At 47.1% G+C, this 70,612-nt stretch overlaps 2 protein-coding genes across 7 annotated transcripts; one reads left to right on the plus strand and one right to left on the minus strand.

Annotated features, from left to right (window-relative positions):
- The first annotated feature begins 7,921 nt into the window (after positions 1-7,921).
- Positions 7,922-28,588, plus strand: Aldh3a2 (aldehyde dehydrogenase 3 family member A2). 2 transcript variants are annotated; one of them, XM_021175621.3, is made up of 11 exons: positions 7,922-8,251; positions 9,790-10,021; positions 10,763-10,848; positions 12,687-12,895; positions 15,911-16,028; positions 18,211-18,352; positions 19,903-20,069; positions 22,611-22,710; positions 24,506-24,741; positions 25,575-25,687; positions 27,115-28,588. In XM_021175621.3, exons 1-10 carry the CDS (start codon positions 8,099-8,101, stop codon positions 25,653-25,655), a joined length of 1,524 nt encoding a protein of 507 aa, XP_021031280.1. In that variant the 5' UTR covers positions 7,922-8,098; the 3' UTR covers positions 25,656-25,687; positions 27,115-28,588. The 2 variants fall into 2 exon arrangements, with proteins under 2 accessions (XP_021031280.1, XP_021031281.1); XM_021175622.2 differs by lacking the exon at positions 25,575-25,687 and having other exon boundaries at positions 7,923-8,251.
- A 25,075-nt stretch (positions 28,589-53,663) lies between these two features.
- Positions 53,664-63,465, minus strand: Aldh3a1 (aldehyde dehydrogenase 3 family member A1). Of its 5 annotated transcripts, none has more exons than XM_021177175.2 (11): positions 63,264-63,432; positions 59,777-59,943; positions 58,477-58,708; positions 57,889-57,974; positions 57,385-57,593; positions 56,537-56,654; positions 55,665-55,806; positions 54,837-55,003; positions 54,320-54,419; positions 53,961-54,091; positions 53,664-53,868 (listed from the first exon to the last, which is right to left on the minus strand). In XM_021177175.2, the coding sequence occupies exons 2-11, from the start codon at positions 59,936-59,938 to the stop codon at positions 53,854-53,856; spliced, it is 1,362 nt and encodes a 453-aa protein (XP_021032834.1). In that variant the 5' UTR covers positions 59,939-59,943; positions 63,264-63,432; the 3' UTR covers positions 53,664-53,853. The 5 variants fall into 5 exon arrangements, with proteins under 5 accessions (XP_021032834.1, XP_029339701.1, XP_021032833.1 ...); XM_029483841.2 differs by having other exon boundaries at positions 53,674-53,871; positions 63,396-63,465; XM_021177174.2 differs by having other exon boundaries at positions 53,674-53,871; positions 63,264-63,433.
- Positions 63,466-70,612: the final 7,147 nt, after the last annotated feature.

Raw genomic sequence — 70,612 nt, forward strand, 5'->3', positions numbered from 1 at the left:
AGTTTGAGTTAGCTAGAGATGGTAGCATCAGATGTTCAGAGAATTCCAAAGTAAGCAAGGATGTTATCGGTTAAATAGCCATTTCTGGCAGAATGGTACTATTGTGTGATTTTTGAGTAAATATGACTCTGTGTGTGCCTAACTTTAGTGAGCATAGGTCTGCACGTGTGTCTGTGCTTGCCAGTGCTTGCCTGTGTGCCTCTGATTTTCTTCATCCTTCCAACCTAGTGTAACCTTACTCTCTTCTGACACTAGGGCTGGGACCCCACACCGTTTTTTCTCTATCTTGCTATCATGTCTCACTTTGTGAATCTACATTTCCAGTGTACACTAGTTTCTTCTCAGTAAGGAGCACAAGGCAAGCCTACAAACACATACCTCGTTCTTTACTTATGTGGTTTGCTAGCAAATGTCCACAGCTTGAATACAAGTTTGGGTATCAAGTTTTTCTTCTCTGCTTTCTGTGAATGAGAATTCTGGGGAAGCTGTGACTACAGAGGTTGGTTGACTCAAACTTCACTGATGTGGAGAGGCTGCAATGCTGTACAGCCACAGCCAAATCACCTTGGGCCACCTTTAGACCCCTTACAAGCCATTTATTCCCTGCCTCTGTGCATTAAATAACATCTTTGTTGCCATCAGGCACAGCCTATGGAATGAAGGCACCAACTGCTAGTCCCCACAAACCAAAAGGCTACTAATCCCATCAAAGTGCGTGTGAGGTCTAGAACAGAGGTTCCCCCCCCCCCATTTACTGTAACCCCTCTACCTGAGGAACACACCCAAATATGTATAAAGTGAGTTGACTTATGATTTTGTTCTGTTATTATAAAACTTTTCTGAAACTGCTCCCTCACTAGGACATGGCATTTGGAGAGCCCTGAATCTGTGTCCCATGCTGTAGTGACTCATATCCAAGTCCTGAATTAACTATCTCTCTGGTTTCTTCGAAGTGTATGTTACTTAGGGTTTCTATCACTGCAGTGAAACACCATGAGCAAAAAAGCAAGTCAAGGAGGAGAGGGTTTACTCAGCTTACACTTCCACATTGCTGTCATCATCAAAGGAAGTCAGGACAGGAACTCAGTAGTGCAGGGACCTGGAGGCAGGAGCTGAGGTAGAGGCCACGGAGAGGTGTTGTTTACTGCCTTGCTCTACAGAACTGGCTCAGCCTGCCTTTTTTTTTTTAAACCCAGGACCACCATCCCAGGGATGGTACCACTGACAATGGGTTAGACTCAATGTGCTGCAGGCTTGGGTACAGCCTCATCTTCTGGAGGCATTGTCTTAACTGAGGGTCCCTCCTCTCAGGTGACTTTAGCTTGTGACAAGCTGACATGAAACCAGCCAGGACATAGTGAAAGCTGTTTCTTTTTCATCATTTCAAAGGACTATTTTTTCTTTGGATAATTTAAATGTGTTGCTCCATTCTTGTCTTACGGTCATGCTCCCTGGACAGTCTGATGCAGTTGTTCTCAGTGTTCCTCCGTGGCAGAATTTTCTCTGATTTTCATATTTTCTTCATGTCTTTGATATTCTGCCTTCTGCATACATGCTGTCAGAGAGTTTCCTCAAGGTGTCAGACCCCTTGGACCTGGAGTTACAGGTAACTGTGAGACACTGGCCATGGGTGCTAGGAGCCAAACCTAGGTCCCTCGCAGGAGCTGTGTGTTTGTAGTTACTGTTTGAAACTTCTCACTTTCCCTTCTCCTCCTCTTCAGGTCCAAGGGGTCTGACACCTTCTGGCCTCCGTGGGTGGAGTGCATTTACATGTATATTTAGACATGCAGAAACCCACATGCAAAAACACATATATGCACATCATTAAAAATAAAAATACATCTTAAAAATGTTTTCATCTGTATGTTTACCTTCCTCATATGTAATATAATGTTTGTTATCCCTTTAGCATATTAATCAATTATTTAAAATTTCCGGTCTGATCATTCCATAGGCTCTGTTGTATTTGAATCTGTTTCTGGTGTTCACACTGTCATCAGACTGTGTGCTTGGTTATAGCATGCTTTAAGACTTGTTTTGTGGAAAGCCAGGTCTATACGGGTTGGAAGAGCAGGTGTGAGGAGCTGAAGAAGTTACCTTCAGTGGGGCCTTCCTCTTTGTTCACTGATCTAGAGATTGGTGCTTAAAGGAAAGGTGTTTAAAGGTTAATGGAACGGTCATAAAGTGAGTCTTCTACACTCCATGTAACCTACCACATGATTTAGTCTCTAAACAAATCAAATTGAAGATAAGAAAATAATCTATTTTGATTAGGCAAGCTCAAAGGGTTATGAAACAGGAAAGGTGTTCAAAGGTTAGGAGGTGAAAGTTTATGCACATAATCTCAATTTCATCTCTCTCTATTAAGATCCCTATCTTAAACTGGCTGTATTGGTGCACACCTTTAGTCCCAGGACTCAGAGACAGAGGCAGGCAGGTTTCTGTGAGTTCTAGGCCAGCCTGGTCTACAGATTTTCAGAACAGCCAGGGCTATTGGCAAGACTGTATCTTGAAAAATTTTTTTAAATAAATAAACATTTCTCCTGGCAACCATCCACCCTTCTCAATGCTAGTCTGACACACCGGAGAGCTCACAGTTCAGTTCACAGAGACGCATGCAGGCCAGAATGGCAACCATCCATCCTTCTCAATGCTAGTCTGACACACCGGAGAGCTCACAGTTCAGTTCACAGAGACGCATGCAGACCAGAATGGCAACCATCCATCCTTCTCAATGCTAGTCTGACACACCGGAGAGCTCACAGTTCAGTTCACAGAGATGCATGCAGGCCAGAATGGCAACCATCCATCCTTCTCAATGCTAGTCTGACACACCGGAGAGCTCACAGTTCAGTTCACACAGGCGCATGCAGGCCAGAATCATGATGCTCTGTTTATCATGATTGTCCTCCAAAGTGCAGAGCCTATGGATTCCAGACATAAAACACACTACTTTTTTTTAGCGATGCAGGGGCAAACTGAGGTAGAAAGAGCAGCCAATGGGTCCATTAATAGTAAACAAGCAGGGTCTTTAAACCAAGACAGGAGACGTATATTTTATGTTAAACGGATAGTCTCACATTCACTCCTAAAAATTAAAATAGGAACAATCTTTGCAGTGTAGATACAGTTACAGTTTATACACTATGAAGGGCCCAGAAATGCCATTCATTCATAAATATAGGACGCTCACTTTATTATTTCTTTCAAAAGCAAAGCACTTATAAAAGCAAAATAAGAGAGAAGCAATTCAGTGCCCACTCGTGGGGAAGCAGCAAACGGGACACAAAAAACCGATAGAGTTATTAAAATCCACATCCTTAACAAATGCATGGGGAAGTGGGTTATGAAAACATCGTGTGTGACCTTACATCTGTGAGTAACAGAAGCTATGCTAGGATAAAACCTGCTAAAATGGTTCAATTTACACATGAGGGGAGACATTTCAACTTTTATATTTTATGCATTTTCTCCAAATGTCTATGTTCACACAAAATTTTTCTCAATTAAAATGTTACTAGTGAATCTGAGCAATTACTGTGTACAGTAGCCTGAAACTCATTAGTGGGCAAACAGCGGGCTCCACCATGGTGCTGAGTCTGATGGGGCTTAGAGCCTAAGCTTAGGGGTTGCTTTTTATGTTTTGTCCAAGCTAAGAAAACACAAAATCCCAGCAGCCCATTAGAGACTACTGCCTTGGTTTAAGGTTATTTCCCCAGCACAGTGTTTGCTGGAGAAGAGCCTGTATAGAGTTAATCGTTGGCAGCTTCATTTCCAAATAGAGAGTGCTGAAATTCCAGCTTGAGATTAATCCAACACCATGGGGTCCGTCCTGTGCCCATCACTAAAAAGAGAGATGAGGCATGCTGTGTCTGTCCACGAGCCATTCAGGAGGATCGCTTGAGCCCAGGGCTTCAAGGCAGGAGGAAGGAAGGGAGACAAGACAGAGAGAAAAAAGGAAAGGGAGAGAATACTACATAGTGGCATTTTCAAGAGGACAAGATTCTTATCTGTACCCTGGCACCCCCAAATCCATGTGTACCCAAGAAAACTCTTCTGGCAGTTGCAATTCAAACTACAATTTGGAAATGTATTGGCTCCTGAAACTATGCATGCAGGAAAATATGCTTCAAGCTTGTTTATTCAGTACAATCTTATTAAGACATCGTCTCTGAGTTCTGGTTCCTTCTGAATCATCTTTATTCTCAGCGACTCAGTTTCCTTTGGTTGTCAAAAAATAAGCCACGACATGCTCTTGCCCTTCATGCCTCTTTCCTGAGAATCCTCACAAAGTTCCTGGGAGTGCTTTCTTCTGGTCAGGTTTGGGCCACCAGCCCATGGCTGAAGTAATTGCTGTACTCTGGATAGATTTCCATCCTGAAGAGGCTCCGAGGGGGACTGGGCTCACTGTAAGAGGTGGCATTCTCCTGGGTGCTATAAAAAAGGCAGGCTGAGCAAGCTGAGAGGAACAAGCCTGTAAGCAACACTCCTTCATGGCCTCTGCATCAGTGTCTGCCTCTAGCTTCCTGACTTGTTTTGAGTTCCTGTCGTGACTTTCCTCACTGATAAGACTGTGATGTGGAATTGTAAGATGAAATAAACTCTTTCCACCCCAAGTTGCTTTGGTCACAGTGTTTTATCACTGTAATAAAAACCCCAAGACAACTGATTTCTCCAAGAAGGAAAATATTCAAGAGACAACGAAGAGTCAAACTTTCAGTGATTGTGCATATATTCTGTCTGTTTGTTCTCTGGGACAAGGTCTAACTACATAAAATTAGCTGCCCTGGAATTCTCTATGCAAACCAGGCTGGCCTTTAAATCACAGAGATCCACCGGCCTCTTCCTCTCAAGTGTTGGGATTAAAGATGTTCATCACCATGCTGGTATATTCTTAAGGCAGCCCTCAGTTTCATTCTCAGGAAGAAAAGCAGCTTGTTGCTACTCTGATCAGCTTGCCCTAGATAACATGGATTCCTGTTCTAGTTCACACTAGAATTCTATGACTTATATGTCTTAGTTCACAGCACAATACATGCCTCAATCTATCTTCTATAGCTCATACTCATACAATACTTATTAACTCAAGAGTTTAAAATCGGTCACTCTCAGGTCAGATAAGAAAAGATAACCAAGCACACTCCTAAGGTGAACTCTGAGCTAATTTAAACATTGCCACACAGTGACCCTCAGCAGTGGGCTTGCTCCACACAGGTGATTCTGAGTTGGAGGGTGCGGGGGGGGGGGGGGGTCTTGGTTGGTTTTGTAACACGAGAAGCCTGCTCCTCTTACACTTTCTCAGCTGCAGTCCACCAGCTTCGTCCATGAAACCTTCAAACAGAAAGCTGCGCAGCTTGTTTTGGCTTGCTTCAGTAAGGGCAAAGCAGAGGTGAAGGGTGGGGTGGTCTTGCTTCACCAAGAAGCGCCTCAGATAAACCTAAACTCACCGGCCATTGGGAAAGTTAGCTGGGCACTCTAGACAGAGGACACAGAATGCCAAAAAAGCCCTGGGATAGCAATGTGCCCAAGTGTTCAGTGAACAGCAAGGAAGCCACTCTGGCTAAAACTCATTACGTGGGCAAATCCTATAAGAAGAGGCACATCCAGAGGCCAGGATTTATAGGCTTATAGAGGATTATACGGGCTTTGAATTTTATTCTCTGGAGAGTTTTGAGAGAGGGACTGACTAATAAAGGTCACCGTACATTCTGAATGTATCAGTGATGCTGAATGGGAACTAGTCAAACCCACCCAGGAACGAGAAACCCACCCAGTTACTTCATGCAGGAAGGATTTCAGGAATAAAGAAGGAAGCATGGGGGGAGAGGGGCTGTTGGTCTCAAAGATCAGAAACTGCTCCATGAATCTCAGCTGGAACTCATGGCAGTACTGCCCACTTCTGTGCCATTTGGAGAAACTGTGATTGTCATCCTCTAGGACTAGGAGGCACCTTGTCCAAGAAATTCCTAGAGGCAGGAATATACTGACCTCTCCTTCCACGATAGAAATGCCAGCACCTGCCACACTACTGAATCCATGGGGAAACAGAAATCTTTAGTGTCCTGGTAGTCTGTTCTTCCTTCCTTCCTTCGTACCTTCTTCCTCTGGCAGAACTTCCTGGGAGGCCAAGGAGGGAGGAGAACCTACTCTGGGCCCCTGAACTACAGAGTGTAAAGCGGTAAGTACAGAGCTAAGAAGTAACAGATTCACACCATTGCATACACTAGCAAGCGTTTGCTGAAAGGACCCTGATATAGCTGTCTCTTGTGAGACTAAGCCGGGGCCTAGCAAACACAGAAGTGGATGCTCACAGTCAGCTATTTGGATGGATCACAGGGCCCCCAATGGAGGAGCTAGAGAAAGTATCCAAGGAGCTAAAGAGATCTGCAACCCTATAGGTGGAACAACATTATGAACTAACCAGTACCCCGGAGCTCTTGACTCTAGCTGCATATGTATCAAAAGATGGCCTAGTCGGCCATCACTGGAAAGAGAGGCCCATTGGACACGCAAACTTTATATGCCCCAGTACAGGGGAACGCCAGGGCCAAAAAATGGGAATGGGTGGGTAGGGAAGTGGTGGGGAAGGTATGGGGGACTTTTGGGATAGCATTGGAAATGTAATTGAGGAAAATACGTAATAAAAAATATTTAAAAAAGAGAAAAGTATCTATTCAAAGTAAAATCGGGCACAAATTCATTGTTATTAATGTAAGAAAATATAACAGACTGAACATTGTGTGATTTCATTTTTCAAAATTATTGTATACTTAGATCTCAGAGAGGGTTGGTTGATTAAAAAATTTTATATATTCACAAATAGCAAAAAAAAAAAAAAGAAGTAACAGATTCATAGTCGCCAACCAATCAAGCAAGCAGCCTATTAGAGTGCTATTGCTATTTATAGTAGATATGTAGTATGGTTTGAACCACTCATTATTGGACTCAACATATATTTTGAAGATCAAGTCAAAGAGACAGGGAACACTGTAGGAAGTATGAGTTGTTTGCTGAAGAATAATCAAAAATTCTAATGAAATTAACTATAAGTCCATTATAAGTGTAAATAGAGATTAGCATTTAAATGTGTCCTTGGGAGTCCAAGGAAAGATTGGGTGAGAGCCTTCTCTGCTCTCTACAGGTAGAATTAGATGAGTGACTGCGCGGAGAGAACTTAGTCCCAGACATTTGAACACTTTAATGGGTCAGAAAAGGGAGAAAATCCAGAGATGGAAAACCTAGGGAATGCCAAGGGAGGGAAGTGGAAATGTTTCCAGAAGATGGGAAGGACAACACAAAGTGACCGCCATCGCTGAGCAGCCCTAGATGGGTACGAATGTCAACCATTGGTAATTAGCCTGGAGAGGAAATTTGGAAAAAAACCTTGGATGGTACGCAGTAGAGAGGATTGAAAATCAGTGTGGGCGATGACAATGCTTGTGTGTGTGTACGCTGGATTCACCTCCTTCGCGTGCATGCGTGTATGTGTGTGTGTGTGTACGCTGGATTCACCTCCTTCGCGTGTGTCACCCGGCCCGCCCCACCTCCTTCGCGTGCGTGTGTGTGTGTGTGTGTGTGTGTGTGTGTGTGTGTGTGTGTGTGTGTACACGCTGGATTCACCTCCTTTGCGTGTGTCACCCGGCCCGCCCCACCCAGGCCCAGAGACTTTGCCTCTGAATCTGAGGCACCGCAGGCGAAGGGAGACTCCTTCCGGCCTGGTGAGCACCCTCCGGCCTCAGTTCCTCCTCCTAGAGGCCGCTTGGCTCTTTTCTAAAGCCAGAAGGACTTCTTCCGCGTCTTTGCGTTCCAAAAGTTGCACCTACACACCGGGCGCCCGGGGACAGCAATCCCAAGGCTAGATTAGTGGTAAGGGGCGGGGCCTCATAGTCACGTGCAGCGGTCCAGCCAATGAGTGCGCACTTTGTCGTTAGCGGCGGAGTGCTGGGGTTTGGCCCACACCCGGCCCGGGTCTAGGCCAGTAGGCGGATGGGACCTAGCAGCGGAAAGTGGCAGTGAGCTGTGGCGTCATCCGTAGCAGCTCCTTACTGGTACAGTGCTCCCTCACCTGCCTCGCTCCGCGTTCTTCTCAGGCCCGGCCATGGAGCGCCAGGTCCTACGGCTTCGCCAGGCGTTCCGGTCTGGCCGATCGCGGCCGCTGCGCTTCCGATTGCAGCAGCTTGAGGCCCTGCGGAGGATGGTGCAAGAGCGGGAGAAGGAAATCTTAGCAGCCATCGCGGCAGACCTGAGCAAAGTGAGCGTCCAGGGTGGGAGGGGCCCGATGAGCCACCTTATTCCTTCTCTGTAGCAGGTTGTTTGGTTTTGTTTATCCAGCAGTTAAGAGGAAGCAGAGTACCCAGGACTCTGGACTCTCCAGCCCCGCTTAGAGCCCAACTGTTGTATTTGCACGCATATTGAAGTGCATACTTTACTTGGCGCCGGCAGTTTCTCGTCTACGAACGCTCTGTATAGCCTTGCCCATTTCTGCTGCGTTCATAGTCTCTTTCCTTACAATGTGCAGTTAACTCTGGATAGTCTGGAACTCAGTAGTTTGTCTGCTTGGTAGATTTCAGCTATTGCACGCCCTGTCTTTATTTCATGACGTTTAAAGAATGGTTTCTTTTTGTTGACGGTTCTTTTTATTTCCTATAATCTTCAGCACTGAAATTCCCCTCATGACTTTGTGTGACATTAATCATATACATGATTGACCTCTAGTATACAGACAATCACCCTGGGGACCTGATAAAATACAAATCCTGACTTAGTCCTCGTGAGACAGTGTCTGAGATTTCTAATGAGGTCCCAGGTGTTTAGAAGCAAGCTTTGAGTACCAAGGTTTTAAGTAGTGTTCGAGGTACAACTATGGTCTCTTGTACTCTCTAGTAATATTATTTCTCCCTTTTACTTTCTATCTCTATTCCAGGCATGGTAAGACCTTTATTTTCAGATTTGCAATCAAAGACTGCTTCAAAAAGTGATAACAGTAGTTGTACTAGAAGCTAGAATCCTTTCTTCAGAGTACTTCTGGTAAAGAGGGGCTGTGGTAATTAGTAAACAAGATAGGATAGTGAATATTAAAACAACTCTGTGAATCATCCATTCCTCAAACATCAGATAGTTTGTGTATGTTTGTTCATACGTAGTGTGCCTGAAGAAAATATAGTAAGTCCAGAATTTAAAATCTGGCTCCAAAATAGAACATATGCAGGTGTGACTCTGGTTATAAACCAGTGTGTTAAGGATGAAGTATCAAGATGCTGCTCAAAAGCAAAGTTGCCACGGTACCTACATCATGACTTCGGGAGGCTGTTATTAATTGGGAGGTGATGCTGAAAGAGATCATTTTTAACCCTATTTTAAAAGGCTTGGATCGGTAGTGAAGACGTTAGAGGCACTGAATGTATTAGAGAGGAAGAATCATCCTGAGTATCCAGGGTGTGCCTTATTGAGAACTTGGAGATAAAAAAAAAATCTGATAGCAAACTGGGGGAGAGGGTGGTATCTAATCATACCAGTTGTCACTGCAAGTATACTTGGTCTGAGCTTTGTGACATCCTAAGTTAGTGGTTCTCAACCTTCTAATGCGGCCACCCTCCATACAGTTGTGGTGACCTCCAAACATAAAATTATTTTCATTGCTTCTTCATCACTGTAACTTTGAATTGTGAATCATAGTGTAAAATGTCTGATATGCAACCCCTGTGAGAGTTGCAATCCACAGAGTGAGAACCACTGTCCTAAGCCAAGTATTAGATAGTTTGTGTAAGAGTAACTGACCTTCTCTTCCAGAGTGAACTCAATGCATATAGTCATGAAGTCATTACCATCCTTGGAGAGATTGATTTTATGTTGGGGAATCTTCCTGACTTGGCTTCTGCTCGACCGGCTAAGAAGAACCTGCTGACCATGATGGATGAGGCCTACGTTCAGCCCGAGCCTCTGGGGGTCGTACTGATTATTGGAGCTTGGAATTACCCTTTCGTTCTTACCATGCAGCCGCTGGTGGGAGCCATTGCTGCAGGTCTGGTGCCAGCTGTGGTGTCTTTATTCCTTTGTCGAGGGTTGTATTTTGTCTTAGTGTTTGTAAGTGTCCAGAATACATTTTCTTTAGTGGTTGGCAGCAGCAATTTATTGAGAATCCATTCGTGTACGTACATGGATGAGTGCTGCTGAGAAGTTGAAGTTTTCCATGACTACTGAAGTACTGGGGGCATGAATCTGTGAGACTCAGAGGCATCTGATTGAGTCAGTAGTCCCAAGTCTTTGGAGTCAGGCATTCATATTCTAATGTGGTTTCAGTTTACTGGCCTCTGTCTTTACACAAACCAGTCTAAAATCCAAGTCTGACCAGTTTCTTTATTTACATGAAGGTATTGGGCGTAATGCTAGCTAGAGTGTCCAGTGAATCCCAACAGGTGGAAGCTCCAGATCAACGCTTATGTTGACCGAGCCTGTTAGCTCAATGAGTCTGAGCAGAGAGGAAACCCTACAGGCAGAGCTACAAAGAAAGAGATAGAAATCTGGGGGACTGTGAGGAACTGGCAGAGCCTGTTGTCAGTGAGATGCTGAGAGCTAACGGGTTAGCGCTTGGGAAGGAAAACATGATGAACAGAAAGAGGACAGGAGATCTGGGGGTTTTGGTGGGGGGGGCAGACCTAAGAGCTGCAAAAATAAGTGAAACTTAGCCTGGACCTGTACATGGGGTAGCTATCAAAGTTACTCAAGTCCTGGATGATGTCATTGTGCTATTTGCTTTATTTAGGAAATGCTGCCATTGTTAAGCCCTCAGAACTCAGTGAAAACACGGCCAAGATCTTGGCTGAACTCCTCCCTCAGTACTTAGACCAGGTAAGAGTATCTTGATCCGTCTTCAACACACCTGTTTATGGTAGAAAACACAGATACAATTCTTGTGCTAGTGGATGTCATTGCTGGCTGGGGATCAGTACGATTTCCTTAAGTCCACAACAGTTGGCTTAATAAAGGAAGCCAGGTTCCAAAACACCTTGTAGAATGACCCAGCAACTGTGCTTGCTCAGTACAGTGTACTTTGGCCTGTGACTTTATACATATCTTTCATCTCTTTCTACCCTCTGGCACTTGGGAGGATACAATTTTAGACATGATTTATTTAGTGAAATAGTTAATGAGAAGCTAGCATGTTTTGATCACTTGGTTTTTTTCCTAATCAAGTATCGTTGTGTTATTATATGAGTACTTCTGCTTCGTAAAGAGAGTGCCTTCTTGACCCAGCACTCCGAGTTAACATGCGGGTATTGAGAGCATCAAAGGCCGACTGGGGGGGGGGTGTCCTACCCCCAGCTTTTGGGTAGGGAATTGAATTCAGAAGCTCTCCTGTTCTCTAGAGAGGAAGTTGATTGCATTGTGACTGCGGGGTCCCATGTGCATCTGCAGGGGATGTTATCCACTTAGCTTTCATCAAAAGGCAACTTGAAAACCCCTGATTTGTGTTATATTTATTAATTTGTAATTTCCCTGCACCTGACTTCAGTTCTTAGAGTCATTTTGTTCTGTTCATTGCCGTAGCACCATTGTCATAGCTCACAGAACAGCTCTGTTCTCTAGCTTGGTTATCCAATGTAGAAGAACGAAGTGGAAGATAGTGAAGGGTCATAGGTCAAATAGGACTTGGAACCAGAAGATACAGGGTTACTAAGGTCTTGCTTTGCCAGATTACCTATGGAGTAAGGCATGTATAAATTAAAACCTACACTAGTCTGCTGAACTCTAAAGTGAATAAGATGGAATTAGCCTTCTAGTCAGCAGGAGATCAGATGAGAAGCAGAGACTGCCAGGCCAGCTCATTCATTCTCCATCTGACAGCTCAGACGCCCTTGTGCATCTCATGCTTGCCTTGCCATTTGCTCTCGGTCTTTACTTGTTTTTCCATGCTGTTATAATTCAAGGTCTTTTCTCTCAGTTAGCTATCTAATGGAGGCGTAGTGCATGTACCGGGTATGGGTACAGACGTTATGCGACATGGAACTTTTCCCAAGAACAAGCTCAGAGAGTGTCTGAAGTCACTGATGCTAGTGAGGGACAGAGCCTAGATCCAACCCATATCTACTTCAGAACCAAGCTCCTCAGATCTGATGCTCCGAGTTCGTCCTGTTCGTTCAGCAGACAGAGACCGATTCACCCTAGTCTTAGCCTCTCTCCTTGTATTGTGGACAGAGAGAGCATATAGGGATTAAGATAGCTAAGTGCAGGGCTGGAGATGGGTCAGGAGGTGGAATACTGGCCTGGTGTGTACAAGGCTCTGGACTGGCTCCCCACACTGTGCAAAACGAATGAGAGAGCCACAAAATTCCCTTAGAGCATCCGCCCCTCGTCTCCCACGTGACCCCTGTGGGGAGCATTGGCTCTCAGCTCCCACGTGACCTCTGTGGGGCGCATTGGCTATCAGTAGTGCTTTCATTGACAAGGTCACGTAGGAAATACTGGACTCTCAGTCCTGCGTAGCTTGGTGTTTCCCAGTTGCCAGCAGATACGTTGTCCTCCATTTTTCTTGGATCACCGCTCTGATCGGTCGTTCTCAGGAGGGGATTTTGATCTTTTGGTTTTGCTGAGTACTACTTATTTATGCTGGGGGGGGGGGGGAATCTCTGACATGAGGCAATAAGATTAGTTTGACAGAGCAGGAATCTTGTTTCTCTCTCTTTAAGGACCTGTACGCGATTGTTAATGGCGGTGTCCCGGAAACCACTGAGCTTCTGAAGCAGCGGTTTGACCACATTCTCTATACAGGGAACACTGCAGTTGGAAAAATTGTCATGGAAGCTGCTGCCAAGCATCTGACCCCTGTGACCCTGGAACTCGGCGGGAAAAGCCCCTGTTACATTGACAGAGACTGTGATCTGGACGTGGCTTGCAGGTGGGGCTGGCTTTGTTCCTGCGGTTTTCCCCAGCAGGTAGAAGGTTTGCTAATGGCTTGTTTTCCTTCATGCTTGGACCTCATGACTCACAGCCTCAATGGTCATCAGACTTTAGTGGTTGGTGTGCTCAGGAATAACTGGAGCCTCTCGAACTGTCTTCTGATGCCACACATAGGTCCTGCCAGCATGGCATTTTCCTTAGGAAGTTTGGAAATATTCTTATGAATATAAACCTTTTTCATAAGACATTTTGCCCAACGTTGCCTCCCCCCTCTCCTCCCGCTCCCAGTGCTGGGAATGACTCTGGAGCTTTATTACAGCAAGCCTGTGGTCCACATTGAGCTGCACTCAGAGCTCATGGCAAGGAATTCTGATGTTTTGCTGGTTGATGAAACAGATAGTTCAAAGGGTTAAGTGTATTAGTAAAGTGTTTAAATTCTCAGTTGGAAGAGCATCGTGTTCACTGCTCTGCTGAGATCTTTTACTAACAAAACAGTATGACAGATATTTTGAATAGTGGTTTGCATCTGGGAACCAGTATAGCTTGTCCTGCGGGCAGGAAACTGGAAGCCCCACCTCTTCCAACCAGTGATTGGCTGTGGGTATCGTTATTGATCGATTAAGAACCAAATGAGGAACAGGACCTTCAGCATTCACAGGCAGGTTCCTGATCAAAGCATCAGAACTAACCCTACATCTCATCTTTTCTGTCCAATTACAAACAAACAAACAAACAAAAAATCTTCTCCCAGACATAAATGGAACAAAACCATAACAATCATGTAAATCACACAGTTAGTATGACACACGGCTAACATCCAGTCCATCATGTTTGTCAGTTAGTATGACACACAGCTAACATCCAGCCCATCATGTTTATCAGTTAGTATGATACACTGTTAACATCCAGCCCATCATGTTTATCAGTTAGTATGACACACCATTAACATCCAGCCCATCATGTTTATCAGTTAGTATGATACACTGTTAACATCCAGCCCATCATGTTTGTCAGTTAGTATGACACACAGCTAACATCCAGCCCATCATGTTTATCAGTTAGTATGATACACTGTTAACATCCAGCCCATCATGTTTGTCAGTATGACACACCATTAACATCCAGCCCATCATGTTTATCAGTATGACACACCATTAACATCCAGCCCATCATGTTTATCAGTTAGTATGATACACTGTTAACATCCAGCCCATCATGTTTGTCAGTTAGTATAACACACCACTAACATCCAGTCTATCATGTTTGTCAGTTAGTATGATACACCGTTAACATCCAGCCCATCATGTTTGTCAGTTAGATAAAGTACTCTACCATCATTCCTAACTTTAAGAATTATGATCCTACACCTGGATTATGTTTAGATTTTAGCCTGTAACACCATCTGAAAAACACATCTTCCATTCTATAACCTCTCTCAATGGTCCCCACCAAAGCATCAGAAACATCCCCTACAAATCAGTGGCGCACGCCTTTAATCCCAGCAGAGGCAGGTGGATTTCTGAGTTCAAGGCCAGCCTGGTCTACGAAGTGAGTTCCAGGACAGCCAGGGCTACACAGAGAAACCCTGTCTCAAAAGAACAAAACAAAACAAAACAAAAAAGATCAGTCCCTCTTCACTAAATTAGGTTTGACTGCAAGGGAATGACTGTCTCCATGCTCTGGGTGATATAATTTTCTCTTCTTCAGAGCTGTGGCACCGTGGAGGAGATAGGGAGTTAGGTCATAGTTGCTGCTTGGCCTCTTAGAATAGAGTAGAACATCAAGAAAAAGAGACCAGTGGTGAGTGCTAGGTTTTGTGCTAGGGCTTTGTCTGTATGTAGGAAGGAGGAGGGTCTACAAGGAGGAGCCTGGTAGAGGATGCTGGCTATGCCTTCTACACCTGCACAGCTGGCCAGCAATACTGCAGCCACAGTGGAAAACTGGAACCTGGACGGTGCTCACTCACTATCCCAAATGGACTTTTGGCTGGATAAGCAAGGGAAGAGTGTTGGGAGGCCACTCTCTTTTCCTGCAGGCCAAGTCTTCATAGCTTGTTAGGTACTGTTTACCAGGAAGACTCGTTTTCTTGCTACTTAGAATATTTTACCTCCGTTGAAAATGTGTTGTAAAGGCTGGCGAGGTGGTTCAGTGGGTCAACATACTTGATGCACAAACCTGACCATCTGAGTTTGATACCTGGAGCCCATGTTTTTAAAAAGCCAGATTCTGAGTAGATGGGAGGCCTCAAGTATGGAGCGAGCAGAGCGGCAGAAATGAGAGATGCTGCCTCAGTAAGGTAGAATGAGAGAACCAGCTCCCAAGATGTTGTTGTCTGGCCTACACGCGGTGTGCGCGCCCCCCCCCCCCCCACACACACACTGGCATGCATGCTTCCATGTACACACATGCACACACACAAAATCGAAAAGAAACCTGAAAATGCATTCAAAGTTTTAACTAGATGATCTACCGCTCCAGTTTTTATTTATCTTGTTTTTAACAATTACTGAGTATACAGAGCCATATCAGTTGGCATGACGGTTAACCTTAGCTGCTCGCTCCTTCCTGGTGGTGGGTGTCATGTGACCAGACATCAAGCTCCTGCCACCATGACTTCCTGCCCTGATGTAGTACCCTTCAACTGTGAGCCAAAGCCAGCTCTTCCTTCCTGAAGTTACCTTTGTCAGATGTTTTGTCAAAGCAATGTGTAAAGTAACTAACCCATTGGAAGACAGTAAAATGGAAACCGTGGGGGCTGGAGGGTGGCTCTGCAGTTATGAGCACTCTTAAGCGGTTAAGAAGCTGCTCTTCCCAGCGATCCTGAGTTTAATTCCCAACACCCACATGATAGCTCACAGCCATCTGTAATGGAATCTGATTCCCTCTTCTGGTGTGTCTGAAGACAGATCACTCATATACATTTAAAAAAAAAAGGAAGGAAGGAAGGAAGAAAAAGAGACTGAATTGTATAGATAATCTGTTTTTTGTTTGTTTTTGTTTTTTTTCTCCTTAGACGCATAGCCTGGGGAAAGTACATGAATTGTGGTCAAACCTGCATTGCTCCTGACTATATCCTGTGCGAAGCCTCCCTCCAGAATCAAATCGTACAGAAGATTAAGGAAACGGTGAAGGTCTGTGTCCAGCAATTGCGATCCCACTGATTTCAGTAGGGTGAATGTCGAGTGAAGTACTTGCAGACAGCATCTCTGTTCACTTCTGCTCCCAACCCAGACAACCCCAGTCACCTGTGTGACTGCATTCACTCACGGGCTAGTTGAAAACCCTGCATCTGCAGGGGTCAAGGTTGAGGTGATGCAGGTCCACTTAAATCAGGTTATTGATTTGTTGACAATTAGTGGAGACATATAGTTAAATGTCAGTGTTGTCTGTGGCTTTGAGAGAATGTTTCCAAATCACTTGAAGAGAGAGAGCCCTTATTGGTTCTTGCTGATGAAGTTTATCAAGTTGTCATGTTTGTAGAGGACCAGATGGCCAGTAGTTTGAAGGACTGAAGTAAATGCCTTCTTAAAGTCCACCCTGTAGAGCAGTGGTCCCAACCTTCCTAATGCTGTGACCCTTTAATATAGTTCCTCATTTTATGTGACTCCCAACCATAAAATTATTTTTTATTGCTATTCATAACTGTAATTATGCTGCTATTAGGAATTGTAATGTAAATATATGATACACAGGATATCTAATCTATTACCCTATGAAAAGGTCATTCAGCTCCCGGGGTCGGGGTGGGGGTCACGACCCACAGTTGAGAATTGCTGCAATGGAGGGTTATCCATCTTCTAGGGTATATCAAGGAACTAATGAAGACAGTGTTCTGGTAACTAAGCTAAGGCTTGAGAGAGAGATGGGATTTTCACTGTTCGAGAGTGTTTGACCAGGGTGTGAAGAGCGCTAAGCCACCTCGCAGAGATGAACTTTTTGTTAGTTGATCATCAGGGTAGAGAATAGCAAGGAGGAATGTATGACGAGAGTGAGACCAGGAAGTATAGAGAGACGGCGTAGGTGAGACTGGGGAGTCAGACAAGGAGGACATCAATGCTGTCTAGATCAGGGGCTGTCGACGGGAGAGTGGATCAAGGTCCCCGTGAGACTGAATGCAGTTGGGAATTAGAACTGTGCTTTATTGAATATGATGATGAGTTCCAGAGGATCAAGGGCCCCTCTTCCTGCCTTTGAGGAGTTTGTGCTATGACATAAGAGTTCCCAGTCAAATAACTTGTTGGAATAGCTAGGGAGCCACTTAAAGTAAGTCTCTAGCCCTTATCTTAAGGACTGTGATTGCTCTGGTATGGTCCCCACCCCCAGCTTGTTATTCTGTGATTCAGTTAATCTGAAAACCTGGCTGTGTTGGTGGCCTTAGCCTCAGATAAAACATACATTTTAACAGGCCTGGTAATTTAACAAGGATAGATACATTGAATAGTTTAACTGTTATCAGTGACTGGTAAAAAATACCAGTACAGAGAAGACAAAGCCAATGAAACAACAAAGACTGGCAAACTTTTTAAGTAAAGGCTAGAAGAGAGTAAATATTTAGAGTTTGAAGACCAAAGAGACTCTGCAGCAACTGCCCAGCTTCTGGGAGAGACTCACGGATGGTCAAACAAATGGCCTCTCCCTGACATCGGTTCCACTTCCACCAGGAAGGGCTGTGAGGAGACTGGGGAATCTCTAGGAATCTGAAACAAGAGAAGTGCAGGCAGAAGGGTGCGCACACGTGTGTGTGTGTGTGTGCGTGTGTGTGTGTGTGTGTGCGTGCGTGTGTGTGTGTGTGCGTGTGTGTGTGTGTGTGTGTGTGTGCGTGCGTGTGTGTGTGTGTGCGTGTGTGTGTGTGTGTGTGTGTGTGTGTGAGAGAGAGAGAGAGAGAGAGAGAGAGAGAGAGAGAGAATGTGTGCATGTGTGTGTTTGTGTGTGTGAGGGGTGTGTGTGTGTGTGAGAGAGAGAGAGAATGTGTGCATGTGTGTGTTTGTGTGTGTGAGGGGTGTGTGTGTGTGTGTGTGTGTGTGAGAGAGAGAGAGAGAGAGAATGTGTGCATGTGTGTGTTTGTGTGTGTGTGAGGGGTGTGTGTGTGAGGGTGTGAATGTCTGAGTACCTGTCTTATTTGTTAATGCTTGACTTGTCTAAAAACTTGAAATTACGACTATGTGCTAGTACTAAATTATTTAAAGAGTGGGTGTTGGATTTGATGAGGGTATAAGCCAGGTCAGTGTTTAAACACCAGTAGATTTTTAACTTATTAAAGAAATAGGCATATGGGTTTTGTCACAATTAAATAACTCCTGTTCTTTTTAATAGGACTTTTATGGGGAAAACATAAAGGCTTCTCCTGATTATGAAAGGATCATCAATCTTCGTCACTTTAAGAGGTTACAAAGTCTGCTTAAAGGACAGAAAATAGCTTTCGGTGGAGAGATGGATGAGGCCACACGCTACTTAGGTAAAGGAAAATCACCTTCTCCTGTGGGAGATAGCAATTTGGCCTCACCCAGCATTTACTGTTCCTACACAAGCTGTAAATATTGCTTTTGGTGGGCTTCTTAAAGTGCATGTATGCATGCCCCTTTTAGATGATCTTGTTACTTTCATTTTCTTATATTTTCTTGTATGTTACTTGATTCTTTTATTCTGAAATCATGAGGAGCAGAAGGGAGTTTTACATAATTATCCCCATTTATAGATGAGAACATAGCTCAGAATCCCACCATTAAATAGCAGCAAACCCTTCCAGAGATGGTGCTTGGAGTGCTTGGAGTTGCTGGTCTTGGCCTTCGCTTGTTCACATTCCTTGTGTATTTTGCCTCTTTGCCATGAATATATATTACTTCCAATTTCATCTTATATGGAACCTAGGGCCCCACGCATGCTGCACAGGTAATCTACCACTGGGCTTCAGACCTCCAGGTCTGTCATTGCAGTGCCCTGTGATCCTAGCACCAGTTCCTATCTTAGCTGTGTTTCTGTTGCTGAGATAAAACATTATCACCAAAAGCAACTTGAGGAGGAAAGGTTCCTCTCAGCTTGTTACTCTCAGGTCATTCCCCATCCCCAAGGGAAGGGAAACAGGAACCTGGAGGCAGGGACCTAAGCAGAAGCCATGGAGGACCCCTGCTCGCTAGCTTGCTCCTCGTGGCTTGCGCAGCTTGCTTTCTTAAACATCCTAGGATGACCTGCCCAAGGTGGGACACCACCCCTGTGTCCTGGGCCTGTCCATATCATTAATCAGGAGATTTGCCTGTAGGCAATCTGATGGAGGTATCTTCTCAACTGAGGTTCCTCTTCTCAAATAACTCAGGTTGACATAAAAACGAACTAGCATATATGTAAAAGTCGGGAGATGACTTGAGGGAGGTGTTCTCTCCTGTGTGGGTTTTAGGGATTTAAATCAAGTGGGTAGGCTCACTGCTGGGTACCTTTGCTTGCTGAGCCATGCCATCGGCTCTTACTGGATTTTTAAATACAATTTCCAAAACTAGGACACAAGATGATGGGAGAAATACAAGCATGTGTGGTGGGCCAGGGAGCTGACCCCAAATTAATTTACTTTTTTATCAGCTGTTTTAAAAAAATCTTAGAAGGATACAAATAATAAGGAAATTCATAGAGATTCTCCTGAGTTGTTGGATGTTTCTGAGGTTGTTACTACCATTGAAAAACAGAATTCTTCCATCCCACTCTTCTTCTTCCAGTCTTCTAGGTCACAGTGTGTCCTAGAAGAGACAGAAGAAAGGAAACTGGAGATTAGCTTAGGCTAAAGTAGGGCTCCTCCCTGAGTTCCACAGTGGATTTGGAAAGCAGAATTTGGGAGGAGTCAGAGCTTCTGGCACTCAAAGCTATGCCTGGAACATGGAGGACAAGCCAATAGGCTCTGTGTAGTGGATGCCCAGTGGGTGGTTAACCCAGAGGAATAAAGAGGAAGTTTGAGTTTTGCTTTCTTTGTCTTAAACTTGACCATTTGTATCATTTATTTGTTTGTTTGTTTGTTTTTAGCCCCAACCATACTTACAGATGTTGATCCTAACTCCAAGGTGATGCAAGAAGAAATTTTTGGACCAATTCTTCCAATAGTGTCTGTGAAAAATGTAGAGGAAGCCATAAATTTCATAAATGACCGTGAAAAGCCCCTGGCTCTCTACGTATTTTCTCGTAACAATAAGGTACGCTTTACAGAGAACAATCCACCCTCAAGAATCAGACTTCTTTATTGCTATAACACATACATGGTTTATTTGTATATCAAAGTTGACTGACCGACTATTAATAGCTTGCTGTCTTAGGTCCGGAAGCCTTGGTTTATTGCTGTATCCTTATCCCCTAGGGTTAGAGCCGAATCCACAGGAGTGAGTGGGCTTTTAAATAACAAACACCTCCAGGATAATTAGAAAACCTACATGCACCAGCAGGTGGAGGTTTTTGTGACATGGCTCCGTAGAGCCTGCCCCTGTGGCTCAGATGGCATTACTAGCCACTCAGATGGGGCTAGGGAAGGCAGAGGCCTCTGGCACCATCATATATATGACTGAGAGAACTTGGGTTTCAGGTTCCCAAAGGATGGCAGCCCTGTATCAACAGGCAAGTAGCTCTTGTCTCCTCCTGTGCCATTTCCATCAGTAGGTGACTGCTCTTAGCTTCCATGTGACTTCCATGTGGACATGTAGGTCCAGGATCCTCCTAGAGAAATGGAAAATGAGAATGGGGAAGAAGGACCAGTCGGTGTGAGGAGTTCCTTGGCCAGGGGCCATGTGCAGTTTCTGATAGTGAGGTGCTGTAGTGACTCAGTGGCTTCGGGAGCTCGCAGTGCTAGGGAATTCTCATGGCCATACATACTTGAAAAGAGATAAGTGTGCACGCTACAGTAAAGTCTGCTAGCAGCATGCGACTGAGTGCCGAGCTCTTCCCCTGTGGTCACTGGGAAATCCCATTTGAAACCCGCCATGAATTCTCAGGGCGTATTATTAGTACCTGAGTGGAATGACGGTTGTTAGTTCAGTATCACTGAGGCTGCTTTGTTTTGTTTGAGAAAGGGTTTCTCTGTGTAATAGAGCCATGGCTGTCCTGGATTCGATTCGTAGATCAGACTGGCCTTGAACTCACAGAGATCCACCTCCCTGTGCCTCCCAAGTGCCAGGATTAAAGGCGAGCGCCACCACACTCAGCTTGTGGCTTTTTTGATCTTAGGTCAACTAACTATGTATTCAAAAATAAGTCTAAAGTCTTTTCGCCCTTCATACCTGTTAATCATGTAGTATAATTTAGATCAGAGATTGAGATATAATAATTTTAATGTACTGTTTTTATTTACTCTTTGAAAATTTCATGCATGCATACAATATATTTTGACACATCCACCCCCTAGTTCTCCCCTAACTCTACTTTGTCCACTTACTCATGGTGTGGGGTCATCCACTGGAGCGTGGTTGAGATTCTAGGGGGCATACCTGTAATGAAACAGACTCTCCTGCTCCCAGAGCCATCCAACTGTCAGCATCTTTTTAGCTATGGGATAGGGGCTCACTAATCTCTCCCCATCCACAATGCAGTGTTGACTGGCTTAATCTTACACGGTCACCCGCAGCTGCGTGCTCTCAGGAGCGCAGTGGTCTTAATTGCTCCTCCCCACCCTCTGGCTCTCACAGTCACCACCCTCTCCTTGGTAATCCTCAACTCCCAAGGGTAGGAGTGTGATCTAAATGTAGAGTCTGCACACTCTACAGTTACTTCCTGTCTTCTCTTTGGGAAGTTGAGAGTTTCTGTGGTAACTGCTCTCCACTGCACAAGGAAACCTCTCTGATGATGTCTGAGAAGTGTACTAATCTAAGGGTATAGAAATGCAAATTTAGAGGGTAGTTTGACACTAAGCACTTAGCAGAATACTTTGAGTCGTAGGTTCGAGTCGTTAGGAACCTCTAAGCTTCCCAGCCATGGACTCTTGATTTGTGGTGCTAGGCATGCTCCTGCTGCAGTGCTACCCCCATATCATTCCTGCCACTCCTGCACCCACTGGCATAGCTTGTGCTGGTCATCATCACAGTTCACAGGTTCACTGCCGCATAAGACTCCCCCCAACCCCTGACTCCCTCACCTCCAACAGCCTGTTAGCATCCCATGGTACTGTGAAAGCTCTTCAGGGCAGAACCCTTCTGGTCAGTACCAACTTCAGAGAAGTAACTATTTCTAAATTGTTGGTGCTATGTTGGACTATAGAACTTGATGGTGACCAAGTAAACAAAGGTTCAGAGCCACTCTTCTTCATCTACAGCCTATGTGCTGGGGACCAAATGTCTTTCAGATTTCAGAATTCTTAAGGCACTGTGTACCTAGGCTGGCCTTAAATTTATGCTTCTCCTGCGCCAGCTTCTTGGTTGCTGAGATACAAGCATGTGCCACCCAGCTCGATTGCAGAATTTTTTCAGGTTTTGGAATATTTCCCTATGAATTATGAGCTGTCTTGGAGATGGGACCTAGGTTTAAGCACAGACCCCTTCTGTGTTTCATGAGACGATGTATTCATAACTCGAAGATAATTTTATACAATATTTTTAGATTTTGACATGAACTTTGTGTCTCCCCAAACTTAAGAACTTACACCAACACACAAAGCCAGAATGAATGTCCTTAGAGACCACAATGAGGCCTTCCAAGACACGGGAGTGAGAGGACCTTAGGTCTGACCTGCGTGCCTTTGGTCTGTTCCTCAGCTCATCAAACGGGTGATTGATGAGACCTCCAGTGGTGGAGTCACCGGCAATGATGTCATCATGCACTTCACTGTTAATTCTCTGCCCTTTGGAGGTGTGGGTAAGTATGACTGTCTTCATTATTATTCTATTGCTGTCATGAGATACCGTGAGCAAGACCATCTAAAAGAGAAAACATTTAACTGAGGGCTTGCTTATAGTTTCAGAGGGTTACTCTATCATCCTGACAGGGAGCATAGAGGAGGTAGACAGGCATAGAGCTGGAGCAGTTTGCAGAGAGCTCATATCTGCTCTGCAAGTTGTAGGCAAAGACACTCAGGCTCAGACTCGACCTGGAGTGGGCTTTTGAAACCTCGAAGCCCCAGTGGTATACCTCCCAAAAGGCCACACCCATTCCAACAAGGCCACACCTAATCCTACCCAAACAGTTCCACTAATGGGGACCAAACATTCAGACCTAGGAGCTTACGAGAATGGCTTCCCAACTCACCATAGCGACCTTCTCTGAATAGAAATGTGCCAGAAGCATGTTTCCCGGATTTCTTGTACGAGCTGTTGAAAGTTGGGTACTGTTTATTGTGCATGTCCCTACGACCATGTCCTCCTCCGGCCACTCAGCTTAGGGTCATTTTCTGGTTGCTGCTCACCTGGCTTGCGGTCATTTCCTGATGGCCTGGGCAGTACCGTCTGTCCTCATTGTCACTGACCACAGCTGTGATGACTTTTCTTCACCTCACTACTTCCCTTACTTAACTATGCTACCAGATCTTCCCAGCTTAAGGACCAAGAATCAGGTTTCAGATTAATTAGCGAGATACCTGTATTTAAGTGCCGTACAGTGAGAGAAAGGTTTAGAATGCCAGAAACAGAATCCCTCTGTGTTCTACTCGAGTTGATGCTGAGGTGGGTAGTCAGTGCTACATGCACTAGCCCCGCAAGCCTCTGTGGGGAAGGGCAGCCTTTCCTCGTGTGCTGCTTGATTTGATGCGTGAGAGTCCCCCGTTCTCTAGAGGATGGGCAAGGGGCATTTTGTTGTGGTGGAAGCGTTGTGGATGCAGTCTGGTCCTTTCCTCTGGGTCCTTCCTACCATGGTAATGGCTTTTGCTGGCCCCTCTTCCCCTCCCTCAGTGTCCTCGGGTTTTCTCTCTGGTGTCATTGTCTCTCCAGTGAATCAGTCTTGCTTTCTGACTGATCCCCTCCCTGCAAACACTGGTGACTGAGCTGTGACCTGGCCCCAGCCAGCTGTCCCCGGCTTCCAGGCAGCCTGCCTGCCTTCCGCCGTTGTCCATTGCCAATGCGCAGGACAGTTTCATCTGCAGTCTGTTGTGTGCATTGTGGATTATATCGTGGCTTCCAAGATGACAGAAGTTTTTCCTTGATTATTCTTATCTGGCCGTATAACCTTGTTATCCCATTTTCAGTTGCTCTTCAAGAATTTAGAGGAAACAAGTGAGGGGAGCCATGGATAAATAAGGTCACATGGACTGATGGGAAAACACACGTACAGCATTGAGTGTCAGACTAAACTGAGCTCACATTTTAGCTTCCTCGTTTAGAAGCCATGTGACCTTAGGCAGATTGGATGGCTCTGGGTTAGAGGTTCAGGCCACCACAGGGCTGTGGTGGGACTCCCCAAAGAACACCCCGAAACACTTAGCACACTTCTGGTACAAAGGACAGCACAACCCGAGAGGGGATACAAATCCTGACCCTGCATCCTGCCTGAGAGGGCGGATGGTTGTGCTGGGAGCCAAGTTGGGAAAGGATTTCTGAGGAGAAAGGCCAAGAAGTTGAATGTCTCCCTCTCGGGCAGAGCACAGCCAGGCTTTCTCAGTCTGTGTTGAAATGGGAAGCCCCCACAGTGAAATTCGTATCTTCTCTTCCATTTATTTCAGGTGCCAGTGGAATGGGGGCATATCATGGAAAATACAGTTTTGATACCTTTTCTCATCAGCGCCCCTGCCTGTTAAAAGGGTTAAAAGGGGAGAGCGTCAACAAGCTCAGGTACCCGCCCAACAGCGAGTCCAAGGTCAGCTGGGCCAAGTTCTTCCTGCTGAAGCAGTTCAACAAAGGAAGGCTGGGGATGCTGTTGTTTGTGTGCCTGGTTGCTGTTGCAGCTGTGATTGTCAAGGTGAGTCCTTCCCCCTCCTAACAAACCAGTCCTTCTGACCCTTCTTCCTATCTGGGCCAGGCTGCTGTAAGTCCATCTCTGTTATCCTGCCTCTGGTCCTTCCTCCTCGCTGGGGGCTGCTGTAGCTACATCAATCAGCTTCTAAAGATGGCCAGCTCCCTGTTTCTGTAAACACAGTCATCTGCTGTCCTAGCTGCTTTCGACTGCAGTGTCAACCTTCAGTAGCTCTGAAGGCTGAATGTCCTATAAACTCAAAATGATTACAGGATTTTACCAACTTTTATGAGAGTCTAAGACACTGTGGAGCTTTCTGGAAGATTCTGAGCTATTAGCTCTCTGCTCCTCTGGGTATTGGTATTCTCTGTTCAATTTTAATTTGTTCTTGAACGTGCGTGAAGTCGTCCTGGTGATAGGGAATGGTGGTAGTGGAAAGAAATAGGCAAGGGGTGTAGTTCTTATTAGGCATACTTTCCCTTCCAAAGTGGATTGCCAGATAAAGTTTGTCTTGGGCCACAGGTCATCACAGAGGTGACATTGCAAAGAGGCCCTCGTGAGTGCCTCCTTTTCTGGGCAGCTGTCATCCCTGGGGTGAAGGAGGGAGTCTGTGGGAATGAATATCAAGGTGGAGAGGGGAAGGGTTTCCTCAGACAGCTAACTAAGGACATGTGGGACAATGTCTGTGAAAAGTGGCTGTGGATGAGAGGCCTGGCGGAACTGCCATGTTTATAGATGTTGTATCTCAGTTAAAATGTGAAAAGTTGTTGTCTTGCACTAGCGCCACGCTGATGGATTGGTGATAACAGCTGCATTTGAAATCATTTGGGTTTTCTCAGAAATACCAAGCTCTGCCGAGGGGAAAAGCCCTGTTGGCTTCTCTGATAGTTCATAGCCGGCGCTGGTCCAGTAAGCCCTGACGGTCAGGCCCCGGCTGTCTGTTGAGAGTGAGGTAGGAGTTTCCTATTTTTCCTTCTGTGTGTGAGGTGGGCCAGGCTAGGTTCTGTTTGGTTTTAGTTGTTTCTATTAGCTGAAGGTTTGGGGTTACTGACAGAAGGTTTAGCTTACTTACATGTACTGGACCTTGGTCTGGAACTAATCAGTGTTAAAATTTAATCTAGGCATCGTTTTAAAGGGACAGGGATGGGTCCTGGTAATCTGAGAGAAATGTAGAAGAGTAGTGTCTAGGCTGGGTCTGGCAAAGCCTGCGTCCTGATTAAAAATGAGTGGCCACATGTTGAGCTGCACCGCTGCCTCCGTCAGTCTGGGAGGTGCACCATGCAGTACTGTCTCCGTCAGTCCGGGAGGGTGCACCGTGCAGCGCCAGTCCACAGTCACTATCTGCATGTTTAATGTTTGTTTCATAATTTGAGAATATATATTTTTTAATCTCAGTCGTTTCCTTTTTAATTAAAAATAAACCCCTGCAGCTTAGGGATTCACTGTGGCAGTTCAGGGCTTTCCCTCTTTTCCCTTTTTTTTGAGGCTGGAGATCTGGTTGGAGGTAGGCTTGGGTCTCTGGTCATTTCATTTGACATTGATCCCTTAGCCTAAGGTGCATACTTTTGGTTGGGGTAGAATGTCTCAACCTCTGGGGTGACATAGAGGACCAGGCTGAGTTAGTGCTTCCCAGGCCTACCTTGTCCCCAAGAGGGCCCACCTAGCTATCAGTGCAGTACACAAGGCAGCCTTGAGTTCCCGAAAGGGTGTGGCAGACAGGTCTTCGTTAGCCAGGGTCTTTGGTGGGAATGAGAACATGCAGGCTTGATCCTTGGCTTGGTTACCAAGTTAAGATTTTTGGCAAAGCTTCTACGTGGATCTTCCCTACAGAGTGTGGGGGAGTTTGCAATTTCCCAGGCCAATTTCAGCTTCTCCCATCTCCTTACTATCCGCCGATACATTCATTACTTTTTTAACCTGGGATGGAGTCAGGGGGAGATCTGGCCTTTTCCCTTCGCTGCCTCTTTGCTCTCTTCTCTGACCTTTTATCCTGTTTGTATCAAAGCATATTTTATTCTAAGCGGTGATCCCGAGTGTAGCTTGTGTTGCTCCTTTGGGTCTTTAAGAACATTCTAAAGCCGTCTGTGCTGCTCTTGAACTTAGAAATGAGTTCCTCAGTTTTAGATTTCATGCCAGTGCTGGGCTCCTCCTACCACAGAGCCGGGGTAATGCTTGCTTCTGTAATGCCTGCTAGCTTTGCACGGTGCGCAGTCTACCCCCTGCATGATTCTTTATTTTCAGTTGAAGCGGCACTATGGCTTTTTAGGAACACATAGCTTTTTCTTTATTATGAATTTAGTCTGGGCTTATGTTCTAAGGCTTGATGTGGGTGGGTTTTTTCATAACAGGATAACATGAATCCTTGTCTCCTCTCCTTAGGATCAGCTGTAATGACTTCCTTGTTGCCTCTCCTGAAGTATCACTCTACTAAATGGTTAACAAGCCAATACTTGTAAAATTATACCCAAACCAGGAAATTCACAGATGTACTGCAATCAAACCTAAGCTGTTGCCACAAACCACTAATGAAACTCAATGTTTGAGCCAAATCTTCCGCATTTGACAGCAGTGCAGGTGCTGAGAGGATGTAGACCGGCCTGGGGCGAGAACACGTCACACTAGATCCCAGTCCACGCTGATGCGTCAGGGAGACTCGATAACTGCTCCTTGGCCATTTTCCTCGAGCCCATAGCTCTGCCCACTCCAGTGTCAACACCACCCAGGCTTTCCAGCTGACCCTGTTATCTTGAGAGCGGAGGCTAGGTCCTCCCAGCTACTGTTAGGCATTGAGGTACTAAAACTGCAGGTGGGTATGTCCATCTCATCCATTTTGGCTTGAGACCGGCCTTCAGGAGTCCACTCTCCATTTAAACATCCTTTCTTATTCATAGGGCACCACCCAAAGTCTGTGTGTTTGTGACAGTCTGTTGGGACTGTCCCAGTGCCTTTGTGATGACCTAAACTGCACTGAGTCTCTTGCCAAGAAGCAGTGCTTTTTTGTGAAGGCCACTCAGAGCATCTTGCAGTCACAGCTGTTCCTGAGCCTGAGGCAAGAAGACTCCCGAACCCAGGACTTTGAGGCCAACCTAGGCAACATGATGGGGACCCTCCCCATTCTTCATAAAAATCCCCTCAAGATCCTCAAGTTGAATGTTTTGTAGATCTTCAAGGATAAGCCTTCTGCTTATTTTCCTAGCACAATGCAAGGAAATTTTACTTTTTAAATCTTAGAGAGATTCCTACAGATCTATAAAGCATGGAGCCGTTCCTGTAGTGGTGGTGGTGGTGGTGGGGAGCGTATTATACCCCAGGGCTTCAGAAATCACAGGACAGGGATTGCTGGAGAAGACTTCGAGCTGTGGAGCACACTGAAGGGATGGGGTGGTCAGAAGCGCTCCCGAGCAAGCTGGGCATCATTCTCCCTCAGATCCTAGTGTGGCTAAGCAGGGATGTGGCAGAGAGATCTGTGTGGATCTGGCTTCCTGCTGCTGGGGCCTGGCTGAGCCCAAAGCTCCAAGCCTCACTGCCTTCCTGGGGTCCAAATTAACTTGGCCCACTCAATGAGAATGTAATATGCTTATTGAATGTATAACCGTGTTTGCTGAGTAACCTGTCTCACCGTTGAGCCTGTCTGAAGTGTATTGTATGAAGGAAGTATCAAGAACAAATCATTGGCCCGTCTAGCAAATAGTTGCTTAAGTAGCAGTTGTCATAGACTAATCATAAAATATTTTGCACAAAATTTCAATGTTGAACTTGCACTTACTGTTGTTATAGTAAATTATAAATCACAGCTTCTAGTTAGGCCAAAATACTTACTCTACTGATCTTCAAAATAAATGTATTTCATAAATTATTGTGAGTGTTAATTTTGACCTCAGAAATGGAGATATGATACAAAGTTCCTTTGTAAATCCATTTTTCCTTTCTATCCCTCAAGGATGTCGTTTGCTAACATTGGTTGACATGCTTTTTTATTTGAAATTTTCTCAGATCTCACATTCTGTTCTGTGAGTATGTGATAGTCACTGTGCCATGTGTCACCACTGAGCCTGGAGCTGTGTCCACCAGTCACAGGCCCGAAAACAACCGAGAATTTGGATCAGTGCCATCTGCCATCCTGAGGCTGTGTGACCAGACAAGCTGGGCTTTACAGCTCTGCTCACACCGTAGCACCGCTGTAAAGGAGAGCACCACAGAGCAAGCACTTCTCAGTCTGAGACAGGTGAACTGAGGCAGAGGAGGGCTGCCTGGCCGGGCTTCCTACCTGTGGCCTCCAGGGTGCCCAGAGCTACCTAGCTCAGGGCTTGCTCACCCTTCTCACAGCTCCACAAAGTCTGGTAGATTGTGCCAGGAAAGACTGGAATGCTATCAGTGCTTTTTGAAATTTTGTTTTATTTAAAATCCAATTTATATCCTGGAATAAGAGCAACCATCTCTGGACGCTCACTCTTCTGTTAGGCTAATGTTCCAAAGAAGAGTCTGGGGTCAGAGATAGGAAAGCCTGGTTGGTCACAGCCTAACCATCACTCTGTGTAATTGAGTGTCACCAAAAGGTGCCAAGGAAAGTGTGCAGGGTCCTTCTGCACTTGATCACTTGTACATGGAAGGGGGTATATGTTGGTGACGGATGGATGCCTGGCTTTCTTTGTTTCTCACCTCCTGTAGTGTCTAGAGGGCTCTAATGACAGTGGCCCAGCTTGTGAGAAGATGCTACCCCTAGAGCAGCCCCCAGGTGGTGTTCCCCATTTTCTCTGCTGGCTGGATGTGAAAGGATACCCCTGCCCGGAGTACATAACACTCAGCCTTGACCCCATCATGAAGTTAATTCTGGGGGAGCTGTCCTAGGCACTGCAGAAGCAGACTCCAGAGTGCAGGGACAGGGAAATCACACAGCAGGAAATCCAGGTTACAGTGAGCTGTATTGGCTGGGCCTCAGGAGAGAAAATTCATGGCAGAAGAGCATCATCCAGACAGCACAGGACTGATACACATGTGAACTTAGACTGTGACAGCATGCACAAGCCCTGCTCAGGTTCAAACCAGACAGAGTCCCAGCACTGAGAAGGGGAGGTGGACACAGTCCCATATCTGTTGGGAAAGGACAATTGTATTTTCTCCAGTGGAGTGTCATTGGGTGTATCAGCCGCACTCCAGAGCAAGCCCAGTGCTCAGGAGTAGTGACTCAGTGGCTGACAACAGTGAACTCAATGGTGTTTTGTGTAGTTCCATTTTGTTTTGGTATTTTTTGTCTTACTTATTTTGGTTTTGGTCTGTTTTGATTTTGGAATGTTTTTGTTTTTTATTGGTTTCCTGTTTTATTTTAGAGAGAGAAAAAGCACGAGGTTGGGTGGGTGGAGAAGTTGGAAGATCTGGGAGGGATTAGGGAAGGCAAAGACTATGATCAAAATATATTGTATAAACGTTTTGAAAGATAAAATTTAATGGGTGGTAATGGCACATGCCTTTAGTCCCAGCACTCAGGAGGCAGAGGCAGGTGGATCTGTGTGAATTTGAGGCCAGCCTGGTCTACAGAGAGATTTCCAGGACAGTCAGGGCTACACAGAGAAAACTTGTCCTGGAAAACACACATGCACTCTTGAGTGCGCGTGCACACACACACACACACACACACACACACATTAAAGCAGTCTGTAGCTGTCTTCATAGTAGGAGATTTTAAGCCTGTAGTCAGTTTCCTAGCTGCCAGGATGACTTCATCTGATTGCAGAGGCAAAGCCACGCTGTAGTAGGACTCAGGCTCTGCTTAGAACATCAGGCCAAGAAGATGGTGTCAGGACAAGCTCATCTTTCAGGTCTCTTGGGCAGCTTTCCCAGGTCCAGGCCAGTTTGAACCCTTTCAGCACTGGGGGCTAGCTTTGGGGGTTTCTACATTTTTTTGTGTGTCTATAACTGCAGATGCTAAGGCTTGGGTGCCCTACATCCAATGCTCTCTGGGCACTTCTGGCTGAACAGTTATTCTGCCTACACAGACCAGGCACACTGTGTGACTGGTTGCCAGCAGAAGCTGATGGACACTAGAGAACAAGCTTCCAATCCAACTGCACATGACAGCAAAGCTCCGGGGGCCTGCCAGAGAGAAGTGGTGAATGAGACCAAGTGACCCCGAGTCTCCTGACATCCTCACACTGCCCACTTGTGGCCACCTATGATTCTTTACTATCAAGGCGAGCACTGTAGCAGTGAGATCACAGAGGGAAGCCAGTGGTACAGCACATGGTGGCATGCCCAGGGTCTCCCAGGACTCCTTGGGTACATTGATGACTGCCATTAGAGGCAGCCTAGGCATGTGACCCCACCCGGCCTCATTTGCTTCTAGGGCTGAGTGTTCTCATCTCTTCTTTCCTGAGGAGTCTATGGCAGAGGTCAGAGCACTGTAACCTTCCTGCCTTCCTTATGAAGACCCTTGGGATTACATCAATTTATCCAGCCATCACCCCACCTCAAGATCCTTAAAGTATCTGTAAAATCCTGTGTACCATGCAGCATAGGTTCTGAAGAATAGGAGGTAGAGAAAGGGTCTCACTATGTAGCTCTGGATGCCCTGAAACACTGTATATTAGACCAGGCTAGCTTTGAACTCACAAAGATCCACCTGCTTCTGCTTCCCTAGTGTTGGGATTAAAGGAGTGGCCTATCATGCCCAGGGTTTTTTTTTTTGGGGGGGGGGGTTGGGAGGGAAGGGTGGCTGGGTGTGGAGGCTCACATGTTTTTAATGTATATAGTACAAAGTAACATATTTTGTCAGATACATGTATAATTTTATATGGTCCCTTCCTTTTCTCCAAATGTTCCCCGTGTGTGTGTGTGTGTGTGTGTGTGTGTGTGTGTGTGTGTGTGTGTGTGTTTAGACTGATGTAAGGTATAGTTCTCAGTTGCCTTCTACCTTATTTTTTTGAGACTATCACTATCTGAATCTAGAGTTCACCAGTTGTGTAGATGGGCCAATGGGCACCAAGGACCTGCCCATTTCTGCCCTCAGATGGCTGAGGTTTCAGGCTTGAGCCATCATGTCTGCTTTTTACGTAGATGCTTGGGATCTGAACTAATGACAGCAAGTCCCCTCCCCCTACTTTTTCCAGAGTCCATATAATGAAAGGAAGCTTGTGATCGTTGTTTTTCTGGCTTACTTCACTTAATATGATTTCCAGATCTATGAGTTTTCCTGTGACACTATTTCCTCCTTTATAATGGAACAAAACTCTGTTGTAAACAAATATTATTTCCTTGTTATCCATTCATCAATGGATGGGCACCCAGGCAGCTTCTATGGTGTGGTTCTATAAACATGGTTGTCTTAGTCAGGGTTCTAGGATCAAACACCAGGCCTAAGAGCAAGTTGGGAAGGAAAGGATTTATTTGGCTGACACTTCCACATCTTGGCTTATCACGGAAGAAAACCAGGACAGGAATGCAAACAGGGTAGGAATGAGGGGTGGGAGGCAGGAGCTGATAAAGAGGCAGTGGAGGTGTGCTGCTTACTGTCTTGCTCCTCATGGCTTGCTCAGCCTGCTTTCTTATAGAGCCCACAATGGGCTTGGCTCTACCCCATCAATCATTAATTAAGAAAATGCACTCTAGCCAGAACTTATGGAAGTATCTCCCCAGTTGAAATTCCCTCCTTTTGGATAGCTGTAACTTGTGGCAAGTTGGCATAAAACCAATGGAATTTGTGACCCCTGGGGTGGGGGAAAGCATAGACTCAATCCAATTATAATTAACAGATTTATTGGTTAGCTGCTAGGAGGATGAATAATCTCCAAGCCAAATTTGAGTTTGCTGTGAAGGAGGGTGTCTTCGTTAAGAGTTTCCATGACCAAGGCAACTCTTGTAGAAGACAATATTTAATTTGGGGCTGGGTTATAGGCTCAGAGGTTTAGTCCATTATCATCAAGGCAGGAAGCATGGCAGCATCCAGGAAGGCATGGCACAGGAGGAATTGAGAGTTCTACATATCTTGATCTGACTGCAGCCAGGAGAAAACTGACTCTTCTGCATTGGGCAGAGCTTCAAATCCCCCCCCCACACACACACACAGTGACACACTTCCTCTAATAAGTCCACAGCTCCTAACACCCTCCCCATAGTACCACTCCCTGTGGGCCAAGCATAGTCAAATCACCCCAGAAGGGGATGGGGAAGGACTTTTAAAGGGGACCACACAAACACCTTCAATATCTATGCAAGTAAATAAAAATTGTTGTGTTCTGCCAAGGTAAAAAAAAAAAAAAAAAAAAAAAAAAGATTAAAGCAACTCAAAACAACCTTAGGGTATCAGTGTAAGCAAGTTACCAAAGCAAAATAATAATGATAATAATAATAATAACAATAATAACAAAACCAAAGAAACCCCTAGTCATATCAAAACAAGATATGGCTATACATTACTGGGTGGGGGTCACTGAGTCAGGGTTACCAGACACGTATCTTTGAGGGACTGGAGTTGGAGACAAATGGGTAGTGCATACCAAGATGGATGCCTAGCATAATATGGAACTTCTTTAGCCATAACACTATCCAGCACAATGGGTATACATGTATCTCTATGATGGGTATACATGTATCTCTATGTTGGGTATACATGTATCTCTATGTTGGGTATACATGTATCTCTATATGATGATACAATTCCTTTAGGTAGTGCCCTAGTTTCATTTATGTTGCTGTTTAAAAAAAAATCCAGATAAAAAGCAACCTGGGTGTGACAGTTTGAATGAAAATGGCCCTCATAGGCTCATAGTGAAGGGTGTTATTAGGAGGCGTGGTCTCATTGGAGTAGGTGTGGCTTTATTGGAGGAAGTGTGTCACTGAGGGTGGGTTTTGAGGAGTCAGAAACTCAAGTTAGACCCAATGTTGCTCTCTTCCTGCTGCCTGCCGATCTGGATGTAGAGCTCTCTACTCTCCCTCTCCAGCACCATGTCTGCCTGTATGCAGCCATGTTTTCCACCATGAGAATAATGGACTAAACCTCTGGACTATAAGCCAGCCCCAATTAATTGACTAACATTTAAATGTTTTCCTTTTTAAGAATTGCTGTGGTCCTGGTGTCTCTTCACACCAATAGAAACCCTAACTAAGGCACTAAGAAAGAAAGGATTCTAGCTCACAATTCTGGGTTACAGCCCATTCTATTGTGGTAGTCATGGTGGCAGGAGCTTGGAGAATCACATCCACTGTCTAGAATAAAGAGAAATTGTCTCAGACAGGTGTGATGGCACACACCTTTAATCCCAGCACTTGGGAGGCAGAGGCAGAGGCAGGTGGATTTCTGAGTCTGAGGCCAGCCTGGTCTACAGAGTGAATTCCAGGACAGCCAGGACTACACAGAGAAATCCTGTCTCGAAAAACCAAGAGAGAGAGAGAGAGAGAGAGAGAGAGAGAGAGAGAGAGAGAGAGAGAGAGAGAGAAATTGTCTCATGCATGCTCACATGTCTTCTTCATTCTTAGACATTTCAGGGCCCTCTAAGACATTTTTCTGCCCACTCTAGGCTGCATCTTGCAACATCAATTAACTTATCTAGAAGGATCCTCTGAAGACAGTGTTTACCTGTTCATCTCCTGTGACCCTTCTAAGACATCAGGTGAAAACAGGGTAGGTGCCCCTGGGTGGTGGCCATCTTGTGTATGAAAACCTGACTGGGGAGACCCACCTCCTGAGGCAGATCGGAGCCAGTGTCCCACCCACCCAGGACCCCAGGCACAAGGGAGATGCTCTAGACCCTGAGCTGACAGCTTTGCTTGAATACAAAAGGCATAAACGTGGCTTTGAAGAGTTCTTCCTGCCCCCAAGCACACAGACCTAGACCATGGCTCTGTGAAAGGTCCATGGGGGGCAGTAGATTGGGCTGCTGCTGGTGTTGATGGAAGAGCAAGCAGGGACACAAACCAGAGTCACCTGGTCAACAGCATGGGGTGGCCCGGTTAGGGTCCAGGGCATGCCAGGCTCCACCCCCGCTCGCCTTCCACACTGTGGGATCTTGAGTAACTACATGCCCTTTTCAGGCTGGCTTCTCATCTGAAAATGACAGGTCAAGGTCACTGAAGGAAGGTATGAGCAGATAGAGCTTTCCAGCTTGTGAGATAGGCCCAGCCAGGCAGGACTCACCAGGAGGAGCAAGACCCCAGCAGAGCTGTTAGTGAAAGACCTGGTAGGGAGTACTGTCCCATTGCAGTTTGCTCACCAGAGGCCTGGGGCTCAGGTGCAGCCCTGGTGTTTGGGAAATGACCCAACCTCTGTCTCAAACTCATCAAGAAGGAGAGCAACACGGGGCTGTGGTGTTTTTGAGGTCAGGAATGTAGGGCACACAGCCTGTACCTTTTCATTTGACCTGTGAGTCCTCTTAGACACCACCCATCATTATCTTGGGTGGAACCGAAAAAGGAGCTCACTGGACCAGGCTCCTCCAAAGGCTCCTGCCACATCCCTGCATTGGGCTCTACACAGAAGATGGATGGGAAAGTGGGTTCTGAAGGAACAAGGAAGCTGCCCTAAACAGGGCGTCTACCTCCCATAGCAGAGAGGTAGTACCAAGATGGCTGCCTCCCAAAGCAGCAGCACCCAGTGCGCCTGCTCTTGTGTCCATATGAGTTAGTTTTGCACAGACAGTCCCTGGGCCACAGGGAGGCTGGACTGGGGCAATATACTCTGTTCTACAGATCCCTTGCTTTAGGGATGGAAGGGCAGGAGGGAGGGGGGCTCAGGCATCCCTCATTAGTTCCTTTACTCCCTTAGCCTGGAATCAGCTTCCTGGGGGCTGTAGGCCCCTTAACTACCTCCCCTCCCCCCCAGCAGTCATTCCTCCAGTGTCCTCTATAAACTCCTGTCTCCAGCTCTCTGCCTTTCACAGTGACCTAGGCCACATAGGCAGTGGTATGCCTCCTACCCAAATGGTATCATAGGCTCTCAGGACCTGAGGGACCAGCAGGCCTCCCCAACCCCCCATGGCTACTCCTGGTGGCCTGGGTAAGGACACAGATGGTGATAGTTGTTGCTGTTGGCTTGCTGGACAGGGCAACACAGACCATCTTAGGGACTGACTGGCTTCCAGAGATCAAGTTTTGGAGGGAGTGGCCTTAGACTGGGGCTGTGGTGGGAACTGAGCCTTTGCTGACTGCAGAACATGGTGTAGACCCTTGTGGGTGGTGGGAGGCCCTTCTGTCTGCAGAGGTCAGAAGGAGTGCGTGCAAACCAGCGACTGCACTGGGAACATCAGTAGAATCCTGGCCCAGGCCTGAGCTTTTCTGTCTCATCATCGCTTTCTCTAGTTTTTCTTTTCTGTAAGCTGAGGCTAGAGAGCCCCCGACTCTGCTCCGTATGAGCCGTGTGGTCTGGGGAATGCTAAGTTTCTGCACATATCATGGACATGATTGTGAGAGTACATATGCCTCTAGGTAGCAAACACATATTAGAACTTCAATATTATAAAATGCTTTCAAAGCAGTTGTGGCACATTGTTGCACACCATGTGCTAGGTCCTGTGTGAATATTATTCATTGGCACTGCTATCAGCAGTTAAACTTTGCAGTGGTATCTAGAAAAGGTCTGGTTTGTTTGTTGCAGTGATATTGCAACAGGGTGTTTCCTAGAGCCAGCTTTCCAAAGTCCTGTTTGACCAGATCCCATGAGCTTGGTCTGAAGGGTGCAGACTTTAGGAGAGAGAGCAGATCATTCCAGCGGTTTCCATGAAGCACATTAGAACCTATCGCTGCCTGTAAGAAGTCAATGGCTCTGGCCTTTCCTTTGGGTGGGTTCGGATGGGGTGTAGCCTAGCAAGTTTGGGTGTGCTTGGGGCAGTTTGCTCTCTGTTTTTGCCAGTGTCTCGCCAGAGAGCTCTGTGTGGGAGGGTGAAGGACTTGAATTTAAAGCACCAGGAAAACGGTGCCACCGAGTGGTACCAGGTGTCACCGGACTGTGGATCTAATTGTACCACACAGGGTCCCAGTAGACTTATGGGTCAGATGGAAATACCAGATAATATATGGAATGGGGGCTCTTCTAGTTAACTTAGCATAGAAAAAAGTATGGCAAAATTATACTTTGTGCTTGAAAAATACTAGATTAAGGTAGAGTTGACTGTACAGGTCAGGTATTGGTGGTTAATGGTGCTGTGGACCACATACAGTAAGCCAGCCAAACAGGATAGGAAAGTAGGAAAGGACCTTGTGGGAAGAGATACTCAGCAGGAGTGGATGAGAATGTAAGGTGGGGATGACCAGTGTGTGTGTGTGTGTGTGTGTGTGAATGAAATGGCTAAATAACAATAACTACATTTTTAAGGTATTCAAAAACAGAGAAAATACCATGTATATCATCAACACATTGACTACACCTAACCTGCTAACCCACCCCAGCTCATAACTATGAATGCTCCTACTGGTCTATGGCTGGACAAAATACCCCAAAAGCTACTGTGCAGTGCGGTTTGGATAGTGTTGTGTCTTGAGTCACCAGGAAACCCAGATGAGCCTAAGAATTGCAAAGTCTGCTGTAACTCGCAAAAGAGTCTTTTATTGTTTTAAGTTTGAACTCGGATTGCCTGCCTTGCACTCACCGCTTGAATGCTGGCAAACAACCCTGAGTCCAGAAAACACTGGGTTTAAATGCAGTATAGTTAGGAATCTTGTGAATGTGTACAGAAAAGGGGAGTAGAGGGCTGTAATCATTTTGGTGGAATGGTACTAAAGCAGGAGGTGGCGGTTAATGGGTATCTGTTCAGGGACTAATTTTATGGCCAGTTGTGACCTGACCTCTGATCTCTCTTGAGTTTGTTATTCCTCTAAGGTCTCGAGGACAGGCACCTGGAGAGTTATCAGGAGGAGGGTTGGTTTTTGGAGACACAAAGGTGGGGAAGATGTCTCATGCTGTCTCCTAAGAATGTCCTCACTAAGGGGGAGTTTTATGGGTAGTGCCATTCTAACGCTAGGGGAGGGGGAGGGAGTCCCGAGCTTGCTCCCTGCAGGTGGAAGCAGCACAGAAACTAGCTGTCTGAGTATGGTGGGGGCTGCAAGTTGGAGGGAGGATGGGGGCTTCTGGAGGGGGCAGGGGGCAGGGAACGCAGAGGCAAACTGTCTGTCCACAACACTGAAGTCTTTCTAGTATCAGTAATTCGGGGGTTACAATAATAGCTTGTAGAGCCTCTCAAACACTAAGATGAGAGTGAAGAACCCTGTGGGTATGTGCCTGCACTGTTGGGGGGCAGGGGGGAGGCACTTCTGGGATCACTTGAGGTTTAATAGTCAAGACACTTTGAGAAAAGTTTCAATGTAACTATGCCTTATATATATGCACACAAAGTGTCCCACCAGGAAACTTCGTTTGCAAATTGTACTGTATGTAAACATGCCTAAAATAAACTGCCCAGTATCAGATGTTTGGACCTTCAACTGCCTGGGTGAGGCCATCCCCCCTGGGGAGGACCATCCACTGTACTCAGTCTGTTCATTCAAACATTGCGAAGGTCTCTACAAACACCAGGTGAGAGGTTATTTGTCCACCAGTGAAATAAGTAAATTCAAACCAGATTAGATTATATTAAAGGCAGGTTTATTGGGGAAACTGCTCTCAGAGAAGTTCACTGGCCCCCAAGGATTGAAGCCTAGAGAAGGGGAGATAGAGGGAAGAAAAAGAGAAAGGGCATGTGTACAGAGAGGAGAGGAGGGGAGGGGAGGGGAGGGGAAAGGAGAAGGGAGGGGAGGTAGGGAGAGGAGGGGAGGAGGGGAGAAGGGAGGGGAGGTAGGGAGAGGAGGGGAGGAGGGGAGAGGGGAGGGGAGGGGAGGAGGGGAGGGGAGGAGAGGGAGAGGGAGGGAGAGGGAGGCAAGAGAGAGGGGGTGCAAAATGTCTGGATTACATAAGGAGGAGCCACTGGGAGAAAGGCAGCCTAGCCCTTGAGCTGAAAAATTCAAGGTTGGGGACAGTGTATGCAGGTAGGGACTGAAGGATGCTGAAAGAACCTGGAGGCCAGGTCTGCTTTGGTACTAAAATATCCACCTCAGTCCCTTGTCCCCAGGTGTGAAACCAAACACCAGGGTCTGAGGTTGTCTGTGTGGGACAAGAAGACAGTCCAGTTCTACATGGCTCAGTAGACAGTGTTGATTCAAACATCTAGAGGCTGACACGGGGCAGTTTATTTTAGGCAATATTTAAGTACAATACAATTTGCAAATGAAGTTTCCTGGTATAACACAATCCTGTGTGCACAATAAGAAGACATAATTACATCGAAACTCTTCTCAAAGCACATGACACTCCTTCCGTGCAGGTGGGTTCTATACATAGACTGCATGTGTTAGGAGCTGGTGTGATCTAGGTCATACAGATGGTGCACAAGTCTCTAGGCTGTTAACCACCTCTTGTCCTGTTTGTAAGGGTCTGGGGCAGCCAGGTGTGGCCTGACCCTACAGAGGTCTCCTGGCCTATTAACCTCCTCCATTCCCAGCCTTCATGAGGGAAACTGGATTATACATCTCTTCCTTTGAAGAGATAACCCTGCATGTTTAACATGCCTGGTTTTCCAGTCCCTGGATGTCCCCAACAAAATACTGACTCCACCCAGAACACAGCACAGAAACACGGGTTATAACACGATACATGTGACCTATACAGTCAGCTCCCCAAGACCCACATGAGCACCCGGAGTGACCATGGTAGTGCAGGAGGGACAGACATTTCATAGAAGGGTCCTGCCACCATCACTTCCCCGCTGTCCCACCCACAGCTACTGGGTGTTACACTTGTAGGTGTGAGTAGAAGGCTGAGTATGTATGAGCCCAGATGTGCTGGTGTCTCTTGGTTTGAGACAAAACAAAGGTCATTTTAATATGAAATAAAATTAAAAGCAAAATTGTAAACTGGAAAATGTTTTCTATGTAGGTAGAAAAGAATTTCATTATTAAATGAGGGTTATAACGATGGGGGAAGTTTAAGGTACTAAAATAAGTGAGGGATAGAAACTATTAACAAGAGGAAACCAGAGAGCCATCAATACGTAAAAACAACTTGGTTTTATAAGCAATAAGGAAAATGCATGTCAGAGCAATTTCTTTAGCATTGGGAAAATTGTAGTAAGAGTAAACAAACAAACAAACGAAGAACATAATAGAAACTGACACTTGTTGGGGTTAAGTCTTGTGTGCTATGTATTCAGAGGCTGAGTTCTGTGGCCCTGTTCCCACTGCAGCCTGGTCTTGGGGCACAGTGTTAACCTGTCCCTGATTGCTTAATAAAAGGCTGGACCCTATGACTGGGCAGAGAGGACAGGAAGGCAGAACTTAGGCTCAAGTGACAGGTCTCAAGAGAGACCACAAGGTAAGAGAAGGAGAGAGAGTGGCGAAGAAGGTCCCCATGAGGCATGATGGACCATGAATGAATGGCTAGGAGAACACATAACAAACAGAGCAAGCAGTTAACACAGGACCTTGCTTGGGGTGTAAGTTAGAATAGCTCAGAACCTGCCCAGTCTAGGATTATAGCTTGGTGTTAGAAATAGTAGATTTCTGTGTCTCTTATTTGGGAGCTAAATGGGGAAGGGTGAGACAGAAAACCTGCAATAAAAATATTTTTACTCTCAGTGCTAGTGAACTTTTGCTGCTGGATAAAAATCACTACAGTTTGACATTGAGTTGCAAAAGCCGTTAATCAAGAGACTCTGCTCCCAATGGTACATCATAAGGAAATTACCAGATCAGATTTCCCATAAGAATTCAGGGGAGTGCCACAAAGTCCTCATAAAACAGGAAGTACTAAGTACGCATCCACACAAGAGTCCCAACCGCCTTCTAGAAAAAGGAGCTCAGAGGTTGACCAGCCTGAAGCTGGGCAGGAGAGCAGGTCCTCCTGCCCCTTCTTTGAAAAGGAACTTCACCAGAGCCTGCAGGTTTCTGACCAGGATATTCAAAACTCAAGCTTGGTGGCTTCCAGATGCAGGAGCCAGAAGGCAGAGCCCAAAAGACAGCCTTGTGGTTAGGGAGTTGAAATCTAGAGTGATGTGTAGTTTGTAAAACAACACAACACAACACAAAACAAAACAAAACAAAACAAAAAAAACAACATCCCCCAACAAGACCTCATATCTTATATAATTAAAAAGTAATCAAATGATGTGTACGTGGTCTATGAACAAGGCAGCCTAACAAGAGGACGTTTCCGTAAGCTACTGGCTGTGGGCTCGGATGCCGGTGTCCTTTTGGAGCTGGTGCACACCTCATTTCCTCAAAATCGGCTAATAAGCGGGACCTTTTAATGATCACTTTCTCCATAAAAATTGTCCTCTGTCTGCCCCCTGCTGGTTAAAGAGGGAGCAGCATGCTGCTGTTGCATGGTGCTTTTTTTCCCCACCCACTTTAGGTCACCCAGCCAGATGCCTGCTCGGCCAGATGCACATGGAAGGCTCAGAACAACGCATTATTTAACCAGTCTCGGTCTGGGATTAGGGAGAATAATTAAGAGGGGGTAAGGGAGGGAGGAAGCCAGACAGTAAGGAGTGTTGGGTCCTGGATCCACTCGGGCTGTGAAGGAGTGGACAGCAGAATCCAAAGACACAGTTCCAGAGGAGATGAAGAGATAAGCAAAACAAGAGATAAAGAGGCATCACACCCCTCCCGTCGTGCCACGCCCAATTCCAAAAAAATGCTCCAGGGGTGTTTGTACGCAGGAGACCTGGGTGGTTCCCTTTCTTTCCCTTCACCAGAGATGGTCTCCAACCTGTGCACTAAATAATAAATCTCAGTTGGCGGAGTGCTTACATAGAGCAGAAGCCTAGGTTCAGTCCCCAGCACTGCATCAATAAGGCCTGGTGGGACAACCAACCCTGTGACTCTAGCCACTGGGAGACACGGGAGGAGCTGAAGCTCAAGGTCACCCTTGGCTACAAAGTGAGTTTGAAGCCAGCCTGGGATACAGAAGAGCTTGTCTCAAAGGCAACAAAATAACCACAATATAGTAAATCTAACAACTAAAGCCACTCTGCAAGAGGGAAGGGAAGAGGTTTTATTGTCATTGTGATTGTTGCCACCGGACATGGCCTTCTGGCTCCACGGCTGCATTTATGATTTTATCTATTAATCCCATCAAGGGAGAATAAAATCATTACCACAATTTTTTTTAAAGATTTATTTATTTATTATATGTAAGTACACTGTAGCTGTCTTCAGACATTCCAGAAGAGGGCGCCAGATCTCGTTGCAGATGGTTGTGAGCCACCATGTGGTTGCTGGGATTTGAACTCTGGACCTTCAGAAGAGCAGTCGGGTGCTCTTACCCACTGAGCCATCTCACCAGCCCCACAATTTTTGAGCTAAATTTGAAGTAAGATTTTTTTTCTTTTTTCTTTTTTTTAATTAGGTATTTTCTTCATTTACATTTCCAATGCTATCCCAAAAGTCCCCCATACCCTCCCCCCCAATTCCCTACCCACCCACTCCCACATCTTGGCCCTGGCATTCCCCTGTACTGAGGCATATAACGTTTGCAAGACCAATGGGCCTCTCTTTTCAATGATGACCGACTAGGCCATCTTCTGATACATATGCAGCTAGAGACACGAGCTCTGGGGGGTACTGGTTAGTTCATATTGTTGTTCCACCTATAGGGTTGCAGACCCTATAGCTCCTTGGGTACTTTCTCTAGCTCCTCCATTGGGGGCCCTGTGATCCATCCAATAGCTGACTATGAGCATCCACTTCTGTGTTTGCTAGGCCCCAGCATAGCCTCACAAGAGACAGCTATATTTGGGTCCTTTCAGCAAAATCTTGCTAGTGTATGCAATGGTGTCAGCGTTTGGAAGCTGATTATGGGATGGATCCCCGGGTATGGCAGTCTCTAGATGGTCCATCCTTTTGTCTCAGCTCCAAACTTTGTCTCTGTAACTCCTTCCATGGGTGTTTTGTTCCCAATTCTAAGAAGGGGCAAAGTGTCCACACTTTGGTCTTCATTCTTCTTGAGTTTCATGTGTTTTGTAAATTGTATCTTGGGTGTTCTAAGTTTCTGGGCTAATATCCACTTATCAGTGAGTACATATCATGTGAGTTCTTTTATGATTGGGTTACCTCACTCAGGATGATGCCCTCCAGGTCCATCCATTTGCCTAGAAATTTCATAAATTCATTCTTTTTAGTAGCTGAGTAGTACTCCATTGTGTAAATGTACCACATTTTCTGTATCCATTCCTCTGTTGAGGGGCATCTGGGTTCTTTCCAGCTTCTGGCTATTATAAATAAGGCTGCTATGAACATAGTGGAGCATGTGTCCTTCTTACCGGTTGGGACATCTTCTGGATATATGCCCAGGAGAGGTATTGCGGGATCCTCCGGTAGTACTATGTCCAATTTTCCGATTGGCCAGACTGATTTCCAGAGTGGTTGTACAAGCTTGCAATCCCACCAACAATGGAGGAGTGTTCCTCTTTCTCCACATCCTTGCCAGCATCTGCTGTCACCTGAATTTTTGATCTTAGTCATTAAGTTTTATTAAGTACTTGTCAGGAGGCTAACCCAACCTGAGACTCTCTCAAAGTGTGCCTATAGGCTTGTCTCATGGGTGGTTTTGGCTCCTATCAAATGAGTCAGCATTAATAACTAAAAGCCATTTGTATGCCTGGAAACGGTAACTGTGGTGCATGAATTCTATCCTACTAGAAATTAGAAATTCCTAATTAGAAATTGGGAAAGGAGGCTGACCTCCCAGCTCTCACACAACCACAAAGGGAGTGTTGACAGTTCCAGGCCCGCAGGTGAGCTTAGGCAACTTTACTCATGGTGGAGTCAGAACAGCTATCTCCCTGTCCGAGCTGAGTCAGAGATTCAGAGTCGACAGCAGATTTGCTTGGGGGCAGCAGGAGGCACTGCACAGAGAGTCCCTGGAGGCCAGACCCAAGCCTTGGAATGTTCTTGAGCCCAGGAACCCAGAGTGGTCCACTCAAGCCACTATTGCTGCACTGGCCTTAGGCCAGCTGCCTTTAGGAAAGAAAGAGAAGAGGAGGGAGAGGATGAGGGAGGGGAGAAGAGAGGAGATGAGGGAGGGAAGGAGTGGGCTCTTTCACTCTAGATAAGCCAAGGTCACTGCTCCCCTCTCAATGTGCCAGAACCAGGCTGACTGAGTGCCTGGCAGAGGCTCTGAACCTCAGCGTCTCCTTTGTCCCTCCATCTTGTCTTCCAGGTTTAGGAGTTTCTGTCGAGACTATGTTAGATGCAGGGGGAAAAATGTTTTTCTTAATGTTCTGAAGGCTGCTGAGTCCAAGAGTAAGTGTCTGGCAGCCAGCGAGGACCCTCGGTTTGTCTCACCACCATGGATGGTGAGATGAAGGCATAAACAGGGCAAGCTCCCCTTTCATACGGAGGGAGCACCGTGATAGCAAGCCCACTGCCCTGAGCATCACATGAGTACCCGTTCTCATGACTGAATGCCCTTTAAGATCCCTCTTCTTTGCACTGCTGTGATTGCAATGAAATGTCAACAGATGGCACATGAGGTTGCTCTAGCCTGGCTAGCTCTGCTTAGCTGGCCAGTGTTCCTGTTAGCTTGTAGGCGATTTTACTAGGCTCCTCCCAGGGACCTGGCAACAGCTTAGGTCATCATCTGCAGTCATTGCCGGCCTCCGGGTGAGGGCTGTGTATAAAAGTACTGCCTCCCCACCCCCAGATCTCTCTCCCCATTTTCTGTTCTTTTCTGTCCCCCCTTTCTCTGCCCTCATGTTGCCCACTGACAACCTGTGACCATCTCTCTGCCTCTACCCCTTCTCCAGGCCCTCATTCCCTCCCCCCCCTCCCCAAGTAAATCCCCTTTACACAAGATCTGTTGCATGGTGTAATGTCCCTTCGCCACATTATATTTCATAACAGTTCCACTATACCATATAGCCTCACAATGAACCTCAGACAACTTAGCAGAGAAGTATATGGTGATCAACTAGTGATGTCTGCCATGGGAGTGGGCTGTGGAGTAGTTATGTGCGCTGTGCAGGGCCTCTCCACCTGCATCAAACAGCTTAGTTAGTGGAAAAAGAAAATGTTTATTCCACCTTTTATGCTGAAAGGGCAACATAATCACCATTTGTCTCCATTTAAGGGCCAGGCCCAATTTAAAAAAAAAAAAAAAACAAAAAAAAGCAACAACAACAACAACAAAATGGTGGTAAGGCATTCAGGAATAGACCATAAGTTCCAGGAACTAAATCATAAGACACCAGCTCTAAGAACAGATCATAAAGTCCAGAACAAGATCATCAAACCCCTCCCAAAGAACAGCCTGGGGATCACCACAAAAGTGGGGAAATATCTTATCTCAGAATGGGCCATCTGCACTGGGCAGCCATATTTCATCCTATGGTTAAACATTCATGACATAGAAATGCAGACCACTGACAACCTGTGACATTCCCCCTTCCAACATCCACCAATGAAATTCTAGATTACCTAATCCTTCTAGAGAGCTCCCCCCCCCCTCCCCCGGTTCCCTATAAGAAGACCTGCATGCCTTTGTCTGGGCTCACCATTTTAGAGAATGGTAGACCCACACATGCTGGTTGTTTCTGCAGAATAAAAGCTCTTTGTTTTTGCATACTACTTGAGTCTGGGGCTTTCCTTCAGCAATTTTCAGGCCCTTACAGAGCTGAGGTTGGCTTGAAAAAAAGAACTCTGTCTAGACACTCTGTAAGGCCTAACTCTCTTCTGCCAGAGCTGCTAGCTGAGGCCAGGACTTCTCTGGTGTATACCCTTGGCCTTCCCACAGTAGGAAAAGTAACTGGAATGCCACTCAGTTTCCCAACAGCTAACCCTCCAGCAGACACTCGAGCCACTGGGAAGAGAGCAGTGTTTCTCAAGCTAGACAGACCGTTACCAGCAGTGACATTCATTTCCTCGAAGGTAGCATGAGGACCTGGAAGGTCACATCTGACACCTGCTCCCAGGATGGCACTGTGATCACAGTGCTTGGGACCAGACCTGGCAGCATTCTCAGGAGGACAAGAGCATTGTCCCTGGGGGAATTTTGAAGCTTCCTCCAGCCACTGTCATTGTGAGGGAGAAAGAAGCTGTGTGTGTGTTCTCATCCTCTACTTAGAAGCTCAAATCAGAGCAGAGGTGGCCTGCTCCCCACCCATCCATCCTCTCAGCTCTGGGTGAAAGTGCCTCCCGCTCTGCTCTTCGAGGAGAGCAGAGGCAGCAAGCCCAGGGCCATGGTGGGTGCATGGTTGCTGTCCATATACTACATAGCTCCCCCATGCCAGGCCCCAGATCTTGGAGAGAAAGTGGCTGGTGAGAGGCTGCCAGCAGCCGCCCAGCCTGCCAGCCTGGCGATGGGCCTGGGCAGATGGTTTGCATATGCTTGCCTGGCTTGCCCGGACAATTTCTGTTGCCTTGAGGATTTAAGCAGCTTAGGCCAAGCCCAGTTGATCTTCTCAGAATTTCCTGTAAACAAAGGGAAAGATATGGCTTATGTAACACCCTCGCTGGATGGCTCCCTTGCTTCAAATAGGACAGCAGCCTGTCCAGGACGTATTAACGGACAGGGAGGGGCTCAGCTGTCCCCAGCCTACCACTGAGCCACCCTCTCAGGGCCATTCTTTCTAAGCCTTCTGCAAGCTTTCTACCAACTGAGTGATCTTGGAGCCTATTCCAGAATAAGGGAAACTTCAGGAATATCCAAAATAATAGCTAACAAACTGTCCCTTGCAAAGGCCGGAAGTCAACAAATGAGCTCATCTAAGCCACAGGCCAGCCCTAGGAGGCAAACATGGGAACTATAATCAGTTATGAAAGATGCAGGCATGGGAGCTGAGCAACAACCCTCCCTGCCCTGCCCTCCCTTGCCCCTCCCCCCACTAGTGCTGAAAACATGGCCCTCCACCCTCCACCCTCACCTGCCCCAACCCCCGCCATTCTCACTTCTGCTTACAACTTTCTCAGCATCAGCGGCCAGAAATCTGAACATTTCCCATACTCCCTTGGAGTCAGGGCATTAGGTAAAAATTAAGGTCTGCCATTTAGAGACATTGTATGAAACTTGGCTGCTTTGATTGACGGGTGCTTTGAATGGAGGTGAGCCAGTAAATCCTGTGTCCAGTCACCTCTTTGTTGGGAGTCAAAGGCAGTTGAACCAGTTCTCCATACCATTGTCTGATCCTTGGGGTGAGACCAAGACCATGAGTCCTTAAATACCACAGATAGATGCGTCCACATGGGACCGATGCGTCCCAGGGACCCTTCTTGGAGGCCTGTGCAAGCCTTGCCTCCTCATCTAGCTCTCTTGCTGCTTCTGCAGAGTCCCAAAGCCCTTTTCTGTTGAAAACTCAGACTGGTTTACTTCAGGTACTCGCCTGGCTGGTATAGTTCCATAACAAATACAAAGCAAGACTGGCATCTGGCTCCAAACCCTCCCTGCACGCTCTCCCATTAGATCTTCTAAGAGAAGACACAACTGCCACACCCAGTCATGCCAATCCCTAGTGAAAGCTGGGCCATCTTTACTTTCTTACTTGTGAGACAGGGTTCCTAGCCCAGGCTGTGCTTCTATTCTCTCTGGCTAAGGATGGCCCTGAACATCCATCCATCTGATCCTCCTGCCTCCTTTTCTCTAGTGCGGGGATCACAGGCACGGTGAGGGTTTTATGCTGGAGATAAAAACTTGGGTTTCGTGCTAGGCAAACACTCTACCAATTATGCTGAACTCCCCAAGCCACTTTCCACACATAACTGTTTTCTTTGGCTACTGGGAATTTCATTATCTTCACAACATGTCTGTCTTGGATTTTTCTTATCCATTCATTTGTGTTTGGCTTTCTCTGCCCATATGGTAGACACCCTTGTTGCTCACAAATAACTGTTGCTTCCCCATGTTTCCAGCATCCTGTCCGCTCCAGGAACCCAGGCTCTGTCCAGTTGAGTTTGAGAGATGCTGATCTGGTGGACTTCCCTGTTTCCTCCTCCCCCTGCTTAGGTGACACCGGAGTCTCCTGCCAACTTAACCGCCAGCATCTTGAGGTGAACTTTCTCTGGTAACAGAAGCTAGTCTCTGCTGACCAAATACAGAGAGTGTGATTAGAAGAAAGACGTCTGGCTTCTTTCTTTCACCACAATCTCAGGTGCCTGTGCCTGGAACATTCCATCCAACGAATACAAGTGAATAGAAAGTGAGTGAGCTCGTCCTTTCTGTCCTGTAACAAGACAGCCAGAGTGACTAAGACAGAGGTTGCCTGCTGAGTCAAGCTTTGCCCCACAGATGGTAACTTGGGAGTGGCTATGACTGGGGGTGGGGGGAAGGGGGTGTCTCTTCAAGTATCTGCTGAGCCCCAAACCACTAGAGTCTGAAAGTGGTGTATTGTCCTTACACATTTAAACACAGCAAACATTTGGGGAAAGGTTTCCACAAGACAATTATCACAACAGAGCTTTAGATGTGGCTACATGGAAACTCCCTTGCAAAGGACGAGTCTTTATTGAGTAAGAATGGGTTGTTATTCACAGAGAAACGGGGCGTGCAGCCAAGGATCTAGGGAGGAGGGATTTGCAGTAGGTCCAAGGATGGGCTCTGTTCATTAAGAATGCAAAGTACAATAGAACCATCTTGAGAATGGGTTTTCACTGACAAAGCTCAGGACTAGGGTCTAGACAATGCTCAGGGTTTTGGTAGACTCAGGTGGAGGCTGGCTCCACAGACTAGCACAAGATCGCCAGATTGTTAGACAAAGTCCACTCCAGCCTTCCAGGTGAACAGGCGTCATCCATTCTTTCCCTTTAAAAAAAAAAAAAAAAAGCCTGCATGTTTAACAAATCTGAGTTTTCTAATGCTTTTTGGGAGCTGTGCCTTCCACGCATGGTTACAGAGTTGAAACAAAGCAGAAGTCACATTTAACCTGAGCATCTAGACAGTCAAGGGGGCAAGTGATGGGACTGTAGGTGATTTGCTAAGGCTGTGGCTCCCGCCCAGTGGTTTGCATGTTGTAATACACTACTTCGGAAAAGCCAGAGATGTAGCATGCTCTCCCTGGTAACACATGAGTTTCGAAAAGTCTTGGCTGATCGTGTGCTGGATGGAAGCAATAGCTGGAAGAACTGACTCATAATTTAGATTAGTACCTAACCCATGCAATGGAAATAGATTGAATAAAGATGTTGGGCCTAGACCAGGGTGTGTGTGCTTTGTTCTTCAATTGTTTTGCCTTCAGATCTACTCTGAAAATAGTGTTAGTCAAGAACTGCTCAGCTTTGGGGTTTTATTCTTAAAAAATGTATTATAAAAATTCTTAAACTGCCAGTTATGTAACAAAAGAAACCTAAGTCAGCACATGGCAGACACCAGCATATCCATGTTCATAAGAGCATAGATAAGAAACCAGCTTAGCTGCCCATCAACAGATGAATGGGTTCATATAGATACAGTGAATCCTATTCAGCCATGAAGAGATAAGAAGTTATATCATTTGCAGTGGAAAAGCTGGAGACCATTATGTTGGCAGAAATATGGCAGACTCTCCCATGCAGAACCTGGGTTCATTTTAACTGTCCTAATTTTACATTTACGGAGAGACGGAGAGTATGCTTAAGGACCTGCATGGGTGCACAAGCTCAGGTCAGAAGACATCTTTTGGGGGTTGGCTTTCTTCTTCCATCATGTGGGAGCTGGAACTAAAACTCAGGTTATCACTAGCTTTTGAGACCCATGCCTTTACCTGCTGAGCCATCTTGCTGGCCCCAGAATCTAGATGGAAAACAATACAAAACAAAAAGCAAAAACAAACAACAACAACAAAGCCCATAGGATGAGAAGGCAGCAGATAGGCTCTGGATGGAGAGGAACAGGTCTAAAGTGGATGGAGGAGGGAGACAAACTCAGTGTGCTTGCTCTCGTATGTGGAACCTAGACTACTACACATCCTGTTTTCTCCCATGAAAGCACAAGGACTACTCAGCAGGGGGAAGGTACCCAGCGGGAAGGGCACAAGAGAGAGTGATAGAGATGGGTATGAATAAGACATAAGTATGGAAATGCCGTAGGGAAACACATTTTGTATGCTAAAACTTTTTAAAAAAATATTAACAGTAAATAGGAAGAGGAAGAGAGAAAGCAATTTTGATCACCACTTGTATACTGTCATGTATCCCTCCAGAACATACAGATGACACTTTTGGGGTCCCTGCACCTCCTTTTCCCAAGTCAAGAGTATCTACTTCTGTCTACAGCAGGTCATGCACAGGGGCTGAAGGACCAGCATCAGGCAGATGCTCTGTGGTTGGCACAGTGAGATGTGGCATTTCCTGCTGAACCTTCATTTATTTCCTCATGGAGAGATGGGTCCATGCCTATAGAGCATATGGCATGAAGACAAAAATAAATTTCATCTCTTGCAGACATCTGGTGTAACCCAATGCATGTTTTCTGGGGAGAGCTAACTAGTCCTCAGGAGAGAGGACTCCACACCACCACTCATTAACGCTCACCCTAAGTGATGGTCTGAATTGTATGTGTGCCCACCAAAGAGAACAATTATGTGTTAACTGTCAGCAACTCTGATCTTGGAGTCTTCTAAAGAGACTAATAAGGTAAAATGAGGTCATGTGGGTGACCTTAATCTAACCTCACAGGCATCCTTCAGGGGTAGGAATTTACCCCCAGGACATCCATACCACGATCGCACCAGTGGGTTGTAGAAATTATTTAATCCCAACCCGGGGGTTTCTGCTCCACCTTTAACTATTTTGTTCCCTGATAAAATGCACACTGGGCCTTTAGATTTACAATAAGCCCTAAACAGCACAAGGACTGGGCAGATATCTACCCTCTATGTTATTAGAATCTTCTTTCCTATCAATAACCCTGAGTTATTACTTACCATGTTTCATCTGGGCTGCTCTTTAACTCCAATTGGCCAGCCTTCAGGGCCATGTTTTCTTGATTCCTAACCCTTGGTGGCTTCTCTTTCCTCCTACTACTTATTCTCTTCCTTATCGGTCCCCTTTGACCATCAAGCCTAGGAAACCTAAACCTTTGTCTCATCTGCCCAGCTATTGGCAGTTGGCATCTTTATTTACCAATCAGAAATACAAGGCCACAAGTCTACAGGTGGACTCCAGGTCTTGGTGGCCCATACTTAGCATTATGATAGACAGCACCAGTGGACTGTCTTGCTGGACTGGTTGTTACTGCAACTCTCAGGGTACTGTAGCTGGGTAGGATTGATAATGACTTGCTTCCTCCTGTAGTGTCCGTTGTGCCTTCAGCATCATGAAAGCTGGTGGTAGGGGTAAAGCCCAGGTCGCTACCAGCTTGATTTCTCCACATTCTGTGACTCAGCTATGTGGCGTCTTCAACAATAGGGTCTTTGGAGGGAAAATTTTGGAGGGAAACCAATACCAATATAAATAAATAGCCTGTAATGTATTGGGGGTGGGTCTGTTGCTATATATACAAATGCTAAATCCTGAACCCCAAGATCTGGTTGCCAGTCTCATGTACACCTTTGTGAGCCTGTGATGGGGGGTGGGGGGGAGGGAGGGAGGCAGGATCTGAGGATTGAGTGAGCAGTTTCCAGAGAGACAGGGTGGGGGTGGGGGGCTGAGGAGTAGAGAGAACACAGAGAGAGGAGGAGGCTGCCATGAGGCCAGATGGATCTTGAGCACGTGGCCAGGAGAAGCAAGCACATCCTGAGGCCAGGCTGAAGAGAAACAGCCTGGGTGAGATTCAAACAGCAAGTCACAAGGGGGCGTGTGGCTGGGGAGTAAGTTAGAATAGCTCAGAATCAATCTAGGCTTACTGCTTGTAAATAAAATCTCAGGATCCTGGGTCTCTTATTTGGGAGCTAGATGGGAAAGGGTGGGGAAGAAAACCCCTGATAAAGATATTTCTACAGTAATATTTGTCATCTCTTGAACCTCGCCAGCCAACAGTTCTAAAAGAGATAACACATTCCTGGCATTGGGCTTTTTGTTAGGTGACCTGTGGTCTGGTAGGGGCGTTGTCACCCCGTTATCGGGTAACTCCAGGTTGACTCATTCCTGTTCCATTGAAACCTTTCAGCCACTGCATCCTGCCTTCCTTTTCTTGAAAAGCCCCTCCACATGACCTCTTGAGTTTCTTGCAAACTTCCCTGACCTCTATGGACATTTCAAATTAAGCATTTCTATCAGAAAGCTCAAAGCTCTAGCCACAAATGAGAGAAAAAAAAAGTATGATGTCTATCTCTGGGTCTGGGTCACCTCACCCAGAACAAGTGTTTCCAGCTCCATTCATTTACCTGTGAAATTACCATTTATAATTTCATTTTTATTATTTTATTAACTTTATTTTAAAATCTTGCAAATAAATGAAAACGTTACACACCAAGATTGACAAGACCCGAAGTCTCTGTACTCAGTGAACTGCTGTACAGTTAGACTAGGCATTCAGAAAGTATGCTGTGGTATTTCACAATAATTTTTCACACTTTCAATATTGAGTATATTTTATTCACTTACTCACCACCAAAACAAACAAAAACAAACAAACAAAAAACCCATAACAAAATTAAAACTAGAAACAAAGTTAGCTCTCTATCTTCTTTCCTGATTCTCGCCCATCGCCCACATCCAATCCTCTTCCTTCCCTAGCACTTAGCCTGGCTTCTTCTCTTTCCTTCATGTTGCACTGTTACCGCCGGGTACATTTGTTTACATGCACACATATGCTACTTGCTGGAATTCATTTTTCTGTGACCGTGTGACCTAGATTAATATTAAATATTCTAAGTCCATCCCTTTTCATGAAAATATTTTAGCTTCATTTTTCTTTAGAGCTGAGTAAGGAAGACGTTTGGAGAAGTATGTGGATATTCTCTCAAAAAGGGCAAAGGCCCTGAAGATGCTTGTATCCCACGTAAATGTTCATCCAAAGGTTGTGGGGAGCAAAGGAAGGCTTGGGTGCCTGTGTAAAGAATGGCTAAATCCTGGGTGAATATGTATTGTTGACCTGCCCACATCAGCCTCCCAGGGCCTCAGACCCATGGATTGAAGACCAGCCTCTCTCTAGGAGTCTTTGGGGCTCCTACAGCAGACTGAAACTGCTGTGACATCTAGTCTGTAGACTGAACAACTACTGGGTTCTGGACCTTTCTGTCAGGAGACAGACATTGTTGGACTAGCGTACCATAGCCTATAAGCCACTCTATTAAGTCATGTGTATATACTTCCTAACATGGCCATGCTAATTACATCTTCTTGCTCTGCCATTCATTGCTATTTGTCTTTTATTAGTATGTTCTGATTGGTGGAGTGGGTTACAATGAGAACAGTTGCCCAGGTTGCTTTCCAGGGACAAGTGTATGCTTTTCTTGGAACCATACACTTGGGTCTGATGAGTCTGAAAACTACACTTTGGGTTATGCTGGCCTTACCACGCAGTGAGCATGCATCATAAGATGAGGTATGAAACTTGACCACACAAGCATAGACCTTCAATCATCTCTCGTGTCTCAATCATTCCTTGGAGAGGTGCATTTGAGTGCTAGAGCTCTGCCCTGAGCTCAGCCAATCTCATAACCTCATCCTCTTGTAAAACTCTTAGTGATTGGAGGATGGGGTAGTGGGTGGGACAAGCCTGGTTCTATAACAGTGGGTGTTGTTGGTACTGACTGCTGTGCTGTCTCACAGAGAGACTCCTTCCCTAGATGTCACCTTTGATTTGAGAAGAGTAAACTGCCACCTGTTCCAGAGCCACTGTCATCAAGGTTCAGCCTCCTCCATTTCTTCTCACTCAAGACACCAGGAATGGAGCTGACATCCCAGATGTGACATGGGGAAGATAAATGTCATCCCAAACCATGGCCTCCCATCTCACAGCCCATGAGCCCATGTCGGGGGAGGGAGTTTGTAGGTAGGCTTGTCAAGGTGACCAAACTTGGAAGGACTCGGAGTCAAGGTGTAAAAAGAAGCATTGCATGCACGACTTTTCTTTGGAGGCTTTTTTATTGGTCTCTGTGCTCAGCAAACAGCAGAACAAGAGGGGGGAGGTGAGAGCCTTCGGGTAGTTGAGCGTGCATGGGGCAGCAGGTGGGAGAGAAGCCAGGATGAGGCTCCGTGAGCAATTCTTCAAGGACAGGACTGCCAGCAAAACAAGTGTCAGGTGAAGCAGCCCTCTCAATGCCGGGGCATCTGCTAGGACAGGGAGAGAACATGAGACCCAAGGCCTTACCCCTGGTCCTGCATAGTCCACATTTCCCAAGCCCCAGGGCCTTGTCTCTCACCTTGGCTGGGCTTGGGGGATACCTGGCCTTGTTAGCTTCTTCATTCCTCAGAGACCTCACCAGGCAAGAGCGGCGGTGGGAGAAGGTCTCGAAGCTTTTCTTGCCATGGTAGGCCCCCATGCCGCTGTTCCCTAAATGAAAGGATCCCAGCCAATTGTGTACTCTCAGTCCTCATGAATCCCTTTTTCTGAGCCTTCTGGGGTTAGCTAAAGCTTAGAGTGTCCCCTAGGGCAGCTCTGTCAGGCACAAGAGTGTCCAGAGAGAGTCTCACTCCAGCCATGCTGTTAAATGGTTGTGTGACCCCAAGCTTGGGACCCCTGTGAAAGGCCAGAGTACCAGGTGACCAGCACCAGACTTACCCACACCCCCAAAGGGCAAAGTGGGCACAGTGATGTGAACAATGACGTCATTGGCTGTCACTCCACCGCTTGATGTCTCTGCGATCATTTTCTTGATCACCTGTGTAAAGACCCAGGCAGCCATGTTGCCATTCTGGCATTCTTCCCACCCATTCTGACCATGTCTTGGAGTCTCAAGAACTGGGACCAGTGGAGACTGAGCCCCAACCACCAACTCAGCCAACCTTAGCCCCTGCCATGTCTCCAGCCCTCTGCAAATATCTCATGGCCCTTGGCACTGTATGGGGAAATAGCAATGGCCATTTCATCCACAGATGTAAAAAGATGGGACTGTCCTACTCTTCCAGATAAGGCCAAAGAAGTGCAGACAGGTTAAGTGACTGGCGCAAGGTCACACACACCTAATGAATGAGGAAGTTAAAAATCTGAACCCAGACCTGTGGATCCTGGGGCCCCCTTGCATGTAAGTGCTGTGCCTGATGAGTCAGGAATCTGGGAAGGGGACTCCTAGGCCTACCTTGTCATTGTTGGAGAACACATAGAGTGCCAGGGGCTTCTCGCGCTGGTTGATAAATTTAATGGCCTCATCCAAGCTTCGAACACACACAATGGGCATCACCGGCCCAAAGATCTCCTCCTGCATCACCGGGGACTGGGGGTCCACATCCACTAGGATGGTGGGAGCTGAGGCAGGAAAGTGAGCCAGAGTCTGTTTGTGCTGACCCACCCCAGATCTCCAACACACATACATATACACACAGCCAGTGCCAACATCTAGCTCCTGCCTCTATCCTTTTGCAAACAAAGCTTTCTCATACCTGCCTTATCCCAACTCCTGCAGCTTGGACTATATCCTAGCAGACCATGGGGATATCTACAGATTAACCTGCATGGGGGAACAGGCTCTAAACACTGAAGGGGTAGTTATTATATCTACCAGCCCCATGTATTCATCCCATAATTCTCCTGTCTCCTTGTTAACTGGGGACCAGAAGAACTCCAACTGATGTTGCCCCCAGCCGGGGTCCTGGGAGTTTCTCCCAGCCTGGTCTGCCTTGAACTCTCGTGGCCTCTGCTGGCTCCATTTCCTGTTCCCTTTCACAGATTGGAGATGGAGATGAAGCTTTTGTCTCTGACTTGTGGAAGACAGGGAGGTTTCTAGGTCTGTCGAGAGGCATTCCCTAAGAGCCGTGCTCAGTGTTTGCCTTCTGAGAGCCCCAGAGCTTTCTGCAGGCCCACTTGGTAAAGCCTACTTGTTCACTGCCTGTGCCCACTTCCTGTAAACTTGCTGTAGACCCTGGCAGTCCAGGCAAGCAGGCAGCACTCTCAATGGCAGAACACACACCTATGTATCGTGAAGACTGATCCCAGGTGCCTCCGTGGGCTACTTTCTTGCTGTCAATCAGATTTATGACCCGCTGGAAGTGCCGGTCGTTGATGATCCTCCCATAATCATGGGACTGCTTAGCATCTTCCCCATAGAAATCCTGAGAGGAGATGAGGACTCAGGGAAGGCCTGGCCCCGTCATGGCCATGACTTCCTAGTTGCTAGGCAATGCCACCCTCTGGGTGGAGGGAATCTGAGAAGAGCTTCCCCCACACCCTACACCCATGATGTTCTGTACCCTTCCCAATTGTCTGCAGTGTGTGCACATATTTCTTTTGTGAGCAGAAGAAAAACACTGTTAACTTACAGGCAATTCTCCTAGGCTCCTCCCAGGGACCTAGCAACAGCTTAAGTCATCTGCTGCTACTACCGGCTGCTGCCAAGTACTGGAAGCATAGACTGCTTGACACCCTAGCTCTCTTCCATCTTTCTCTCTCTCTCTCTCTCTCTCTCTCTCTCTCTCTCTCTCTCTCTCTCTCTCTCTCTCTCTCTCTCTCTCTCTCTCTCTCTCTCTGTTCCTGTGTATTCCTAGTTAGTCTCTCCCCCTTTCTGTCCTCTGCCCTCATGGCTCTGCTCCCATCTGTCTGCCTGTCTGCCTCTACCTCTTCTCTGGGCCCTCCCTTGCCCCCCAGTAAACCCTCTTTATATCAGATCTGTTGCATGGAGTAATTTCTCAGGGAGACACCTTGGCACAGGTCCACCAGGTACCCTGTCACCACATTGTATTTCATAAACAGCTACTATTTTTCAGAGTCCTGGAGGTTGACTGAAGCTAAATACACCCCCACATGCCTTACAGCTTCCTACCCCCACCCTTGGGCCATACTCACTTTCAGTGCCTTTTTGAGCTTCTCCACGATTTCATTCTGAATGGAGGGGTCACAAAGGATGTAGTCTGGGGCCACACAGGTCTGGCCACTGTTCATAAACTTTCCCCAAGCAATACGCCTGTGAAAATACAGTCTGTAAATCATGGGAGTTCCCTTGAGAACATCCACATGTTCGGGGGCAAGGCGCTGAAGGCTGAGTGCTGGAGGACGGCCCATGGCCTGGGGGCTGCCACAGAAAATCTTCCTAAGCAACAACTCACTGACAGACACACAGAGCTGGTCAACCCCACCTGGCACCACAGGGCTTTCTGCAACCAGTGTGTCATGGAAAATGACATGAGGAAATTCTGAGGACATCTGAGGCAAATACGCTATGACTCTGGTTACATTCTCAGAGTCTTGCACAGCCAGGTGACACCTCTACTTGCGCCCCTCCATATATTTGTAGTACAGAGATGACCAGAGGCCTCGCTAGTCCAGATGTGAGTCCCATCCTGGACTCTGAGGAAAGTGGCTTTCCTGAGATCTCCTGCAGAGGGGCAATGGGCTTGGTAAAGGGCTCTAAGCCCTGAGTGCCCCACATTAGCCTTTCATGTAGCTTCTACTTGGATCACTACCCCTAGGAATGCCAGAGAGCCATTGCTCTCTCTGGAGGCCCCCTCTAGGAAGATGTCTATGAATGGTACCCCCCCAAACCCTACCATCCCAACGCTATAGGCTCCCTAAGGGCAGGGACCATCTTTAGTACTCAGTACAGTCATACAACTTGATAGCATCATGGTAGTAGCAAGGTAGAAAGGTCGACAGGACCCAAGCCTCTGCAGCCAGCCAAGCCCAAGCCTCCTTACCGGCAAGCCACATCTAGATCACAGTCCTTGTCCACGTAACAAGGGCTCTTTCCTCCAAGCTCCAGGGTGACAGGGGTCAGATGCTTGGCGGCAGCCGCCATGACAATCTTCCCTACAGCCGTGCTCCCTGTGTACATGATGTGGTCAAACTTCTCTTTGAGCAGCTCCGTGGTTTCAGGGACACCCCCGTTGATCACTGGGTACAGATCCTTCCAGCAAAGAGACAGAGGAGGCTCAGCAAAGACCCAGCCTCTCCCAACTCTACACATAGAATGGCCAATGGGAGACTGGCTGCCCCTCAGCTCTTGAGCTATATGCTTACATGGGCACCCTAGCAGGTAAGTCACTCTCCTAGCTCAAAGGCTCCATCTAACCTGTTGTTAGAAGTTGAACTCCTCCCATTTGCAATAATAATCCACTGTCTCCCTGGATTTAAAGACCTGACCCGACCCCCCCCCCCCCACAGACACAGTCATCCCTGAGCTCTGGGGGGGGGGGGCTCACCTTGTCCATATACTGAGGGATAAGTGTCGAAAGCAGGTCTGCCATGTGATCACTCACTTCCGAGGGCTTGAGGACCACGGCATTTCCTGCAGAATACAAAGTCAGAAGACTCCTCAGGAGACCTCCTCAAAGACTCTTCCCACCCAGTGACCAGGCCCAGAAATTCCATGGTATCATCTGTACCTTTGGAAGGCAGTGGAGGGTTGGGTGGGAGGCTAGACATGGGTGCATGCTGTGAGTACATGCAGGCACACGCTGAGAAGCACGGGTACACATATAGGAACACAAGGCTGAAGCACACACAGGTACACACATGAACAGCTGCTGCAGGTACATGCACTGGCATGTGCTATCAGAGCGGCACCGCCTGCCCCTCAGCAAGGCTGGGAGGCTGAGAGAGAAGAAAGAACACACAGAGAGATGCCCAGGCTGGATGAGAGAGCAACTCTGGCCTCTCCTGACGCATAGTGGAGAGTCCTCACCCTTCACCCCTCCCCATAAGTATGGAGAAGCCAGCCTGGAGACCCAGCTAGACGGTTTGGCCATCACAACCCCTGTAACAGTCCCTCCAGAATGGAGCCCCCGTACCTGCAGCGATGGCACCCACCATGGGCTGAATGGTGAGGTTGAATGGGTAGTTCCAAGCACCTATGACAAGGACCACACCCAGGGGCTCCGAGTGGATGTAGAGGTCATCTTCCTGGGTCTGACGAGTCTTTGCCACAGGCTCATCCTCAGCCCAATCGGAGAGCCCCTTAATCGTGAAATCGATTTCGTCCAGCACGTGAGCCACCTCCTCGTAGTAGGAAGTCCATTCATTCTAGAGAGAAGCCCCATGTGAACTTGAGGACCAAGGAGTCAAAGCTCTGCTTGCCTTGGTGAGCTGACTGTTTAACATAACCATAGTAGGGTGGTGGGATATAGAGAAGGCACAGGCAGGACCCAGAACTGATGGTCATCAGTAAGGAAGAAATTGCATTGTTGGAAGCTTACAGACCACACTGAGACCCGAATCCAAGAAAGCTTGGGAGACCACCGTGCTGAGTAGACACGGGTGTAACCCCCACCCGGGAAGATGAGCCCAAGCGTGGCAGGCAAAAATCCAGAACTATGGCAGAGGGAGGCAGGAACTGGGGCTGCTGGGGAACCCAGATCCTCATGGGATGGGAAGGGGACAAGAAAGAGCGAGCGCCGATGGCGTATGCATCTCTTTGCTGGACTTCGGGGAGTCTAAAGAGTGAATTTTTCTCATTCTTGCCCAAAATGGGGGAAGCACAGACAGTAGTTTGGTAAGTGAGTCCTGACAGAGCAGAGGGTAGGCGGGGCCACAAGGAGGGTGGAAGCAGTCTCAGGTGAGTCCCCACAGCAAAGTGAAAGGCTTGTGGATCTGGAGGGTGCTGGTTTTGCTCAGAGCCACGGAAAGAGCGACCTCAGGGAACAGGAGGAAAGAGGAAGCCACGTGGAGCTGCCTCGTTCAGGAGCACGATCTTGGTGGTCCTTGGTATGCAAGTCAGGTAGACCAGGAAAGACGGAGGCAGAAGGGCGGGAGTGGGGCTGGCTGGTTCTGTTGAAATGGGGTCAGTGAAGAAGCCAAGGCCATAGAGAAAAAGCGACAGGCGGAAGAAGGAGACTGTTCAACGGTGGTAGAAGGAGAGGGTGCCCCTGAAAGCGTGGCTAATCCTTTCCTAGCCTCACTCTCCCCTCTATAACACTGCACTACACATGTAGTGTTTGGGGAACAGAATAGTCCTCGGTGAATTGGGTGGCTGGCAACTGATGCCCTACGCGCAGGGTGCGACTGTCCCCGTCCCTGTTGTATCCCTGCTAGTCCCTTCTTGTAGCCTCCCACTCACCACTCAGCCCCACTCTCTCCCCACACCCAACGCACCTTGCGCAAGTTAGAGGCCAGCGCCTTGGAGATGCCTTTCAGGTTCTCGTTGATCATGCGCTGCAACGCCTCCAGCTGCTCAACCCGGAACTGCAGCGGTCGAGTCTTGCCTGAGTTAAAGGCATCACGGGCCCGGTTCACGGTGCTACTGATATTGCTCATGGTAACTGGGGATAGAGAACACTTTGCATCAGAGGAAGGAGGATGGCCACGTCCTCGGCTCTGGGCTGTGCTTCGGCACCAGCGCCCTGGCAGTGGCTCCAACACTATGCTAATTTTATTTGGATAAAGACTTCTAGAAACTAGAAAATGCATCCCTACCGGAAAGTCCCCTTTTCTGAATTAGCTGGCTAGGCCTTTCTTATGTCTTTAGACATCTGAAGTCAGGTGACACTATTCTGCAGTGAACCACACTCATTTTAAGCAGAATCTGCCAGGAGGAAGGGGGCAGAGAGGGGGGCTTCTTGGCAACTCTCCAGTCCCACCTACTTACAAAATGGGACAGGTTCCTTGCCGGTAAACCTTCCAGGAGCCTTGCAACCAACTTTTTGGATTAAGTTGTTGAATGCATACAGACCATGATTTCACTCCCAACCTAATTAAAGGAAAACTAGCATCAAAACTCCCACACACCCTTCCTGGCTACACCGTTGTGCTCAAACGTGCTGGTTGCCTGGCAGGGCTTAAGTGAGCTTAGCTTTTAGATCAATGTGTCCACCCCAGTGGAACACAGGCCAGTGCCAATAAAAGTCTTTCAGACTCTCAGGTTCTTGTGCAAAATTGCAGAGGTGGTTGCTGCTTCCAGTACAATAAATGAGGATGGCAAGTTGGGGTGGCTGTTGCAGGGGGACAATTTGACCATACCCAGCAAAGTCCTCTTGAAAGTGTTTACAGGGCATGGTGGGATGGCTCACCACGCTCATTCACTGCTCATCCAAACCACCCAGGTCTGAGTCCCAGTCCCTTACTTGTAACGACAGCTCCAGGGGATCCGATGCCTCTGTAGGCACTTACACTCCCATACAGACAATTACACAATCACACACAGACACACACCCATACACACAACTAAAAATAATCAAAATAGATCTTTATGCTGAAAAAACATGTGAGTAAATGTTTTAAAGGGTAAGTCTGTGTAGAAGTAGCAAAGGTCTGCGCAGGAATTTCTAGTACCTGCAGCATCCTGGGCACCACAAGCAAGAAGGTGCTTACTGTTTGCATGTGACACCCACACTGGGAACAGTCTAAGAGCCCCGGAGCCCTGGACAGTCTAAAGGAAGCCTGGCGTCCGTGTGATGGGTTATTTAGAATGAAGGCAGAAAACTACCAAGCACATTCACAAAGGCTCTGCCTGCCCTACATGTGTTACCTAAACATCGGGTGTAGTGTGTGTGCATGAGTGAAAGAAAAGTGGGGGTAGCCTTGGTGTGAGGGCAGGGGGCAACGGGAGGAAAATAATTGGTGACTTTTCTCTCTTCCTCCATCTCTCTCTCTTTCTCTCTTCCTCCATTTCTCCTTCCCTCCCTCTCCGTCCCTCCATCCCTCACACCTCTCTCTTCCTCCACCCCTCCTTCACTCCCTCTCTTTCTTCCTCTCTTTCTCTCTCTTCCTCCATTCCTTCTTCCCTCCCTCTCTTCCTTCTCTCTCTCCCTCCCTTCTCCCCTCCCTCCCTCCCTCCCTCCCTCCCCCCTCTCTTGCTCCCTCTCCCTCTCTTCCTCCATTTCTCCTTCCCTCCCTCTCTCTCTTCCTTCCTCTCCCAGAACCTGTACATCATAAACGTGCTTCTATGGCCACACTACACCCCAGCTTCAGTGACCTTGCTTTTCATTTTTCATGACTTTTGACATCTTGCAATGCGCTTATTTTCCTGAATGTCTATTGCATCTTTGAGCAGAGAAACCTGGCCATGATGCAGAATGAAAAGAGGATACATTTCAAAGTACTTCCTCTCTCTTCCCAAGAAGCCGTTTCTACTACACAGAGAACCGTAGTCACGGGTACCAAACCCTCACCCTCCTTCCAGAGATGGTTGGCCCAGCACCATATGACATTTAACACTGCGATGTGGAGGAAGCTCTTGCAATTGCACAAAAAAATACAAGTGCCCCCAAGCCTCACCCCCATACAAATCTACACAAATATAGTGTTTGATGATGTCAGACATGGGTGCATGAACCTGCCTGATTCTGCATGCAGATTCTTTCTACCACCACCCTCACCTATTCATGTAACCCTTAGACTTCCTACCCTGGGAAGAGGCATCCAGGTTTCAAATCTGGACATGCCACACCTCTTTCCTTGTGATCCACCACAGGAGACTGGACAGTGCCTTCACTGGGCCAGTTTGTCCTGCCAGCCAGTGGGCCAGGTCCTTCCTGATAGCCAGAGCTTCAAGCAGAGCCACACAGCTTCAACCACTAAACACAAAGGTAGGGCCCTCGGAGGAGAAGGGTCTCATGTGAATGCAGCTGGACAGGGCTGGGCTTGCCCCTCCATGTTGTCTCTCAAAACTAAGTGGGCTTTAAGGAACTAGGTCCCTGGGCCCCCTCTGTGAGGCAGTTAACCACTGTGCTGTCCGCGGAGTTACTGACCGATGGGTGGAGCCACATTTGATGGTGCACCTGGCACCTGAATGGGACACAAGCCAGCTTTCCTCTCTCAGAACCAGCCAGCCTTGAGGGTTATACCCGCCTTCCAGACCCGTTCACACTCAGCGCCTTCTCCCCACTCCCCTCAGTTTCAGAAAGCCTCCATAGTGGAGCTGGTGAGACGGTTCAGTAGGTAAGTCCTTGCTTGGAAAGCATGAGAACCCAAGTTTGGGTGTCAAGATGCCAAATAAAGCTAGATGTGGGTGCACATTTCTGAAATCTCACAACTCCTGCTATAAGATGGGGGCCAGAGACAGGAGACTCCCTGGAACCTCACAGGCCAACTGTCTTGGTGTAGCTGGATAGCAGTCAATAATAAAGAATAGGCCCTGCCTTGAACAAAGTAGAAGGCAGGGACTGACAACCAAGGCTGTCTACTGACCTGCACACATGCCATGGCACATATACCTGTACGCGTGTGCACACATGCATGTACACACACACACAGACACACACATGAGGGAAGGTAGAGAAAGAGGAGCAGAAAAGAGAGAGATTGATTTTTAAATGCACCCTAATAGTGGTCACGAAGAAAGGTCAGTTATGCGTCTGTTCCACGGGTGAGAAGAGTAAGACTGATGACATTAAACATGCTGCCTTTGCCCTCACAGGTGACAAGCACTGAAATCAGGCTGCTCCCAAGTTGCACACACTCAGCTACTCAGCCCTGCTGCCTTTCTAGGGGCTGAGAGGCTTGGCAGGGCACAGGTCTCTCACCCAAAGGACACCTCTGTTCCTATGTCTTTGAGGGTCTCTGGGACTCTCTTGGTCCAGTGTCAGAGGGTGACAGATGTCTGGTGCTTGGCATTCAATGCACCCAGTCAGGAAATGCTGACCTGTCAGAGTCTGGACAAGTCGCCCTCGGAGTGGACGAAAGTCTCAGTCTCTCAAAGTCCTCGCTCCAAGCAGGCTATATGTACTTGTCTGCTCCCACCTGGAGACAAAGTAAGAGAGATGGGGTAGGTTACCTTCTACACAGTCCTCTCCAGCAGCTGGAACTCCTGGAATAAGCAAGAGCCAAGAGAGAACACATTTAAGGACCCTTCTCCCCGCCCACTTGGACCTCAGAGTCCTTCCCCAGGAAGTTCGCGTGACGAGGATAAAACAATATTCAAATATGGGTGCAGCATAATCCAGACCTCTGCTTCACACGGGTTTTGAAGATTGTGTCTTGGGCTGTCTGTTTTGTTCTGTTCTGAAATGCAAGATGAGCCTGTGAAAGTTTGTGTGGGCTCTTAGCCAGCCCTCAAAAGAAGCCTGTGTTTGCCCTGGGCGTGGGGGCCACTGAGTAATCCAGCCTGGCATGGAGCTCATGCTTCTCCTGCTTTTGCCAGATGCTGGTCCCTGCGTCCCCTGTTATGTAAGGTCTACAGCGTGTAAGCCTCAGTCATGCAGTTGTGGGCACAGCACCGAAGAAAGGCAGAAAAATCACATCCCACTCAGTCGCCGCCGTATGCACAGGACGAGGGTCCCACTGAGGCACAGACACAACCTACTGGTTGGAGATGTCTAAAGGCATCCCCAGTAGTAAGTGGATCTGTTCCCTCAAATATTAGTGGAAAACATGGCCAGGCCCCACCAGAACTGTCAGGAATTTCCTCTCTGTATCACCCAGGGAGGACAGAACCTGGAAGTCCCTTTCTGTATGTTTAGCCAGTGTTCTCTGAGCCCCTGGCCTGGGCCACACTGTGGTGTATAGGGTGACATGAATCACCACCATCGGCAGAGCCCACAACTGCTCTGTCACGGGGCTCCTCGGCCTCTTTCTACCAGGCCCCTTCGCCCTCTCACCCACCCACTGTTTTTGTATTTCAGTTCTCTGAAAGGACAAGTTCCCACCATGGCTGGGAGCCACCAAGCCTGTGTTCTTGCTCTCCCCGAAATCTGCACACACCATGGCTCTGCTCCAACATCGTATCACATAGCAACACTTTGTCCTGTCAGTCTTTTCCTCCAGAGCAGCTATGCCCTCTGGCACCCTGTGTCTACAGTTATGGGTAATAAGATTATAATGGAGTTGGAAATTTCTCTTGTCCGGTGGCTTTGTGCCATAGCAGCGGCTGCAGCAAGGCACAGCACACACATTCCAGTAACCAACACCTGGGGCTAATTACTGACTTAGTGCCTTTTGCATTTGCTCTTTACCTTATCATCAAGGGCCCCCTCTGATCATCACAAGGAAAGGAGAGGAGAAAGGAAAACAGCATGCCACATGAGGCCAGCAGCTGCCCATGCATACCGTGGTTACCACATAATTTCCTCTTCTTGACCTAATTTTGTGCTATTTTGTTCATGGTAGCCCTGGAGCAGTGGCTGAGCTGTGTAGTAGGTCTACACCAGCTCTGTCTGTTTAAGTGTGTTTTATGCTATCTGCACAGAGGCAAAATTGTCTGCTGAAAACATACCCTTGTAGTTAATTAACACAGCAGTTTTATGCTGGCTGCTACTTGCCTCTATTTCTGGCCCTCCCTCACCAAACAGAACTGGATCTGCTATGGGCTGGAAATCTGAGAAGTGAACACTTAGTAAACATTTGCTAAATGGTGAAATAAAGAAAACACAAATTTCAAAACACCGTAAAAAGTAGTAATGATGGGGGTGTGCATTAGTGATTGATAGGAGTGTGCATTAGTGATGGGGTGTATATTAGTGATGGGGTGTGCATTAGTGATGGGGTATGCATTAGTGATTGATAGGAGTGTGCATTAGTGATCGGGTGTATATTAGTGATGGGGTGTGCATTAGTGATCGGGTGTATATTAGTGATGGGGTGTGCATTAGTGATCGGGTGTATATTAGTGATGGGGTGTGCATTAGTGATTGATGGGGTGTGCATTAGTGATGGGGTATGCATTAGTGATGGAGTGTGCATTAGTGATGGAGTGTGCATTAGTGATGGGGTGTGCATTAGTGATGGGGTGTGCATTAGTGATTGATTGATGGGGGTGTGCATTAGTGATGGGGTGTGCATTAGTGATTGATGGGGGTGTGCATTAGTGATTGGTGGAGGTGTGCATTAGTGATGGGGTGTGCACTAGTGATGGGGTGTGCATTAGTGATGGAGTGTGCATTAGTGATGGAGTGTGCATTAGTGATGGGGTATGCATTTGTGATGATGGAGGTGTACATTAGTGATGGGTGTGTGTATTTGTGATGATGAGGGTGTGCATAGGGACACCCCTAGGCAGAGACAGGTCTTCAGACAAGGAACAGCCAGTTAAGGAAAGATACAGGAAGCAGAAGACTGTGACTGCTAACGGTTGTCACCCATACAATTGATGTGTCTGTGGCCTGCAGGAGGTGAGGAGTCCCATGGACTGGGTTAGGCCATGGCCTGGGGAGCAGCAAGCAGCTGGTCAGATGGACACATGTAGTAATTGTTTGGTTTTGCTTCTGCCGTGATCAATGACAATGGTATCTTGCTACGGCTTGACGTAGGTGAGGTGGCCTCAGAACCATTTAAATTGTTGAAGAACAAAGGCTCCAGGGTTGTTTCCACTTCTCTTTTTGGTTAAAAAAAAATTGTCTTAGGGATGAATGTGGCGAACAGTAGAGTGCTTGCCCAGTATGGAGCATTATAGAAAAGGAATGTTCCAGTTCTGGAATAGCTTGACTGTAACAGAAACTTGCAGATGCCTGCTGTCCAATGTTAATGCTTGTTTTGCAAGCCCCGATAATCCATTCACAATACCTGCTTCCAGTTTTCCCTGCCCTGGCTGCTAGGCCACCACCAGTCTGCTCATCCTGGCCACTTACACTCCCATGATCCTCCTCAAACACATTAGACGGACTTTTGTTGGTGAAAGCCTGTCTCTCTTCCCACTTGACATTTATTACTGCCCTTTGTTGCTTCATGGGAAAAAATGCAATCTTTGAGTCCCTGAAGGTTTGATCTTGGCTACAGCAATCCCTGGGCCACAGCCCTTGATCTGACTTAAGATATTTTTGGCTTATGTTGGTTTGTTAGCCTTCTGTACATGAAGGACCATCTGCATATGTTGGCATCAGCCATGAGTTAGAAAAGTCCCTGAAATCAGAATAAGCAAGCAAGACCCGTGGTGAGAACCTCACACACCCCACAGACACTTGAAGCTTCAAGTCAGACAGAAAAGAACTTCTCCAATGGAATCAGAGAGGCAGAGAGTGTAAATGAACACTGAGACCACTCCTAACTCTAGCCACCCACCTACAGTAGGATAAGCACAGGCTGGGCAGGCACACAGGTAAGTGGAAACTCAGCTACTGCTTGTTTGAGGGTCGACCGCAAGGACAGCAGGAACTGCCAGCCCAGGCAAGTCACTGCAGAAGCCAGAGTTGGCAGGGCCCCATGCCACCTTGGCATGGCTGCTCTCCCAGCTTACTAGGTACAGGAGCCATGATTATCAAGATTGGTGGGATGCAGCGGCTCCAAGGCTGGGCCTGCTATTATGGTTTGAGTGTGAAATGTCCCCAACAGGCTTGTGCGTTTGAATATTTGGTCTCCATCATGATGTTTGAGGAAATGGAGGAAGTTTTAGACCTTGGGATCTATCTGGTAGATGAAAGTCACAAGGGATGAATCTTTGAAGGTTATATTCACTTCCAGTCCTGCCTAGCTCTCTTCTTCCAGGTCTAGCTGCCGTGCGACTGTGCCACCTTCCCAAACAACAGACTATGTCACTTTTGCCACCATGCCCTCTCCTCAAGGATGAGGCAAAATTCCTCTGTAACCGTGACTCAAAATTCATCCCTTTTCCTTCAGATTTCTTATAAATGTTGGCACAGCAACACAACTCTAGCCACACAAACATACCCTGGCTGTCCCTCCACAGGCAAACAAGGTGAGAGGCTCTAGTGCCAAGGACTCAGCAGGCATCCTTGTCAGAATAGAAAAGGCACCAGGGAAAGTGCTGATGTGAAGGTGGACAGATGGGAGTCCCTTGCACAGTCTTGGAGAATGTAAAGTGGTACAGCCCCTTTGGGAAACAGTGTGGCTGTTCCTCTGAGTGCAGCATAGATGGCTATCATGTGACCCACCCGGCCCATGACTGAGTATGCACACAAAAGAAAAGAGAACATGTGTCTACAGACAGCCTACATGGGAGAGTTCACAGCACGGTTACTCCTGAAGCTCAAAGTGGGTGCCACCCAAATGCCCAAGAGTCATGGGTGGACAAACAGCGTGGGGCACACCCCTGCAGTGAACCCAGCCTCAAAAAGGAATGAAGAATGGACACAGGACCCAGCACAAATGAACCTTAAAATATGGCATCAAGTGAAAGGGAGCCAGATGCACAAATCCGCATGCCTAGTGGTTCCCTTACAGGAAATGCTCAGAGAAAGCAAATTCTTACAGACACAAAAGACACAAAAAGTGGTTGACAGAGCCTGGAGAGGCAGAAAGGCTAACGGGCATGTGTCTAAATGTATTTCATGGTGCAATCATTTTCTTAAAACACCAGAAAGAACAGTAGGATGGGTAGATTGTGGTATTATTATAAGAACTGAAAAAATTAATTACCTACTATAAACAAGTGAATTATGTTGTGTGTCTTAGTCAGTGTTCTCTTGCTGTGAAGAGACATCATGACCACAGCAACTCTTTAAAAAAAAATTATTTATTATACGTAAGTACACTGTAGCTGTCTTCAGACACCCCAGAAGAGGGCATCAGATCTCATTACAGATGGTTCTGAGCCACCATGTGGTTGCTGGGATTTGAACTCAGGACCTTCAGAAGAGCAGTCGGTGCTCCTATCTGCTAAGTCAGCAACTCTTATATTTAACTGGAGCTTGCTTACAGTGTTAGAGCTTTAGTTCATTGTCGTCATGGAGGGAAGCATGGTGGCATGCAGGCAGACTTGGTGCTGGAGAAGTAGCTCAAGTCTGCATTTGGATCTGCAGGCAGCAGGAAGAGACAAGGCCATTGGTCCTGGGCTTTTGGAACCTCAAAGTCCACCCGGACCCCTGACCCCTGACCTCCCCCCCAACACCTGCCATGACACACTTCCTCCAACAGAGCCACACCCTACTTCAACAAGGCCACACCTCCTAATCTTTCTCAAGTAGTGCCACTTTCAGATGGCTAATATATGGGGAGCATCCCTATTCAGACCACCATGGTGTGTGAACTATATTCTTATAGCTTTAATATTTTTAAGTTTTTATTTACTTATTTTTCTTTTGCAGTGCAAGGGATGGGAACTAAGGCCTTGTCCAACTGTCTCCCTTTTTCAAACCAGTTTATGGTTTGTGGGGCTGCTCTGCACAGCTGTTCTTAAGTGAGGGCTGCAGGCACCAGCCAGAGAGGAGGGTGCAGGCAGAGAGACTGTGTAGGGGCCTGACAGCACGACCTCACCCTGGGTGTCCCTGTCAACATGAGCAGTGAGGTTGTAGTGTTCCTGTATGTGTATCCTTGATGATGTCTGTCCATAGGGTTGAGGACACTTTTCTCTGGGGTCTCCCCCACCCCAAGGCTCTCTGAGGCCCCTTCCGGCCAGCTAGAGGTCTTTCCCAGATGAGACACCAGGGGTGGAACTTGCTAATCTGAGTTTGACTGATGGGACTGAGACGGGGATGTTGAAGGTGGGAAAGATGGTCTTCATGCCACCCCCATAGGACTTCCAACCTGGCTTTAACCCTCCTAGGTCCCCTCCAATTCCCACAATAAGCAGGTGGGGTCCCAGTCAACAGCTAAGCCCTTTCACCTTGTATGTGTGTGCGTGCGTGCGCATGTACACACGTGCGTGCACGCCCACCTGTACATGTTCTCACTAGCAGTAGGTCATGGCTTCCAGGAAGTCAGGTCACCCGATGGGGCAGAAAACACAATGGAAGGTTAGAGATGGCTAAGTTAGCCTTCTGGGCTGGGTGTAGCAAAATGCAAGTCACTGTGAGTTAGGCACCTGCGTCCTGGCAGCAGGAATTCATGCCCAGCCTGGGCGGAGCCTGCCTGAGTCACAGCCTTGGGCAGACCCAGCTGCAGGGCTCCCATAGGGGTCACAGCTGGCATGCCATAAAGTCAGACTAGGGCATACTTGAGTGGGCTATAGTGGTCTTTCTGGGTTTAGGAAGGCTCCCTTCAGATCATAACCAACACAGCGAGTATCTTATCACCTGTAAAGCAACCTGCTCACCACGGAAGGAGGCATGAAGTTTGATTTCTTCCTGAGAATACATGGATGAGATTTCGCAGACACACACGTGTGATGTATGTTTCAGCTTGAACCTTGCTTGCACACTTACTTGGCTCAGCATCTCGTTAATGCTCACCTGTTTCCCCCCAGTGCTTGTATAAAACACAGAACACGAAAGTGCATGTGTGACCCTGGGCAGTTGTAAGGAGTCTGGCAAGAATGTCTTGTTGTCACAATGGTCTGGGGATGCCTCTGCGGACAGAATGAATGCATGCCTTAGGAAAGTGTTCCCCTGGTGTCCACATGCCCTTGAAGAAGCCATTCTGAGCCCACCCTTTCATCTTTTCTCTTTCATTTCTGGCCCGGCCGTGATCTGAGCAGCTGCTTTTGCCACGTGTTCTCTGGCGCATTCTGTGCAGCCACTGGCCCAAAGCAAAAGGACCAGTCTAACTAAAGACTGAAATCTCAGGGGCCAGGAGCCAAAGGAAATGTGTCCTCTTTACAAGTCAATTTACCTCCTGCTACTGGTGAGAGTAACAGAGCCTGACTTACACAGCAGTAGCACAACGGCTAAACTGATACCAGGAGAAAAGAGCAAAGCCCCCCCATACACACTCTCCTGTACTCCCCGCCCTGGAGTGCAGAGACGATCATTCAGTGAGTACAAGTGCACTGTGTCTAGGGATGTCAGTGTTAACCAGCTGTAAGGCGTTGTGTCTCCAGTTCACAAAGGCAAAGGCTCTACAAAAGGCCTTGAGCTTTTATTCTCACATAGAAGTTTCCTGGGAGTGTTTTATTTTTAATTCTTTTAAAAATTAGGGTGTTGCCAGATGCCTTCCCTCCAAGGCTGCCCTGCAAGTCTGTTGCTTTGACAGTGGGCTGCTGGGGTGTGCTGTCCTGAGTGATGGTATGGGTAGTACTGTCCCACACTTGCTGTCTGTCTGTATCAGTCAGCAGCAGCCCCACACCCACTTACTCTCCTGTGTGGCCAACTTGTGGTATCTGTCTGCTTTGAAATTTCTTTTATATAGCTAAGCACAACTTTTTGTTCCAGTTTGGGTTAGAAGGGT

Source organism: Mus caroli, unplaced genomic scaffold, assembly GCF_978045245.1.
Source record: "Mus caroli unplaced genomic scaffold, Mus_caroli_1 scaffold_13, whole genome shotgun sequence".
Classification (NCBI taxonomy): Eukaryota; Metazoa; Chordata; class Mammalia; order Rodentia; family Muridae; genus Mus; species Mus caroli.

What these genes read in the sequence shown, in the direction of transcription:
- Aldh3a2 (XM_021175621.3), top strand. Translation starts at nt 8,099, where the DNA reads ATGGAGCGCCAGGTCCTACGGCTTCGCCAGGCGTTCCGGTCTGGCCGA. An exon ending in AGATTAAGGAAACGGTGAAG is followed by an intron (nt 16,029 to 18,210) that starts GTCTGTGTCCAG and finishes TCTTTTTAATAG; the next exon opens with GACTTTTATGGGGAAAACAT. An exon ending in TCTGCCCTTTGGAGGTGTGG is followed by an intron (nt 22,711 to 24,505) that starts GTAAGTATGACT and finishes CATTTATTTCAG; the next exon opens with GTGCCAGTGGAATGGGGGCA.
- Aldh3a1 (XM_029483841.2), bottom strand. Translation starts at nt 59,938, where the DNA reads ATGAGCAATATCAGTAGCACCGTGAACCGGGCCCGTGATGCCTTTAAC. An exon ending in TCAGTCTTCACGATACATAG is followed by an intron (nt 55,004 to 55,664) that starts GTGTGTGTTCTG and finishes TTCCTGCCTCAG; the next exon opens with CTCCCACCATCCTAGTGGAT. An exon ending in TTTGCCCTTTGGGGGTGTGG is followed by an intron (nt 54,092 to 54,319) that starts GTAAGTCTGGTG and finishes CCTTTCATTTAG; the next exon opens with GGAACAGCGGCATGGGGGCC.